This window comes from Mytilus californianus, unplaced genomic scaffold, assembly GCF_021869535.1.
Source record: "Mytilus californianus isolate M0D057914Y unplaced genomic scaffold, xbMytCali1.0.p SCAF_8, whole genome shotgun sequence".
In the NCBI taxonomy this organism is placed as follows: Eukaryota; Metazoa; Mollusca; class Bivalvia; order Mytilida; family Mytilidae; genus Mytilus; species Mytilus californianus.
This window is the reverse complement of record NW_026262734.1, coordinates 84,473,188-84,545,276: the sequence shown is the minus strand read 5'-3', so window position 1 is coordinate 84,545,276 and position 72,089 is coordinate 84,473,188. Positions and strand designations below refer to the sequence as shown.

The window sequence follows — 72,089 nt, the reverse complement described above, 5'->3', positions numbered from 1 at the left end:
TTAAAGGATGCTGCTCTTCATCTTCTTTGTCATGTGGTCTAAAATTAAATATATGCAATTACTCCACTTTCTTTCAAAATGAAGTCATTTAATAAATTCTTTATTTTCCTTCACCTTACAAATATTGTTAAGTATTTGTTAATTATTTGATGTTAACTATGAGCAGGATGAAGTCAACATTTTAATCAGCCAGTGATTACCTAAACAAGTTATATTTTTTTTAATTACCTAAACAGGTATTTCTTGGGAGACAACTTCATAAGTTTGTTTTAACTTGGGTCACATCCCTTTTGTATATTTAACAAATGAAATATGTTAAGACTGGCCCCGGGGCACTAGCTGTCAAATTCATGTTCACCAATTTCACTGAAACTCTCATAATAAAATTAACTATGACCTCGATCAACACATGATCAAGTCAACATTTTAATCAGCCAAGGGTTACCTAAACAAGTTATATATTTTTCTAATTACCTAAACAGGTAATTTTTAAGAAAAGTTACTCTCAAGAGAATAATATTAAATTTCAATGGAAACAAAGGTTACAGAAACAATGATGAGTTTTAAAAAAAAGTCTTTACATTCTTTTAAAACATAAATAAAGTGACCATTCTTTTGAAGACAACCTTTAATCAACCTACACATCAATGTGCTTCTTTCTTAAAAGGTTTAAATCATTTCCCCAATACCAGATATTTATTAATTGCATTTAAGTATCACGACTTACTCCGATTCATTTAAAGGATGCAGCTCTTCATCTTCTTTGTCATCATTGTCATGTGGTCTAAAACTAAATATATGCAACTACTCCACTTTCCTTCAAAATGAAGTCATTTAATAAATTCTTTATTTTCCTTCACCGTACAAATATTGTTAAGTACTTGTAAATTATTTGATGTTAACTATGAGCAGGATGAAGTCAACATTTTAATCAGCCAGTGTTACCTAAACAAGTTATATTTTTTTTTAATAACCTAAACAGGTATTTTTTGGGAAATGACTTCATAAGTTTGTTTTAATTTGGATCTTATCCCTTTTGTATATTAAACAAATAAAATATGTTTAAACTGGGGCACTAGCTGTCAAATGTATGTTCACCAATTTGACTGAAACTCTCATATTAAAATTTACTACGAGGACCTCGATCAACACATGATCAAGTCAACATTTTAATCAGCCAAGGGTTACCTAAACAAGTTATATATTTTTCTAATTACCTAAACAGGTAATTTTTAAATGTGCCTCTTTCTTAAAAGGTTTGAATCATTTCCCCAATACCAGATATTTATTAATTGCATTTAAGTATCAAGACTAACCCCGATTCACTTAAAGGATGCTGCTCTTCATCTTCTTTGTCATGTGGTCTAAAATTAAATATATGCAATTACTCCACTTTCTTTCAAAATGAAGTCATTTAATAAATTCTTTATTTTCCTTCACCGTACAAATATTGTTAAGTATTTGTTAATTATTTGATGTTAACTATGAGCAGGATGAAGTCAACATTTTAATCAGCCAGTGATTACCTAAACAAGTTATATTTTTTTTTAATTACCCAAACAGGTATTTTTTGGGAGACCACTTCATAAGTTTGTTTTAACTTGGGTCGCATCCCTTTTGTATATTTAACAAATGAAATATGTTAAGACTGGCCCCGGGGCACTAGCTGTCAAATTCATGTTCACCAATTTCACTGAAACTCTCATAATAAAATTAACTATGACCTCGATCAACACATGATCAAGTCAACATTTTAATCAGCCAAGGGTTACCTAAACAAGTTATATATTTTTCTAATTACCTAAACAGGTAATTTTTAAGAAAAGTTACTCTCAAGAGAATAATATTAAATTTCAATGGAAACAAAGGTTACAGAAACAGAGATGAGTTTTAAAAAAAAGTCTTTACATTCTTTTAAAACATAAATAAAGTGACCATTCTTTTGAAGACAACCTTTAATCAACCTACACATCAATGTGCTTCTTTCTTAAAAGGTTTAAATCATTTCCCCAATACCAGATATTTATTAATTGCATTTAAGTATCACGACTTACCCCGATTCATTTAAAGGATGCAGCTCTTCATCTTCTTTGTCATCATTGTCATGTGGTCTAAAATTAAATATATGCAATTACTCCACTTTCCTTCAAAATGAAGTCATTTAATAAATTCTTTATTTTCCTTCACCGTACAAATATTGTTAAGTACTTGTAAATTATTTGATGTTAACTATGAGCAGGATGAAGTCAACATTTTAATCAGCCAGTGTTACCTAAACAAGTTATATTTTTTTTTAATAACCTAAACAGGTATTTTTTGGGAAACGACTTCATAAGTTTGTTTTAATTTGGATCTCATCCCTTTTGTATATTAAACAAATAAAATATGTTTAAACTGGGGCACTAGCTGTCAAATGTATGTTCACCAATTTGACTGAAACTCTCATATTAAAATTTACTACGAGGACCTCGATCAACACATGATCAAGTCAACATTTTAATCAGCCAAGGGTTACCTAAACAAGTTATATATTTTTCTAATTACCTAAACAGGTAATTTTTAAATGTGCCTCTTTCTTAAAAGGTTTGAATCATTTCCCCAATACCAGATATTTATTAATTGCATTTAAGTATCAAGACTAACCCCGATTCACTTAAAGGATGCTGCTCTTCATCTTCTTTGTCATGTGGTCTAAAATTAAATATATGCAATTACTCCACTTTCTTTCAAAATGAAGTCATTTAATAAATTCTTTATTTTCCTTCACCTTACAAATATTGTTAAGTATTTGTTAATTATTTGATGTTAACTATGAGCAGGATGAAGTCAACATTTTAATCAGCCAGTGATTACCTAAACAAGTTATATTTTTTTTTTAATTACCCAAACAGGTATTTTTTGGGAGACAACTTCATAAGTTTGTTTTAACTTGGGTCGCATCCCTTTTGTATATTTAACAAATGAAATATGTTAAGACTGGCCCCGGGGCACTAGCTGTCAAATTCATGTTCACCAATTTCACTGAAACTCTCATAATAAAATTAACTATGACCTCGATCAACACATGATCAAGTCAACATTTTAATCAGCCAAGGGTTACCTAAACAAGTTATATATTTTTCTAATTACCTAAACAGGTAATTTTTAAGAAAAGTTACTCTCAAGAGAATAATATTAAATTTCAATGGAAACAAAGGTTACAGAAACAGTGATGAGTTTTAAAAAAAAGTCTTTACATTCTTTTAAAACATAAATAAAGTGACCATTCTTTTGAAGACAACCTTTAATCAACCTACACATCAATGTGCTTCTTTCTTAAAAGGTTTAAATCATTTCCCCAATACCAGATATTTATTAATTGCATTTAAGTATCACGACTTACCCCGATTCATTTAAAGGATGCAGCTCTTCATCTTCTTTGTCATCATTGTCATGTGGTCTAAAATTAAATATATGCAATTACTCCACTTTCCTTCAAAATGAAGTCATTTAATAAATTCTTTATTTTCCTTCACCGTACAAATATTGTTAAGTACTTGTAAATTATTTGATGTTAACTATGAGCAGGATGAAGTCAACATTTTAATCAGCCAGTGTTACCTAAACAAGTTATATTTTTTTTTAATAACCTAAACAGGTATTTTTTGGGAAATGACTTCATAAGTTTGTTTTAATTTGGATCTCATCCCTTTTGTATATTAAACAAATAAAATATGTTTAAACTGGGGCACTAGCTGTCAAATGTATGTTCACCAATTTGACTGAAACTCTCATAATAAAATTTACTACGAGGACCTCGATCAACACATGATCAAGTCAACATTTTAATCAGCCAAGGGTTACCTAAACAAGTTATATATTTTTCTAATTACCTAAACAGGTAATTTTGAAATGTGCTTCTTTCTTGAAAGGTTTGAATCATTTCCCCAATACCAGATATTTATTAATTGCATTTAAGTATCAAGACTTACCCCGATTCACTTAAAGGATGCTGCTCTTCATCTTCTTTGTCATGTGGTCTAAAATTAAATATATGCAATTACTCCACTTTCTTTCAAAATGAAGTCATTTAATAAATTCTTTATTTTCCTTCACCTTACAAATATTGTTAAGTATTTGTTAATTATTTGATGTTAACTATGAGCAGGATGAAGTCAACATTTTAATCAGCCAGTGATTACCTAAACAAGTTATATTTTTTTTTAATTACCTAAACAGGTATTTTTTGGGAGACAACTTCATAAGTTTGTTTTAACTTGGGTCACATCCCTTTTGTATATTTAACAAATGAAATATGTTAAGACTGGCCCCGGGGCACTAGCTGTCAAATTCATGTTCACCAATTTCACTGAAACTCTCATAATAAAATTAACTATGACCTCGATCAACACATGATCAAGTCAACATTTTAATCAGCCAAGGGTTACCTAAACAAGTTATATATTTTTCTAATTACCTAAACAGGTAATTTTTAAGAAAAGTTACTCTCAAGAGAATAATATTAAATTTCAATGGAAACAAAGGTTACAGAAACAATGATGAGTTTTAAAAAAAAGTCTTTACATTCTTTTAAACATAAATAAAGTGACCATTCTTTTGAAGACAACCTTTAATCAACCTACACATCAATGTGCTTCTTTCTTAAAAGGTTTAAATCATTTCCCCAATACCAGATATTTATTAATTGCATTTAAGTATCACGACTTACTCTGATTCATTTAAAGGATGCAGCTCTTCATCTTCTTTGTTATCATTGTCATGTGGTCTAAAATTAAATATATGCAATTACTCCACTTTCCTTCAAAATGAAGTCATTTAATAAATTCTTTATTTTCCTTCACCGTACAAATATTGTTAAGTACTTGTAAATTATTTGATGTTAACTATGAGCAGGATGAAGTCAACATTTTAATCAGCCAGTGTTACCTAAACAAGTTATATTTTTTTTTAATAACCTAAACAGGTATTTTTTGGGAAATGACTTCATAAGTTTGTTTTAATTTGGATCTCATCCCTTTTGTATATTAAACAAATAAAATATGTTTAAACTGGGGCACTAGCTGTCAAATGTATGTTCACCAATTTGACTGAAACTCTCATAATAAAATTTACTACGAGGACCTCGATCAACACATGATCAAGTCAACATTTTAATCAGCCAAGGGTTACCTAAACAAGTTATATATTTTTCTAATTACCTAAACAGGTAATTTTGAAATGTGCTTCTTTCTTGAAAGGTTTGAATCATTTCCCCAATACCAGATATTTATTAATTGCATTTAAGTATCAAGACTTACCCCGATTCACTTAAAGGATGCTGCTCTTCATCTTCTTTGTCATGTGGTCTAAAATTAAATATATGCAATTACTCCACTTTCTTTCAAAATGAAGTCATTTAATAAATTCTTTATTTTCCTTCACCTTACAAATATTGTTAAGTATTTGTTAATTATTTGATGTTAACTATGAGCAGGATGAAGTCAACATTTTAATCAGCCAGTGATTACCTAAACAAGTTATATTTTTTTTAATTACCTAAACAGGTATTTCTTGGGAGACAACTTCATAAGTTTGTTTTAACTTGGGTCACATCCCTTTTGTATATTTAACAAATGAAATATGTTAAGACTGGCCCCGGGGCACTAGCTGTCAAATTCATGTTCACCAATTTCACTGAAACTCTCATAATAAAATTAACTATGACCTCGATCAACACATGATCAAGTCAACATTTTAATCAGCCAAGGGTTACCTAAACAAGTTATATATTTTTCTAATTACCTAAACAGGTAATTTTTAAGAAAAGTTACTCTCAAGAGAATAATATTAAATTTCAATGGAAACAAAGGTTACAGAAACAATGATGAGTTTTAAAAAAAAGTCTTTACATTCTTTTAAAACATAAATAAAGTGACCATTCTTTTGAAGACAACCTTTAATCAACCTACACATCAATGTGCTTCTTTCTTAAAAGGTTTAAATCATGTCCCCAATACCAGATATTTATTAATTGCATTTAAGTATCACGACTTACTCTGATTCATTTAAAGGATGCAGCTCTTTTTCTTCTTTGTCATCATTGTCATGTGGTCTAAAATTAAATATATGCAATTACTCCACTTTCCTTCAAAATGAAGTCATTTAATAAATTCTTTATTTTCCTTCACCGTACAAATATTGTTAAGTACTTGTAAATTATTTGATGTTAACTATGAGCAGGATGAAGTCAACATTTTAATCAGCCAGTGTTACCTAAACAAGTTATATTTTTTTTTAATAACCTAAACAGGTATTTTTTGGGAAATGACTTCATAAGTTTGTTTTAATTTGGATCTCATCCCTTTTGTATATTAAACAAATAAAATATGTTTAAACTGGGGCACTAGCTGTCAAATGTATGTTCACCAATTTGACTGAAACTCTCATAATAAAATTTACTACGAGGACCTCGATCAACACATGATCAAGTCAACATTTTAATCAGCCAAGGGTTACCTAAACAAGTTATATATTTTTCTAATTACCTAAACAGGTAATTTTTAAATGTGCTTCTTTCTTGAAAGGTTTGAATCATTTCCCCAATACCAGATATTTATTAATTGCATTTAAGTATCAAGACTTACCCCGATTCACTTAAAGGATGCTGCTCTTCATCTTCTTCGTCATGTGGTCTAAAATTAAATATATGCAATTACTCCACTTTCTTTCAAAATGAAGTCATTTAATAAATTCTTTATTTTCCTTCACCTTACAAATATTGTTAAGTATTTGTTAATTATTTGATGTTAACTATGAGCAGGATGAAGTCAACATTTTAATCAGCCAGTGATTACCTAAACAAGTTATATTTTTTTTTTAATTACCCAAACAGGTATTTTTTGGGAGACAACTTCATAAGTTTGTTTTAACTTGGGTCGCATCCCTTTTGTATATTTAACAAATGAAATATGTTAAGACTGGCCCCGGGGCACTAGCTGTCAAATTCATGTTCACCAATTTCACTGAAACTCTCATAATAAAATTAACTATGACCTCGATCAACACATGATCAAGTCAACATTTTAATCAGCCAAGGGTTACCTAAACAAGTTATATATTTTTCTAATTACCTAAACAGGTAATTTTTAAGAAAAGTTACTCTCAAGAGAATAATATTAAATTTCAATGGAAACAAAGGTTACAGAAACAGTGATGAGTTTTAAAAAAAAGTCTTTACATTCTTTTAAAACATAAATAAAGTGACCATTCTTTTGAAGACAACCTTTAATCAACCTACACATCAATGTGCTTCTTTCTTAAAAGGTTTAAATCATTTCCCCAATACCAGATATTTATTAATTGCATTTAAGTATCACGACTTACCCCGATTCATTTAAAGGATGCAGCTCTTCATCTTCTTTGTCATCATTGTCATGTGGTCTAAAATTAAATATATGCAATTACTCCACTTTCCTTCAAAATGAAGTCATTTAATAAATTCTTTATTTTCCTTCACCGTACAAATATTGTTAAGTACTTGTAAATTATTTGATGTTAACTATGAGCAGGATGAAGTCAACATTTTAATCAGCCAGTGTTACCTAAACAAGTTATATTTTTTTTTAATAACCTAAACAGGTATTTTTTGGGAAATGACTTCATAAGTTTGTTTTAATTTGGATCTCATCCCTTTTGTATATTAAACAAATAAAATATGTTTAAACTGGGGCACTAGCTGTCAAATGTATGTTCACCAATTTGACTGAAACTCTCATAATAAAATTTACTACGAGGACCTCGATCAACACATGATCAAGTCAACATTTTAATCAGCCAAGGGTTACCTAAACAAGTTATATATTTTTCTAATTACCTAAACAGGTAATTTTGAAATGTGCTTCTTTCTTGAAAGGTTTGAATCATTTCCCCAATACCAGATATTTATTAATTGCATTTAAGTATCAAGACTTACCCCGATTCACTTAAAGGATGCTGCTCTTCATCTTCTTTGTCATGTGGTCTAAAATTAAATATATGCAATTACTCCACTTTCTTTCAAAATGAAGTCATTTAATAAATTCTTTATTTTCCTTCACCTTACAAATATTGTTAAGTATTTGTTAATTATTTGATGTTAACTATGAGCAGGATGAAGTCAACATTTTAATCAGCCAGTGATTACCTAAACAAGTTATATTTTTTTTTAATTACCTAAACAGGTATTTTTTGGGAGACAACTTCATAAGTTTGTTTTAACTTGGGTCACATCCCTTTTGTATATTAAACAAATGAAATATGTTAAGACTGGCCCCGGGGCACTAGCTGTCAAATTCATGTTCACCAATTTCACTGAAACTCTCATAATAAAATTAACTATGACCTCGATCAACACATGATCAAGTCAACATTTTAATCAGCCAAGGGTTACCTAAACAAGTTATATATTTTTCTAATTACCTAAACAGGTAATTTTTAAGAAAAGTTACTCTCAAGAGAATAATATTAAATTTCAATGGAAACAAAGGTTACAGAAACAATGATGAGTTTTAAAAAAAAGTCTTTACATTCTTTTAAACATAAATAAAGTGACCATTCTTTTGAAGACAACCTTTAATCAACCTACACATCAATGTGCTTCTTTCTTAAAAGGTTTAAATCATTTCCCCAATACCAGATATTTATTAATTGCATTTAAGTATCACGACTTACTCTGATTCATTTAAAGGATGCAGCTCTTCATCTTCTTTGTTATCATTGTCATGTGGTCTAAAATTAAATATATGCAATTACTCCACTTTCCTTCAAAATGAAGTCATTTAATAAATTCTTTATTTTCCTTCACCGTACAAATATTGTTAAGTACTTGTAAATTATTTGATGTTAACTATGAGCAGGATGAAGTCAACATTTTAATCAGCCAGTGTTACCTAAACAAGTTATATTTTTTTTTAATAACCTAAACAGGTATTTTTTGGGAAATGACTTCATAAGTTTGTTTTAATTTGGATCTCATCCCTTTTGTATATTAAACAAATAAAATATGTTTAAACTGGGGCACTAGCTGTCAAATGTATGTTCACCAATTTGACTGAAACTCTCATAATAAAATTTACTACGAGGACCTCGATCAACACATGATCAAGTCAACATTTTAATCAGCCAAGGGTTACCTAAACAAGTTATATATTTTTCTAATTACCTAAACAGGTAATTTTGAAATGTGCTTCTTTCTTGAAAGGTTTGAATCATTTCCCCAATACCAGATATTTATTAATTGCATTTAAGTATCAAGACTTACCCCGATTCACTTAAAGGATGCTGCTCTTCATCTTCTTTGTCATGTGGTCTAAAATTAAATATATGCAATTACTCCACTTTCTTTCAAAATGAAGTCATTTAATAAATTCTTTATTTTCCTTCACCTTACAAATATTGTTAAGTATTTGTTAATTATTTGATGTTAACTATGAGCAGGATGAAGTCAACATTTTAATCAGCCAGTGATTACCTAAACAAGTTATATTTTTTTTAATTACCTAAACAGGTATTTCTTGGGAGACAACTTCATAAGTTTGTTTTAACTTGGGTCACATCCCTTTTGTATATTTAACAAATGAAATATGTTAAGACTGGCCCCGGGGCACTAGCTGTCAAATTCATGTTCACCAATTTCACTGAAACTCTCATAATAAAATTAACTATGACCTCGATCAACACATGATCAAGTCAACATTTTAATCAGCCAAGGGTTACCTAAACAAGTTATATATTTTTCTAATTACCTAAACAGGTAATTTTTAAGAAAAGTTACTCTCAAGAGAATAATATTAAATTTCAATGGAAACAAAGGTTACAGAAACAATGATGAGTTTTAAAAAAAAGTCTTTACATTCTTTTAAAACATAAATAAAGTGACCATTCTTTTGAAGACAACCTTTAATCAACCTACACATCAATGTGCTTCTTTCTTAAAAGGTTTAAATCATGTCCCCATTACCAGATATTTATTAATTGCATTTAAGTATCACGACTTACTCCGATTCATTTAAAGGATGCAGCTCTTCTTCTTCTTTGTCATCATTGTCATGTGGTCTAAAATTAAATATATGCAATTACTCCACTTTCCTTCAAAATGAAGTCATTTAATAAATTCTTTATTTTCCTTCACCGTACAAATATTGTTAAGTACTTGTAAATTATTTGATGTTAACTATGAGCAGGATGAAGTCAACATTTTAATCAGCCAGTGTTACCTAAACAAGTTATATTTTTTTTTAATAACCTAAACAGGTATTTTTTGGGAAATGACTTCATAAGTTTGTTTTAATTTGGATCTCATCCCTTTTGTATATTAAACAAATAAAATATGTTTAAACTGGGGCACTAGCTGTCAAATGTATGTTCACCAATTTGACTGAAACTCTCATAATAAAATTTACTACGAGGACCTCGATCAACACATGATCAAGTCAACATTTTAATCAGCCAAGGGTTACCTAAACAAGTTATATATTTTTCTAATTACCTAAACAGGTAATTTTGAAATGTGCTTCTTTCTTGAAAGGTTTGAATCATTTCCCCAATACCAGATATTTATTAATTGCATTTAAGTATCAAGACTTACCCCGATTCACTTAAAGGATGCTGCTCTTCATCTTCTTTGTCATGTGGTCTAAAATTAAATATATGCAATTACTCCACTTTCTTTCAAAATGAAGTCATTTAATAAATTCTTTATTTTCCTTCACCTTACAAATATTGTTAAGTATTTGTTAATTATTTGATGTTAACTATGAGCAGGATGAAGTCAACATTTTAATCAGCCAGTGATTACCTAAACAAGTTATATTTTTTTTAATTACCTAAACAGGTATTTCTTGGGAGACAACTTCATAAGTTTGTTTTAACTTGGGTCACATCCCTTTTGTATATTTAACAAATGAAATATGTTAAGACTGGCCCCGGGGCACTAGCTGTCAAATTCATGTTCACCAATTTCACTGAAACTCTCATAATAAAATTAACTATGACCTCGATCAACACATGATCAAGTCAACATTTTAATCAGCCAAGGGTTACCTAAACAAGTTATATATTTTTCTAATTACCTAAACAGGTAATTTTTAAGAAAAGTTACTCTCAAGAGAATAATATTAAATTTCAATGGAAACAAAGGTTACAGAAACAATAATGAGTTTTAAAAAAAAGTCTTTACATTCTTTTAAAACATAAATAAAGTGACCATTCTTTTGAAGACAACCTTTAATCAACCTACACATCAATGTGCTTCTTTCTTAAAAGGTTTAAATCATGTCCCCAATACCAGATATTTATTAATTGCATTTAAGTATCACGACTTACTCCGATTCATTTAAAGGATGCAGCTCTTCTTCTTCTTTGTCATCATTGTCATGTGGTCTAAAATTAAATATATGCAATTACTCCACTTTCCTTCAAAATGAAGTCATTTAATAAATTCTTTATTTTCCTTCACCGTACAAATATTGTTAAGTACTTGTAAATTATTTGATGTTAACTATGAGCAGGATGAAGTCAACATTTTAATCAGCCAGTGTTACCTAAACAAGTTATATTTTTTTTTAATAACCTAAACAGGTATTTTTTGGGAAATGACTTCATAAGTTTGTTTTAATTTGGATCTCATCCCTTTTGTATATTAAACAAATAAAATATGTTTAAACTGGGGCACTAGCTGTCAAATGTATGTTCACCAATTTGACTGAAACTCTCATAATAAAATTTACTACGAGGACCTCGATCAACACATGATCAAGTCAACATTTTAATCAGCCAAGGGTTACCTAAACAAGTTATATATTTTTCTAATTACCTAAACAGGTAATTTTTAAATGTGCTTCTTTCTTGAAAGGTTTGAATCATTTCCCCAATACCAGATATTTATTAATTGCATTTAAGTATCAAGACTTACCCCGATTCACTTAAAGGATGCTGCTCTTCATCTTCTTCGTCATGTGGTCTAAAATTAAATATATGCAATTACTCCACTTTCTTTCAAAATGAAGTCATTTAATAAATTCTTTATTTTCCTTCACCGTACAAATATTGTTAAGTACTTGTAAATTATTTGATGTTAACTATGAGCAGGATGAAGTCAACATTTTAATCAGCCAGTGTTACCTAAACAAGTTATATTTTTTTTTAATAACCTAAACAGGTATTTTTTGGGAAATGACTTCATAAGTTTGTTTTAATTTGGATCTCATCCCTTTTGTATATTAAACAAATAAAATATGTTAAGACTGGCCCCGGGGCACTAGCTGTCAAATTCATGTTCACCAATTTCACTGAAACTCTCATAATAAAATTAACTATGACCTCGATCAACACATGATCAAGTCAACATTTTAATCAGCCAAGGGTTACCTAAACAAGTTATATATTTTTCTAATTACCTAAACAGGTAATTTTTAAGAAAAGTTACTCTCAAGAGAATAATATTAAATTTCAATGGAAACAAAGGTTACAGAAACAATAATGAGTTTTAAAAAAAAGTCTTTACATTCTTTTAAAACATAAATAAAGTGACCATTCTTTTGAAGACAACCTTTAATCAACCTACACATCAATGTGCTTCTTTCTTAAAAGGTTTAAATCATGTCCCCAATACCAGATATTTATTAATTGCATTTAAGTATCACGACTTACTCCGATTCATTTAAAGGATGCAGCTCTTCTTCTTCTTTGTCATCATTGTCATGTGGTCTAAAATTAAATATATGCAATTACTCCACTTTCCTTCAAAATGAAGTCATTTAATAAATTCTTTATTTTCCTTCACCGTACAAATATTGTTAAGTACTTGTAAATTATTTGATGTTAACTATGAGCAGGATGAAGTCAACATTTTAATCAGCCAGTGTTACCTAAACAAGTTATATTTTTTTTTAATAACCTAAACAGGTATTTTTTGGGAAATGACTTCATAAGTTTGTTTTAATTTGGATCTCATCCCTTTTGTATATTAAACAAATAAAATATGTTTAAACTGGGGCACTAGCTGTCAAATGTATGTTCACCAATTTGACTGAAACTCTCATAATAAAATTTACTACGAGGACCTCGATCAACACATGATCAAGTCAACATTTTAATCAGCCAAGGGTTACCTAAACAAGTTATATATTTTTCTAATTACCTAAACAGGTAATTTTTAAATGTGCTTCTTTCTTGAAAGGTTTGAATCATTTCCCCAATACCAGATATTTATTAATTGCATTTAAGTATCAAGACTTACCCCGATTCACTTAAAGGATGCTGCTCTTCATCTTCTTCGTCATGTGGTCTAAAATTAAATATATGCAATTACTCCACTTTCTTTCAAAATGAAGTCATTTAATAAATTCTTTATTTTCCTTCACCTTACAAATATTGTTAAGTATTTGTTAATTATTTGATGTTAACTATGAGCAGGATGAAGTCAACATTTTAATCAGCCAGTGATTACCTAAACAAGTAATATTTTTTTTAATTACCTAAACAGGTATTTTTTGGGAGACAACTTCATAAGTTTGTTTTAACTTGGGTCACATCCCTTTTGTATATTTAACAAATGAAATATGTTAAGACTGGCCCCGGGGCACTAGCTGTCAAATTCATGTTCACCAATTTCACTGAAACTCTCATAATAAAATTAACTATGACCTCGATCAACACATGATCAAGTCAACATTTTAATCAGCCAAGGGTTACCTAAACAAGTTATATATTTTTCTAATTACCTAAACAGGTAATTTTTAAGAAAAGTTACTCTCAAGAGAATAATATTAAATTTCAATGGAAACAAAGGTTACAGAAACAATGATGAGTTTTAAAAAAAAGTCTTTACATTCTTTTAAAACATAAATAAAGTGACCATTCTTTTGAAGACAACCTTTAATCAACCTACACATCAATGTGCTTCTTTCTTAAAAGGTTTAAATCATTTCCCCAATACCAGATATTTATTAATTGCATTTAAGTATCACGACTTACTCCGATTCATTTAAAGGATGCAGCTCTTCATCTTCTTTGTCATCATTGTCATGTGGTCTAAAATTAAATATATGCAATTACTCCACTTTCCTTCAAAATGAAGTCATTTAATAAATTCTTTATTTTCCTTCACCGTACAAATATTGTTAAGTACTTGTAAATTATTTGATGTTAACTATGAGCAGGATGAAGTCAACATTTTAATCAGCCAGTGTTACCTAAACAAGTTATATTTTTTTTTAATAACCTAAACAGGTATTTTTTGGGAAATGACTTCATAAGTTTGTTTTAATTTGGATCTCATCCCTTTTGTATATTAAACAAATAAAATATGTTTAAACTGGGGCACTAGCTGTCAAATGTATGTTCACCAATTTGACTGAAACTCTCATAGTAAAATTTACTACGAGGACCTCGATCAACACATGATCAAGTCAACATTTTAATCAGCCAAGGGTTACCTAAACAAGTTATATATTTTTCTAATTACCTAAACAGGTAATTTTTAAATGTGCTTCCTTCTTAAAAGGTTTGAATCATTTCCCCAAAACCAGATATTTATTAATTGCATTTAAGTATCAAGACTTACCCCGATTCACTTAAAGGATGCTGCTCTTCATCTTCTTTGTCATGTGGTCTAAAATTAAATATATGCAATTACTCCACTTTCTTTCAAAATGAAGTCATTTAATAAATTCTTTATTTTCCTTCACCGTACAAATATTGTTAAGTATTTGTTAATTATTTGATGTTAACTATGAGCAGGATGAAGTCAACATTTTAATCAGCCAGTGATTACCTAAACAAGTTATATTTTTTTTTAATTACCTAAACAGGTATTTTTTGGGAGACAACTTCATAAGTTTGTTTTAACTTGGGTCTCATCCCTTTTGTATATTTAACAAATGAAATATGTTACGACTGGCCCCGGGGCACTAGCTGTCAAATTCATGTTCACCAATTTCACTGAAACTCTCATAATAAAATTAACTATGACCTCGATCAACACATGATCAAGTCAACATTTTAATCAGCCAAGGGTTACCTAAACAAGTTAAATATTTTTCTAATTACCTAAACAGGTAATTTTTAAGAAAAGTTACTCTCAAGAGAATAATATTAAATTTCAATGGAAACAAAGGTTACAGAAACAGTGATGAGTTTTAAAAAAAAGTCTTTACATTCTTTTAAAACATAAATAAAGTGACCATTGTTTTGAAGACAACCTTTAATCAATCTACACTTCAAAGTGCTACTTTTTTAAAGGGTTTAAATCCTTTCCCCAATACCAGATATTTATTAATTGCATTTAAGTATCACGACTTACCCCGATTCATTTAAAGGATGCAGCTCTTCACCTTCTTTGTCATCATTGTCATGTGGTCTAAAATTAAATATATGCAATTACTCCACTTTCCTTCAAAATGAAGTCATTTAATAAATTCTTTATTTTCCTTCACCGTACAAATATTGTTAAGTACTTGTAAATTATTTGATGTTAACTATGAGCAGGATGAAGTCAACATTTTAATCAGCCAGTGTTACCTAAACAAGTTATATTTTTTTTTAATTACCTAAACAGGTATTTTTTTGGGAAATGACTTCATAAGTTTGTTTTAATTTGGGTCTCATCCCTTTTGTATATTAAACAAATAAAATATTTTTAAACTGTGGCACTAGCTGTCAAATGTATGTTCACCTATTTGACTGAAACTCTCATAATAAAATTAACTACAAGGACCTCGATCAACACGTTCAAGTCAACATTTTAATCAGCCAAGGGCTACCTAAACAAGTTATATATTTTTCAAATTACCTAAACAGGTAATTTTTAAATATGCTTCTTTCTTAAAAGGTTTAAATCATTTCCCCAATACCAGATATTTATTAATTTCATTTAAGTATCACGACTTACCCTGATTCATTTAAAGGATGCTGCTCTTCATCTTCTTTGTCATCATTGTCATGTGGTCTAAAATTAAATATATGCAAGTAACTCCACTCTCCTTCAAAATGTAGTCATTTAATAAATTCTTTATTTTCCTTCACCGTACAAATATTGTTAAGTACTTGTTTATTATTTGATGTTAACTATGAGCAGGATGAAGTCAATATTTTAATCAGCCAGTGGTTACCTAAACAAGTTATATTTTATTTTAATTACCTAAACAGGTTTTTTTTGGGAGACGACTTCATAAGTTTGTTTTAACTTGGGTCACATCCCTTTTGTATATTAAACAAATAAAATATTTTTAAACTGGGGCACTAGCTGTAAAATATGTTCACCGATTTGACTGAAACACTCATAATAAAATTTACTACGAGGACCTCGATCAACACATGATCAAGTCAACATTTTAATCAGCCAAGGGTTACCTAAACAAGTTATATATTTTTCTTATTACCTTGACAGGTAATTTTTAAATGTGCTTCTTTCTTAAAAGGTTTAAATCATTTCCCCAATACCAGATATTTATTAATTGCATTTAAGTATCACGACTTACCCCGATTCATTTAAAGGATGCAGCTCTTCATCTTCTTTGTCATCATTGTCATGTGGTCTAAAATTAAATATATGCAATTACTCCACTTTCCTTCAAAATGTAGTCATTTAATAAATTCTTTATTTTCCTTCACCGTACAAATATTGTCAAGTACTTGTTAATTATTTGATGTTAACTATGAGCAGGATGAAGTCAACATTTTAATCAGCTAGTGATTACCTAAACAAGTTATATTTTTTTTTAATTACCTAAACAGGTATTTTTTGGGGGGCGACTTCATAAGTTTGTTTTAACTTGGGTGGCATCCCTTTTGTTTATTTTGTACATCGGCACGACCCTATCTAGGAGGGTCTGGGGGCATGCCCCCCCCCCCCACCAGAAAATTTTGATACAAATGAAGCTAAATCCTGTGTTCTGGAGCATTTCCAGAGGGTTTTGAACATGTTTTGTTTCATGAAATTTCACTGGTTTGCTAATAATACCAAAAAAAAAAAAAAAAAATTATTTTATTCATCTATAGGCCTATTACAAATGTGTTCGACTTATTTTGAAGACCCCTTCATGATCAGATCATTACTTCATCATCATCCTCATTTTACTTATCATTATTACTAGTGTCTTTAATGAAGATGGATAAGTTAGGGATTAAAAAATTACACCCACAAAAGAGGAAAGGTTTGCCCTTGCTATTTTTTGTCATAATTCTTCATAGACTCCTTCTTTTCCTTTGTTGTTTTAGTATATTTTTTTTTTTGCAGGACAAGATTTTATTCCTAAAAATCTGTATATTTTTACCAGAGACCAAGGAATTGTAAAGTATACAAATCCTTGCAGAGACCTATAATTTTGTTTTTATGACAATAATTCAGTGATATTGTTTGACTCAAATTACATTCGAAATACAGCTTTTTCCCCTAGAGAAAATTCCCAATTACTAACAAAATAGCTTAAAATTCCTCCTAATAAGTTGTACATTTTTCCCAAACAGTGATGGTATCGGTAGTAATGTATGTAAATTTTGTATTCATGTTATTATTTTGATATTATGAAAGCACTTTTGAGATCCAGGTTTCTGATTAGAATCATCACGGCGTTTGTAACACCTGTGGTTTTCGATGTATTGAGTACCATCATTGTTTCAGTTTCTTTCCCCTCCCCAAAAAGTACCTTTCATGTTAAAAATGTCTGACAATTAGGCCACAGACCACAATTAAATTCTCTATTAGTTCTTTATAACGTTTTGTTTCATTAAAAAAAATGCATCGGTTCTTTTTGTCAAATATTTTGTGTGTGTAAAGTACAGTACTAGTCCAAACATATATATCAAACATTCAGAAATATCGCTCCCCAGCATCTTACAAATTTAGCTAATACACATCCATACCCCTATGGACAAGTCAAGAGATGTTCCGAAAACTGTAAATATCACCTTTTTGCACCTTGCCTAATCACTCTTTCCATATCAAAATCAGTTAAAATACAACATTCAAAAGTTTATTTCACCTCTCTTCTTTCATTTCCATCCAAAAAAATCTAAGAAATGAGTGAGGTAGGGAAAGAAAAAAAAATTAAGAAAAAATACACTCTAATTGAAAAGAACTATATTCGTGGACAACGAAAAGCCGGATCATTAATTGTGGTCTTTGGCCTATTTGGGGTCTAAACCTTAACCAATTCTAATAAAACTTGGCATGATTTAAGCTTAGTGTATTATGAAACAGTTTACAAAGTTTCAAAGCCATATGATACCAATTATAAAAATTGTGGCATTTTTTATATCTGAACTTTGGGTGCTGAATTGTGGCGTTGAATTAGAATAATTTCAACTATCAAATTTGGGCTTCTAAAAACCAAAATATACCAAAACTTACACTTTTTAATTAATGTCTCTATGTATAAGTTATCACCTATTAAAAGCAACAGATAGCATACTTCATGTTTCAGACTTATAAAAAATGGCCAGAAGTAAATTTCATATGGGCCTGTGCCAAAAAATAGAGGTTTTCAAATGAAGTGAGGCCTTATATGAAATGTAATATTTTTCACTTACCACAATTTTCTGAAGCTGCTAAGTTATAAAAAAACCTTTTACATGTTATAAATGTACTTGTAATGGAAATATAAGTTTCAAATAGCATAACACATGTGAATAAAATGGTCTTCAGCAATGTCAAGCTTAAAAAAACAGGTTGTCAATTTAGGTCGTTCCCCACATTTGCATATTAAAAAGCATATAAATGATATGGGAGATGGAGATATGCTTCTTTTTGCTCAAATCTTTGCTCAGATATGATAAAACATGGAGCCTGGATGTAACAAGACTGTCACTTTCAACTATATATGTAGACAGTATGATCTGATGCAAAGTTATTTACTTTACTTTTTAAAACCGACATGAAATTTCAGCCTCAAAAGGCCAATATTTTAACCACTAGCTATCAAACAAAAGAAAATAAAGATAGTCTGTGAAACAGACAAGGTCAAACAACCAGTAATAAATGCTTTTGATACAGATTCAGTGAAATCTGCTAAAAGGAATTCAACTTGTATGTGCATAGAACCTCATTTTTCACTTGCTTCATACTGACCGTTAGACTAGGACCATTAAAGCAGCACATTTTGCACTCTTATTCTGATTTTATCTACTTTTTTTGTATGTTTAGTGTTCAAAAATGAGTTAAACATCTACATTAGATACCACAAACACAAGTAGAAAATCAGAAAAACCTGTCAGAGAGAAAGTAAGCATGCTACTTTAGTAAAAATATTGAAACAACTGAAAAAGTTCAATTTTGGGCATGAAGGCTGAAATGTCACTTTTTTACAAAATTTCTATCAAATAAAAGTGGAAATCATTTATTCTCATGTAGTTTGACAAATTAATACCAATAGATCATTCAGGGAAGTTGTCAAAGTACAAATTCAATATTTCCTGAATTTCACCTCTTAGGCCACAGACCACAATTAAATTCTCTATTAGTTCTTTATAGCGTTTTGTTTCATTAAAAAAAATGCATCGGTTATTTTTGTCAAATATTTTGTGTGTGTAAAGTACAGTACTAGTCCAAACATATATCAAACATTCAGAAATATCGCTCCCCAGCATCTTACAAATTTAGCTAATACACATCCATACCCCTATGGACAAGTAACTGTAAATATCACCTTTTTGCACCTGGCCTAATCACTCTAACCATATCAAAATCAGTTATAATACAACATCAAAAAGTTTATTTCACCTCTCTTCTTTCATTTCCATCTAAAAAATCTAAGAAATGAGTGCAGGTGAGGAAGGGAAAGAAAAAAAAATAAGAAAAAATACACTCTAATTAAAAGGAACTATATATATACGTGAATAAACTGTACAATAAAGACAGCAAAGGTCAGCAAAAAATCTGGGATTTGTTGACAATTAAAATTTTGTGAAATTCCTGGTTTTAAACAAAATTTTGACTAGCCCGCCGGACTACTGAGATGAAAACTTTACTAGCCCTCCCTAATTTTTACTAGCCTCGGGCTAGCGGACTAGCGTTAGTGTCGAACCCTGGCAACCCAACAATGGGTTGTTCGATTCGTCTGAAAATATCAGAGCTGATAGACCTTGACCAACTGAACAATTTTACCCAGCGTCAGATTTGCTCTAAAAGCTTTAGTTTTTGAGATATAAGCCAAAAACTGCATTTGACCCCTATGTTCTATTTTTAGCCATGGCGGCCATGTTTGTCGATGGATCAAAACTTCGGATACAATTTATAAACTAGATACCCTAAGGAACATTTAGTTAAAGTTTGAAGGTATTTGGCCCAGCAGTTTCAGAGGAGAAGATTTTTGAGATAGTTTACGACGACAGACAACGACGACGGACGCCAAGTGATGGCATACATGTAAGCTCACATGAGACCCTTCCGGCCCCGGTGAGCTAAAAAGGAGAAAATTGATCAATTGTGTGATTTTTCAAGGTCTAGGGATCATAAATCTGCAAAATATCATCAAACCAGAACAAAATTTAAACTTGATCTGAAACTTGTCAGATATGGGTAACCTATAAAACCAAATGTCAATATAATATCTTTAAGTGTGACGAAAAATCTGTAACTTGCCATGGTTAACCTATAAACCAAAAAGTCCAAGGACCATAACGGCAAAGAATCTTCCGACGGGGAATTTTAAACTTGATCTGTAACTTGCCATGGTTAAACTATATGCCAAATATGAAGTCAATATCTTCAAGCATGATGAAACAAGAATGTGTCCATAGTACACGGATGCCCACTTGCACTATCATATTGTTCAGTGGACTGTGAAATGGGGGTCAAAACTCTAATTTGGCATTAAAATTAGAAATATCATATCATAGGGAACATGTATACTAAGTTTCAAGTTGATTGGACCTCAACTTCATCAAAAACTACCTTGACCAAAAAATTTAACCTGACACGGTACAGACAGACGGACGAAAATATTATTGTTATCACACATTATCTTAACAAGACTCTAAACTTTAAAAGCTACAAATATAGGATAACCTAAATAGACTTTATTAGTACATGTATATGGGAAATACATTAGAAATTGTCATTCAAAGAATCGCAGAGGCTCGGACTTAAAATTCCATATTTAACTATCTCTATTGGAGAAACACGATAATCCACTGCTAACAACATGAACAATGAAAGAATCTATATTTCCTTAATACTTTATATACATCTTTCTTTAAAAACATAGACATGATATATAAATACAATGAAGAATTGATATTAATAGTTGTAATACAAAGATCCAGTTGTTTTTATAAGGGCTCACTGCATGCCATAGGGGCCCTGCTCTAATCATGCTTAAGTCAAGTTAAGTGCATCCCTATATAATAAAACCTAATTGTCTCAGGTAAATTTTTCCTGCTACTGGTCTAGATCTTGGCTTAGCATATTAAAGGGTACAATGTAGTAAAAATATCACTTCTTTAAGTCATCTCTGTGATCATTAAAAAACCTTTGAAATAACTCATAATTAATATACATTGTAATATAAGAAAAATATGTTATTAATTAATATTGTTTTGGGTTATACATTGTAAAAAACTTGAAAATGGTAAAGTTCTAATCAGTGAATCATAATTTCAGGAAATTGATATTTAATACTACAATTATCAGATAAATCTTTGACCTACAATGTCAAATGAATGTACAAGCCTGTAGTATATCAGCTTGATTAATTGTTATTCTTCATGGTAAAAATGTCAAGATGTTTGACAAAATCTGTTTATGCTAGTAAAATCTGTTGAAATTTGAAAACCTCTGTATTAGATACACCACAAGGGTGACAACCTGAGAAGGTGTATCTAATTTACACCCCAAGATATATATTGCTTTATGTTAAATTATCTATAATTTAGGAGGGGGTCTTTCATGAATTCTACCTTATTTATTAGATACACCTTTTACAACCCCCAGATATTCATGATATTATAATACATGTATATCTATATATATATATATATATGTAAAATGAAAAATATAACTATTTATTTATTTTTTTTTTGGGGGGGGGGGGGGGGTCTTACCACAATTTTCACTTAATTTTGGAAAGCATGATAAAATGCATGGTATCCAGTTACCATACCTGCACATTTCACAATTTAGGCAACAACCATTTTCTTATCAGGGGTGGGGTGGGGTGGTATGGCTTGGATTTTTTTGTAGATTAATTAGGCTGTAAGTTTTCTCATTTGAATTGTTTTAATTTACATTTGTCCTTTTGGAGCCTTTTATAGCTGACTATGAGGTATGGGCTTTGCTCATTGTTGAAGGCTGTATGGTGACCTATAGTTGTTAATTTCTGTGTCATTTGGTCTCTTGTGAATAGTTGTCTCATTGGTAATCACACCACATCTTCTTTTTTTATACATATTGAATATGGTAGCTTAGGCAAACAACCATAGAAATGCAAACTTTCAATTACATTTTGTACCTCCAAAACAGTAGGGATCAATACACTGAGGTTTAGGGTTTAAAATTGGGTTTAATACTGCACATCAGTAAATTCTGCATTATATCTTTGAATATATTCTTTTAAAATATTTCATTTGATACAAAATAACTTAGAATAGTAATTTTAATAATCACTAAAGCTTCAACTTTTAAAAAAATGTGCTTCACCGAGCGCAGCTGGATATGACCAGAGCTCTAGGTCCAATCCTGAACAGTTAGGATAAAAATGGACACAATATTCAAGCTTGATACAGGTCCGAATTTGGATTTTAATTAAATATTTGACACATTATAGGTTTCTGTCACAGAATAAATGTAGTTGAAGAACTTGAAATTAGTTAAATGATTTGAATTTATTTTCAATTGAAAATTTCATACTGTTGTGCAATACAATGTGCTGTTGTGCAATACTTAGTAAATCTGTTTTTAGACTATGCACAAAGAAATAGCAAAATAAAAAGTGTACTATCTGAATATAGTCATGATAGTCAGAACTGCAAATTCTAGCTTTTTTGACCTAGAATAATTTAATTCTGAAATTTGACAGCAATACACCAAACTACATAATGACCTGTGATTCAGTAAGATCAATATATTATCAAGGTAGCTGTATAGTTTGATGAATATCCAAGTTGATTTGAAAAAGTTATTAAAAAATTTAAAGTGTACTATCTAAATTTTGTCCGAACTGCAAATTCTAGCTTTTTTTACCAAGATTAATTTAATTCTGAAATTTGACAGCAATACACCAAACTACATAACGACCTGTGATTCAGTAAGATCAATATATTACCAAGGTAGCTGTATAGTTTGATGAAAATCCAAGTTGATTTGAAAAAGTTATAAACAGAATTAAAGTGTACTATCTGAATATAGTACGAACTGCAAATTCTAGCTTTTTTGACCTAGATTAATTTAATCCTTAAATTTGACAGCAATACACCAAACTACATAATGACCTGGGATTCAGTAAGATCAATATATTACTAAGATAGCTGTATAGTTTGATGAAAATCAAAGTTGATTTGAAAAAGTTATAAAAAAAATTAAAGAGTACTATCTGAATTTTGTCTGAACTGCAAATCCTAGCTTTTTTGACCTAGATTAATTTAATCCTTAAATTTGACAGCAATACACCAAACTACATAACGACATGTGATTCAGTAAGATCAATATATTACCAAGGTAGCTGTATAGTTTGATGAAAATCCAAGTTGATTTGAAAAAGTTATAAACAGAATTAAAGTGTACTCTCTGAATATAGTCCGAATTTAATCATTTTTTTTTTTACCTATTAATTAAATTATTTAATTTCACAGAAATGAACCAAACTACCAAATAAACTGGAATTTTGAAAGATCTATATTTAATTTAGTTAGATGGGCTGATTTACACCAGTCAAGACTAAATGTGAAGGTCAAGATTAGTCGATACAGGTCAAGACTGGTCGAGCCTTGGTCGAGACCATTTCAGACGACACCAAGATCATCAAGTACTGAATCAGACTAATTAAGTAAAGTCGAGACCTAGTCGAGTACAGTTAAGTACAGTTAAGTACTGTCGAGACAATGTCGAGACTAGTCGAGTAGAATGTGTGCTCGACTTTACTGGTCGAGCACAAAATCTGGTCTTTTCAGACTCTGAGCAGTTTGTAGTGATACTTTAAGCAGCCCAACATGTATTGCGTATTGAACAGTGAAAATTACTATACATAATGATTTCGCCTTCAGGCTAACTTAATTGATTGGTAGATTTTCATCCAAATTTCAGAAAAAATCAGGTGGGTGGGAGGATTTTATTTTTTAACAGGTCAGGAATAACCACCAATTGGTGGACTATACCTCAATTGACGTATAATCCACCAATTGACATATATTGGTATAGACCAATTGACGTATAATGCAAGGTTTTTGTAATAAAACGCTAGTCTGGGATAGGAGCATCATTTTGCAACTTGCAACCTATTTTATAACCATTATTGAATCCTCCTAAAGTTTCAGTTAAATTGTCAAAGCCTGTTGCATCTCTTGAGAATGCATGTGTATAACAATTCTATTGTTAAAACATCTGTACTATTGACCATGATTGACTTTTAATAATGAAAGTCAAGTATTAACAAAGAGCTCCATTCACCTGGTGAGTTGTACTCATAATCACATGACTGAAGACAGTATTGCGATGTCCATTGACCGGTGATTAGTGGAAAATTTACCAATCAAGAATTGACAAGATAACAATAGAAGAAACTGCAAATACAATTATTGATTAAAATTTAAATGCAATATGTTATGTCACTATACTTAACTAGGAATATTTGACATGTTTTCATACCATAATATGGTTATAAGAAAACAATGCTCCATTTTGGTTGTATAGTTTGCTTTGAAATACAAAAAATTATACTTCAATTGGTCTATACCATTATATGTCAATTGGTGGATTATACATCAATTGAGGTATAATCCACCAATTGGTGGTTATTCCTGACCTGTTTAATTTGTATTCCTTATAGATGCTGTTTCTTACTTGGTATCTGCATAATAATAAATTGTGCCTTTCCAGTAAATATTTTTACTACATAGCAAAACATAGAGACTTCTAAATTATTCCTTGTAAATTTTGAACAGGATGTTATGAAGCCAAATAAACAAGAAAAACGTCACAATATAAACCGGTAACAGAAATGAACCAAATCCACATATCTGCAAATCCTAAAATTTATAAAATAAAATAAATGAAGGCGGGACATTTCATATGGAGTATATATATCTCCCAATTGATACGATATTCCCGGGCTTGTGTTTCCTATCATGATTTCCTTGATAGAGGATTGCTGCTCACAAGGAAGCTATTAAACCAAGAGTTCCAAATGGTGAAGTTGAAATCATCTCTTCGTAAATTGTACGGACGCCATCACAAGTTGGTTGACCGTTATGGAATAACCGTTCCACAGATGATATCGGATATGTTCCTTATGTCGTAACTACAATACCCTTCCCTTTTCACTAATGTGACTTACCGAATTAAGACTATTTACCGGATTTGTAATAACATAAGCAACACGACAGCTGCCACATGTGGAGCAGGATCTGCTTACCCTTCCGGAGCACCTAAGATCACCCCCAGTTTTTGGTGGGGTTCGTGTTGCTTTGTCTTTAGTTTTCTATGTTGTGTCATCTGTACTATTATTTGTCTGTTTGTCTTTTTATTTTTGGCCATGGTGTTGTCAGTTTGTTTTCGATCTATGAGTTTGACTGTCCCTCTGGTATCTTTCGTCCCTCTTTCAGATGGGTGGGTGGTATGAAAATCTATCAATTAATTTGAATTGGCCTTAGCTGTATACAGAGGCAGATTTAGAGGGAGCACCCCCGCCCCCTTTTTTGTGGGAAAAATTTTGTTGCTTATATAGGGTAGTACTGGAGCAGGCTTGCATTTTTTTAATTGTAATCTCGGTCCTGCCTTTTTATTTTTCACTTTATTTGGTCCTGCCTTTATTTTAAAAGTTTATCCAGGTTTTTTTGCCCAGTTGCTCATCCTGCCGTTTTTTTTACTCGAAACTCCTGTCCTGCCATTTTTTTTACTCAAAAGTCCTGTCCTGCCTTTTTTTAAAAAATTTTATCCTACATGTACATGTAACTCCCCCCCTCCCCATAAAAATCAAATGGTAGTTCCCTAAGTCATCATGATCAGAAACCAGATATAACAATCTAACATATGTAAGGATGTGTCTGAGGACACAATGCCCCCGCTCAAGCTTTGCAATCTTCCAAGTTATAAAACTAAAAGGGCATAACTTTCAAACGGTAAATGACTCTCTGCCCAAATTCAAACTTTGTCTGAGTGTTTTGGTTCTGAGAATAGTGTTTTTTTTTCAAAAAAATTTATATAAGCCAAATGAGTTTGAGTGCAGAAACGAGAGAAAAATTGGACCTTCCAAGTGTTAAAGGGGCATAACTCTAAAACGGCAATTTACTCACTGTTAATATAAGAAATCTGTCAGTGTACTGTTTTGGTTCAAAGCATTGTGTATAAATTTCATAAAATTTGGACCCGCCAAAATAAACGATAAAGTGCAGAAATGAAAAAAAAATGCAATTTTCCAAGTTATAAAGGGGCATAACTCTAGAATGATAAATTAGTCACTACCAATATCCTCCCTGTCTGCATGTTGTGATTTTTAGCATTGTGTATGAGTTTCATAACAAACTTAAGTTAGATTGCGGAAATGAAAAAAAGAGTAACACTTAATGGCCCATTCCCCTTGCAGCAGCGGCATAAACACGGAAAAGGGTGGTAAATGGTTATTTTGATGCAACGCATTAAGCTATTTTCATTTCACTACTTCTGTGAAAAAAACTGATTATGTACCATGCTTTGTGAAATTGTTAAAAAAAAAGCAACGTGCAAGTAAATTTTATTTTTAGTTCATCATGAAATGACAATAATACTTCAATTTCTTCCATGCACATGATGATGTCATCACACACACACCCTTTTGCGACCCTCATTGATGCAAACTACATGCTACCATCAACCAAAAGCTAATATAAACATGGTTTTTCCTTAGGATAAAATTTGTGTGCTTGATCATGAACAGTTAAATAAAACCAAATATGAACTACAGCAAACCAAGGACCACGTAGTTAAAAGCTGACTTGGAATATTCACTTCAAATGAATACTGCATTACTGGGAGGTCAACTATTTGTTGGCACGGTGCCACCCAACTCTTTTTTTGTACATGTAGATGGGGAATAAAAATTTGCACAGCATGTTTTTTTTTTATAACTCAAACAGGTCATTCTTATATTTCAAAACATGAAAATTCAGCCACCTCTTGCAAAGGCTATTTTTTTTAAGAACTAGCTACAGTACTTGCAGAACTAACAATAAGAAATAACTATGTGTATTGTTACTTCCAGGACTAATTGCCAAATTGTGTTTCTGGACAAGGAGCTGATTCAGGGGCAGATCCAGCCATTTTCAAAAGGGGGGTCCAGGGGCAGATCCAGCCATTTTCAAAAGGGGGGTTCCCAACCCAGGGTAAAGGTAGGTCCAAATATACATTCTGAAACAAATGAATTACTTGTCCAAAAAGGGGGTGGGGGCACCCCTGGATCCTCCACTGGGGTCCAACCCAGGAGAAACCGCAGGGAGAGAGGGGGGATTTAAAATATGTCCCCATTCAAATAACTTGATCGTAAAACCAAGGCCAGGGGTTCCGACAGCCAGTTCTTCCCATTTTTACACTGCACAGACATAAATCCATTGTGTCAATAATTATAGTCCTATAAATCCCTAATTATGTGTATTTCATATAATCAGTATTATTATAATTTTGTTTATTACTATACATAAAAATGCTTCTATCTGACAGTCTGACGCAAAATATTTACATCAAACATGTACATGATTTTGACCAATCCCACCAATCTATATAATCATTTAATTAGTTACACTAAAACAAAGCTTTTCTCTTGTCAACTGGTAATTATTTTAAATCAGTTTAACAACAAAACCACATACAATTTTAATCAGGGTATAGCAATATCTCGGGTCGCCGAGTGCTACACGTGTCCAAATCAAAACAATAACAAGTATTTACATGCTTCATTTTCAGTTTCATTTCACAAAGTTCGTTTTACGTGTTTAAATCAAATAATGACAAATTGCGTACAAGGCATCAAGAGTTGTCTCCCTAATATTTATCTTTTAACGAGGTAAAAAAAAAATTACTTATTCTAGTTATTTTTTCCAGACCCCACATGCTTTCCAAGTAAAAGCGTCGACACTGCTCCTACGTGCGTCGACGTATACATAAATTACAGAAATAGACATATGAAATGTTAATAAAACCTGGAAAAATATAAACAACATCAATAAAATTGCATAAAATAAGAGAATTTCTGTCAAAAAATTGACGAAAACGCATTTTAACAACAACAAAAACTCACATTTTTTCGATTAGCTTCTGTCTTAATGAATCCTAGTGATCTTAAAATTTCGAGACGCGACGGCCATACTTCCATGACGGCCATGGGATGTTTCGGCCATACCGTCACATCGTCCATGGGACATATCGGCCACACATTGTGAGACGTATCGTCCACACTTTAAAAAATTTTTTTTATTGAGGTTATAGCACAAAATATAATAATAAAATAAGTATTTATTCATAATAATAACATTAATATGATTTTGTAGTATTTTTTTCTGTACAAGAGATCTTATTTATTCTTGTAAGAGTTATCTTTGCTTGATCATCATCACTCGTGTTTACAACTTGTTGGGGCCATATTATGTAAGTATATTGACTATTTCTTCATTATCAGTTATAAACAATTTCTGAAGAATCATTTTTATTGTAATGTGATATAAAGGCATCTTATTTTATATGAAGTTTAAACTGTAGGAATGTTGACTGTCGCTGTCGATGACGATATATAAATACAAGCACATGTCACAGATCTTTTTATTATATCTGTAAAAAATATATTATTCTAAACAATAAAAATCTTCTCAATCTCAGTCTTGGTGAAATTTTAAACAGGACTCAGTGTTAAGGTTAACTCTAAGGAAGGCAGTTCATTAAGTTCGAGTTATATTTGTCATGTTCATCAGACAGTACATAGTTTAATAATTCTGTATTTTTTTTCTTTCTTATAGTTTAGAGTCATTCCATTTGCTGAACATCTTTCCAAGACGGAGACTTCTGTAGAACTTTCCAATAACATAACAAATTACCTGTAATATCCGACAGGAATGTGCACCCTAATAACATGATAAAAGATGGCCAGTTTCATTTTTATCATACTGAATGTTCTTTTTGCTTAAGTTTGTTCATTGTGTTGAATACTATTTGTTGACAATTTAAATGTTCCCATTTTTGTGCATTTGTTGATGGAGAATTGTATTATGGACAATCAAACCAATATACTCTAGTATAAGAAACAAAAAGATAATATTTTTGTTTAATATATTTTATTTATTCATTCAGTCATACAGATAAACAAATATACAACAAACATATAAATCATACATCATACATACACAAAACACTCATATATATTATTCTTTTCGTTCAGGCATGTAGAAAATCAAACACCTGAAATAACAAGAAATTAAAATATGACATATATTTCTTTACAGTCAAGTAATATTAATACACTGATAATAATGTTTAAGGCCGTAGTAAGGTGACCTATAGTTGTTAATTTCTGTATCATTTGGTCTCTGATGGAGAGTTGTCTCATTGGGAATCATACCGCAATCATACCACATCTTCTTTTTATATCTATTAATTGATACCTATGGTCCATTTATTGGACAAATGTGTAATGCAAATAACACTTAAATATAGATTTAATTCTTATCAGGAAAGCGTCTTAACCAAAATTAAAGTAAAAAAAAAAATGTATCTAAAATATGACCGAAAGTACAAAATATGATTCAAAGGAAAAACTAAATTAATATTAAATTTGTAAATACCTGTATTGCAAAGCCTGTGTTGCCATTTATCACAATCCTCACATTGGAGAGCATGTTGTCTTGGTCGGACTTGCTGGTCACATAGCACACGAGGGTACGACATGATGAACAGCAATTTTCCAAATGAGTGCCACCGACATTTCTGGTTACTTTTATAAAGCAAGGTCGGTACATCAAAAAGACTGCTCAAACAGCTTGTATTTTTACAAGAATTTCACTACCAAATGTATGTTTGCACTCCGCTTGAACTCAGCTTGGGTGTTGTGTTTTTATAGTGATCTTGAATTGTATTTCCATTACAATTTCTTGACAAAAGCATAATTAATACTTGTGTTCATCAAAGAAGTAATAATAAGCAATCAACAATCTTCTTAAATTTCAAACTTAATCATTACTTGATTATACCTTGTTTTATATTTCAAAACTGAACTTATTGTTTTAATTTTGACAGAAATTAGTCTCCCATTCGGATATAGTCATTCATATTTGTTCATTTTGTTCTGTTTGTTATACGCAAGATATCAAAAAACCATTTAGAAAACAATATGATATTTAATATTTTATTAGATTAAACACATTCATTTACGATATATATATAATGATTAAACAAATGATATAACAAAATTAAACATGATAAATAATATAAAAACAGTAAAGTTTATCTAAAAGTTATAATAACCATCTATAAGTATCAACATAATTCATAAATAACATCTATATAAAAAATAAAAAAAACCATGGACGATACGTCTTCACAAAGTATGGCCGTTTTTGTCATATGGCCGTTTCATCTTTTCGGGGTATGGCCGTTTCATCCTATGGACGTCATGGCAGTATGGCCGTCACGTCCTGCATCGGTTTTGCTTCTTAATAACGCGGAAAATGACGAGTGATTCACGCGAGACTAGGAACTGGTAAAAAAAACCGCGGTAAATTCGAATGGGAATTAGAAAGAGCTTGATCTTTTAGTAAAATACAGATTTGACAAAAATAACGCGAATACGTCATAAAAATTGTTACTTGTTTAAGTAATGCCCCTGACTGGTAAAATTAAAATGTTTTACATAAAACATCTGAAAAATATCAGTTAAATGTAAAAATAATATTTTATTTAAACTTTATTCAAAACCCCACAAACAATGTTTTGTGGAATTAGCTCGTTTTTTTTTCAGGATAAGATATAGTACTACATTTCATCAATATCATGACAAGCAAGATACTATGGTTGAAATCCTTAATTGATATCTTAATTGAAGATCCTTGGAGTCAGATTTTATTCCTTCTTTATAATATATTAAAATTCAAAAGAGTCAACATTAAATTAAGCAATAATGTATTAATAAACAATCACCTTTCTTTAATGTTTATTCATTTCGTTCGTGTATATTTTAGAAATTAAGAAATGAAAACTGTAACTGTACTAAGTTCAATTTTCGTATCGTTTATATGCCTTACGGAAAACCGACCTTTTCCGGAATCGACTTTTGTTTTATCACCGGAAATGATTCTGAAATTTGAATTTCGAAACGAAGACAGGATATCAACAAAGAGAGTCAAGAAAATTGTTTGTTACGCGATATATACTCACTTGGTAAGAATGATTAATCTGTTAATATGAAACTTGTGCATTCATTGTGTGTGTTTAATCATAATCGGAACCAAATTACATCTGTTTCTGGAGGTGCGGATCAAGGTTTTGAAAAAAGGGGGGCCCCTGCCCAAAGCAAGCAAACGTTTGGAGTGATACTTGTAAATAGTCTATACATTTATCTTATAATTAGCTCCATAAGGGGTCGGGGCCCCTAAATCCGCCACTGCTCAAGCATCTACGTACACCAATTATGAATTTGTTCATTGATATAAAATATAAGGATATGTGACTTGTTAGTCCGAGATTACTCTGACGTCCAACGGCTGTTTTGCCAGACAAGCTGGGGCCGTGGGACGTCAGAGCTCGTCCCATATCAAAAAGTGGATATTTGCCCGTCCAAAATAGATGCGCTGCTTCGTCGCTTCTGGTGCCAACGGACGGCCTTGGAATTATATAAATCGGGTATCAATTTGTTCATTTTTCATTTATCTCTTCATTTATGTAAGTTTCACCTACCTGCCACCCTTTATTTTCTCATATTTAGACAGTTTTCACAGTGACCCACCGATTCTGGCATTTTGACTTTCATTTTGAAAGATTGTCATGTGATCACGAGAAAAAAGTAAGGCACAATGGACTATGGAAAATGATGTATGCATATGACCCTAGGTCAATATGAATATATAATCTAACACCTCGCTCATTTACGATGCAAGCAATGTAAATATCCGAGAGCTTTCGAATGTTATCGTGGTTGGCACTAAATGCTTAATACCGATCTCCTGTAAAGGAGGTGAAAAATCGTGGTTGGCTACTAAATGTTAAATATCGATCTCCTATAAAGGTGGTGAAAAAGTATAGATATTTGCATATTTGAGTCTCGAGGTCGCAAAATGTCTCGTAACATTTGAAAATAAAAGTAAAAATGTCTGAATCGATGGGTCACTGTGAAAACTGTCTGAATATGAGAAAATAAAGGGTGGCAGGTAGGTGAAACTTACATAAATGAAGAGATAAATGAAAAAATGAACAAATTGATACCCGATTTATATAATTCCAAGGCCGTCCGTTGGCACCAGAAGCGACGAAGCAGCGCATCTATTTTGGACGGGCAAATATCCACTTTTTGATATGGGACGAGCTCTGACGTCCCACGGCCCCAGCTTGTCTGGCAAAACAGCCGTTGGACGTCAGAGTAATCTCGGACTAGTGACTTGTGTGTTTGATTGCCAATACACCTTATCGCTATTTGTCCGCCATTACTGGCCATGGACTTCACAAAAGTTCCCGTAAAATGTTGACGTCATATTAGAAAATATTTGACACCACAATTGAAAGTAATACACCTTATCGCTATTTGTCCGCCATTACTGGACATCACACAACTGTCACAAGTTCCCTTAAAATTTTGACGTCATCATAAAAAATATCTGATGCCACAATGGAAAAGTGATTGTTGTTTGACGTCAAAAGTTCAAGCAGGATAGATTCTCGCGTCAAGCGGGAATAGTGATAAGGTGTATTATTGTATGACGTATGCTGACGTAAAAAGTTCAAGCGGGACAGATTTCCAAATACTGAAATAGCGATAAGGTGTATGAGACAGCTATCCACCAGAATTTAAATGACTTGGATAAAAGAAATTATAGGTCACTGTACGGCTTTCAAAACTGAGAAAACCGATGCCATATAGTCCACTTTGAAGCCTTGACAAACAAATATTAATTTTTTCTCAACACAATTGAAACAAAACAACTAACTGCCTACATTAAATACACATTATGAAAAAGAAATTTGACAGACTTAAACCAACAACAACTATTGCAATAAGCATGACTCAAAACCTTGTTACCGAGGCACACAAACAAGTTACAAAAACACTAATATAGGCACCATTTGAATATGGAGATTTTTTTTTCTAGTAAAATCAGTGTAGGTATGTATTTGCGAAACAGTAAATTAAATTTCCAATAACAGCTTAATGAACATTACAAAGACTATGTAAGACTTCAGTACAAGCAAGATAATATAAACTGTTGCTTAAAATTATATTTATTGCTTCATACACACAATGTACATACAATGTATCTTTTATTTTTTAACAGGAGCTAAAAGAAAAGCCACAAAGGACAAGTTCAATATGCAGGTTTACAATTTGGAAGTGGCGCAGGTTCTTTGGAATGTCTACAACCTTTCAGGAGAATTATTTTTTGAAGTAAGATTTTCATACAGAATTACTGTTATTCCATATTTAATTCAAATATTTAGCATAAACAATGCATTACATTCAAGATTATTGGCATACAATACAGAAAAGATATCTGGATATTTGAATAAATTATTTCTTTTGTGACAAAAAAGAAAAGTTGTTTATTTAAATCAATCTTTTAGTCCAACAGTGTGCTTTCATAAACAACATATTTGCTTTCCTTTGAAGTATTTCAAATACATACATTGTATAAACAACTCATTTAATGACATCTTTGTGTTTCTCGGAAGTTAAGATATATTATTATCATCATTGTGAAAATAATGCATAACACTTCGATAAGTTATTATGTGCCTAGAGTATACTTCTAGGACTGTATCATATGCCCTTAGATACAAATGACAAGTTATAAACTATGTCACTCTCCAGAGTTTAACACTTAAAAAGGACAATAAGATGTTTAATGACATTATGTAGCAGGGCTTTTAAAGGCCCCTACATGATACAATGCATTTAATGAAAACTAAAAAAAAAACAAGAAAAACAACAGCCTGATTTATACAAAACAATAAAAGAAAAAAAATATGATAGACAACAATCAATGAGTATAATGAAATAAGACTCTTGACTGGACGCATATCTAGTGTAAAGTTTTTTATGTGTTTTTTTTTTAATAACTAAAGGAAGTTCAGCGTGGCATATTGCTCTCTCTTAACACGGTCAGCCATTTATCGTCCCCTTCCGACAGACTATCATCGTTATTTGTTTCAAAACTTTAAAGGGGAGGGGATGTATATCCTTCAGGCAACGTGAATCGTTCTATAATAAAGGAATGTGCAAGAAGTTTATATGAATGTAAGATTAATTTTTTTTTTCAGAAGCATGGCACAGCAAGAAAAAGATATAAGACACTACAAGACATTCCAAGTGATTTTGAATAAGACAATTGATTGACTTTTTCAATGTATTCTTAAATAAATCAAATAGTTGATGTAAAATGGTGTTTTGTTCACATCTCTTCAGCCAATTATCAATGATTTTTGACTTAAGATGTAACCCTATTAGAAGTGTAGCGTTTTAGTTTAGAAAGAGAAGTTGTATTGAAAAATCTGAATTTGGGACACAAGTTTTAGTCAATGTAACTTGAACTTAAAAATGTGTTTAATGTTTGCATAATGTCCAATGGCATATATGTCATGCATGTTCAGGTTGACATATGCATGATGTGTATAAGATAGGTAATAAAAGTTGAGAGTGAAAAACTAAACATTATACCATTGTAGTTGGAATGTGGGCTTTCTTGCACTGTCTGTCGTCTGTCCACCTATATTTGTCAGATTTTGTCCAACAAATATTTTCATCACTGTTTTTCCCAAAACTGCTGATAAAGATGAGTTCATATTTAATGAGCTGCTTGATAGTGATGAACTGTGATGTGTGAACATTTTTGTATCTGGCACCTGTTTCCTGTTTGCTTATACATTGTTTTTCAATATGTTGAATGTTCTCAAATTTTTCATTACTTTAATTAGTAATGCTGATGAACAGAATGACTTCATATTTGGTAAGTGGCTTGACCATGATGAGTTGTGTCTGCCATTTTGGATGTGTCAAAATTTGTAGATACTTCTTGTTTTTAGAGACTTTGAATTGTGAATTTCATATGCTTAGCAAAACATCTGATTTATTCTTGTTTGTATATAGAATTAATCACTGTGTATAAATTAATTTAACTAATGATTTGTTATTTAAAAAGCAGGAAACTCAATCAAAAGTACAGAAATTTTTATATTGATATGATCTATATATCAACCAAAAACATCTTCTTAAAACATTTTGAAAACATTTATTATAGGCACATTCTCACTTGCAAGAAAACATCCAAAAAACATTTTTATAACATTATTTGATGTTCATGATGTTTTTCAAACGTTCAGAAAATATTTCTAGAAAATATTTTTTAAAAGATTATCAAAATGTTTTATACGCCATTGTTTTTCACATTATCGTGATATTTCTTTACAACATTTTAATTATATTATGCAAATATTTTAGAAAATATATTAGAAAACGTTTTAGCGATATATATTCTACCATACATTTAATGTTTTTCTCACGTTTTTTTGTGATATTTTCATGACATTAGACACAACATTTTAAAAACATTTTAAAGATGTTTTTGTGTTTGCTGGGATGTACTCTAAAAGATTTTTGGAATTTTTTAGTATCCACATCTGATTCATGCCACCTCTAGAATAGGCAGTTTCACAATAACTTTGAAGCCCGACTTTGATTGCTGATAAAATAGATGTTAATAATTTAGAAAGAGGTTTCGTGGAGCACTTGGAAGACCCAGCAATATGCCGTTGTTTGTAACAACACTTATGTAGTTTAGGTATCCAATACAGTGATGGAAGATCCAGTTCTTCATCTTTGGTTGAAATTCCAAAGGAACATAAAACAGACCTATGATTATCAAGGATTTCCTCTTTGGTAAGTGTCGTGAGGGTATATGTTTAGTTTCCAAGTGAATTGTCAATACCTAATTCATTTATCAAGCAGTTTATGTAATGAGATTTACACACAAAAACGATGTTGTTTGGGGCTTTATCTGCGGGGACAACAACATATTTGTCATGGAGGTAGGACAAGTGTTTTGCAACATTTGGGTCTTTAAAGATTGACGTAGCATGGGTATTGATCGACCCATTTAGTTTCTTAATTCTGATTTGTATTAACGACCTCACAGCCTTAATCCATTCGGACAGAGTATCTACGTCTTCTTTCTCGCGTTTACCCCATTGTCTGGCATGATCCTCGACCGAATCCATCAGTATTTTGAAGTTGTATTTCCAATTGATGGATTTAGGCTCACGATATTTCGGACCTTTGGATAACACATTTCGCAGGGAAGTGTTATTGACAATGTTGAGGTCTCCGGTAAAAACGTGGCCAGCCGGATTATATGTGAATTGGGAGCTAGCACAGGTGCAATCAGGAGGTTTAGACTTGAAGTCGTCAATATTGAGATCCTGCAAAAGGGGACTTTAGGTTTGCACTCAAGTGGACAAAGAAAATTCACTCAAATAATCAGTTTTCCTCACTTTTTTTTCGTCATGCTTGAAGATATTGATTTGATAATTGGTATATAGTTTCATCTTGACAAGTTACAGATCAAGTTTAAATTTTGATCCGGTCTGATAATTTTGTGCTGAGTTATGATCCTTTAATTTAGAAAATTCACTCAAATAATCAGATTTCCTCTTTTTTTTTCTCGTCATGCTTGAAGATATTGGTTTGATAATAAGTATATAGTTTTATCATGACAAGTTACAGATCAATTTTTGAATTTTGTTCCGGTCTGATGATTTTGTGCAAAGTAATTGTACTTGGACTTAGAAAATTCACTTAAATAATCAGTTTTCCACATATTTTTCGTCATGATTGAATATATTGACTCGATATTTGTTATATAGTTTACACCATGACAAGTTATAGATCAAGTTCATATTTTGTTCAAGTACAATGAATTTTTAACCGGTAGGGGACTTTGAATTGCCATGTAATACTCTCAGAATGCTTGTTTTGATAGAACTCCTTTCTCTAAATATCAGTTTTCGGAGTCCTGAAATAGTCACTAAATATTTTCAGATTAAGTCAAGGAACATATAGTTCTCATTCCTTCAGGAAAAGTGCTGCTACAAAGCTGCCATAAATGGCTGATCTGATTCAAAAACTCAGGCAATGTGTAGATGGAAGTCTGAGTCATTTCGTTCATATATTCAAATACAACAATGTGTATAACTGTTTTTTTTTTTTTTATAATTTTATGTTTAGAACTTGCAATCACTTTAGTAGGACTAACCGTTATGTAAGAATAGCAGTTTCGCCAGTAACCATTTGGATTGTGGTTTCCTCCTTTGTAAAAAACGAATTGATGCCAGCTCGGAATATACCAGGTGGCATTCATCTTGCACAATATAAAACTGGAATTTGGTTTACATATCTCTAATTTTACACATAGGCAGATAGGCGGAAATGATTGAGTTGACACTAAGACAGGAGTATTACATATTAGATTGGGGAAAAAAATACTGTGAATATAGTTTCTGTTCTTTTACTGAACATCAGATTGGTGTGGTCTTAAGTTTGCCAAAATAATATGACGTTATTCCGCAGACACAGAAGCAATGATTAGAGCCAGAAAGAGGATAATCAGCTCGCTGGCTAGTTTGATCATTCTTCAAGGGGGATATTATAATCAATACATACGATATCCCGATGTATCTCCTAATTCCATATTTATATGCCAAGATGGTGTACATTTGACTAATATTGGTAATACATTTTGCTTATCACAATTAAAGGCGCGGTAGAGGCCTTTCTTTTCTACACACCACATACTTTCAACAATGAGTATTAAGAAATTGCATGATATTCATTAGAATTCAGTTATCGTTAGGGTTTAAATATATGAGTCCTTTATATCTCGTTTTTTTTGTATTTGGCACACAGCTTCTACTCAGCTCTATCCTCTTTTAATGGCGGTTGACCCGTCAGTTATTTATGACTGCCTTGGTCAATTTGGCACATTTCGCTGCTTTTCCTTTAAATATACGTCATTTGGCGTCATATTTCATTTAGCATCCAAAACATTTGATATTGTGGGTCTCTGTATCCCAGGACCACCAAACAAAAATTTACGAATTTCTGTTTCCCAGGATTCATTTAATTGGATGCTTCATTTATTGTTAATAATTAGTTATCTAGTTATCTTTTTGTAGTTTGCCAATATGAAAGGTGACTACGTCCATTCAATTATCTATTTATTATACATATATATAAATATCTTAACTGTTTACCTAGTCATATGTGTTTGTAATTTTATAATAAAGCTGTGGCCAAATACTGCCAACACCGTGTTTCTAATCATTGCGCATCAATAATAATAGAATTTATGATTAAGCATAAATTCGGTTATAAGTGTAAGCATAGATTACTTGTGTTATTCGCCGTTTCACCTCTTTCAAATGTAGGCTATCAGATGTATGTTTGTCAATGCGCAATATGACTGCGCACGCGATCTTTTTCATTCCGACATTTGAAAGAAACAGACGGAATACTATTTGGTGATTGAAAGACCCACCCACCCACTTCTTTGTCTTATACTACCTCGCATAATATATCATGAACGTATTTTTGCTGTTTCTGTAATATATTTTTCAGGATAATCCTTGTACAACCAATCGGATGAACCGTAAACTAAGCAGTATATGGGGAACATCAGTTTATTATCTACTGTGTACTTGTCCGTAGTTTGCTAGTATAGCTATGCCATCTTAACGTGTGTTGTGGTTTTAGACTATGTATTTTAGACATTTATAAATCCAGTAATCTGTGACTTCGTTCGTATCATGTAAGAACAATTTTTGTATGTGCCCGTTTATATGAACATTCCGTAGAGATATTTGGTTATGGGCACATTTCGCTACGTTTCCTTTAAATATGCGTCATTTGGCGTCATATTTCATTTAGCACCCAAAACATTTGATATTGTGGGTCTCTGTATCCCAGAATCACCACACAAAAATTTACGAATCTCTGTTTCCCAGGATTTAATTAATTGGATGCTTCATTTATTGTAAATAATTAGTTATCTAGTTAGTTATCTAGTTATCTTTTTGTAGTTTGCCAATATGAAAGGTGACTACGTTCAATTAATTATCTATTTACTATATATATATCTTAATTGTTTATCTAGTTAGTTATCTAGCTATCGTGTCGTAGTTTACCAATATGAAAGGTGACTACGCCCATTCAATTATCTATTTACTATACATATATATATATCTTAACTGTTTACCTAGTTATATGTCTTTATAATTTTATAATAAAGCTGTTGGCAAATACTAATCATTGCTCATCAATAATAATTCCTTTTGCATATAGCAAGGCAATCAGAACATAGGACAAAAATCATTTGAAATGTGCTACCCTAAAACTGTACGCACATAAATCAACACAAATCTGACTTAAACATATTTTAATCTTATCAAAATAGATCTAAATCGTGTTTATTATTAATGTTTCGAATCATAAATCCAATAAACTTTCATTTGAACACTTACAACTGCAAATTCCTTAAAAAAAATATAAATTTTAGCATAGGTGTACTGAAAATTCGACATTTCTTTAAAATGACTCATATAACTTTTATTGGACAATGGTGTTGTTTTTAATAATTACACCATTCCAGGCCCTTTTGTTTTCCACATAATTAATATTACCAATTTCCGGGTATAATCCGATACCGATACCAATAGTATTACCCTATATGTCACATGTAGTAACCTGTTAGCTTCTGTAAAGGTGGCACGGTAGTATTTCCTGGCCCATAAGGGATGATGATAGCCTTTTTAGAATTTTCACCACTTTCTAACACTGCCAAAAATTCTACATTAACAGTTAACTGAAGTACTTTCATTTTACTATTCAGAAATGAATTTGAATATGTATCATGAACGTTTACTTTTTTTGCTATCTTTAAGAACCTAAGGCCACTAGTGCTTTTAGGTCTTTTATCGTGCAGTGAATACAAAGTTTAAAAAAATTCTCAAAAATTTATTCTCATCTGTATGTAAAATTATTTCATATTTTTCTACACCTGATTCATCCCTCAGTTTGGGAAAGTATGTTCAGTTGATACTGTATTTTTTGTCCAATCGTAATGTTCAGATACATTGACTTAAGTAGGGTACACAAAAGAGCAACCTAAATTCTGGAATGCAAATACTACCGTGCTACCTAAATCACTCCTCTATCAGGAGAATCAGGAATTCTTTCAGTTGTTGTTTTATATCTATGTTACAATATAGTACCCTATTAAACAAGTCTGTTTTCTTCTACATCAATACCACTATTAATTAGGTTAATTCGTTATAAAATTAAATTTTGTTAATAGTAAGTTTATCATGTTTATTGTAGTAAGAAAATAAGGACAGGTTCAAACAGAAAGATTTTGAAAGCAGACAAAACTGTGCACCTTCCAATCAGCTTGACTTTATCAAATGACAATACGAATACTAAAAATCCAAGCTAAAAATAAGGCATAGGTACTTTCATGCAGTCACGGACCCGCGGATGTGTTCTAGTGTATTATTTAAATGATATGCCCTTGATGTTATTTTACTTCCTTGACTGTATGACGACACACATATAAAATGAAAAGTATGATAGTAAAGGTAAGCCAAGATTGATATCATCTGCACATTTAATAACTTTTTCATATTTTGTTTCATTATTCCACATATTTGATTGTTGTATTTTGAGAACATTTCAAGTTATTAAAATATTGTTGTCAATTGTTTGTGTGTGACCATAACACAAAAGTCCAAGTTACATATGGTTATTAACAATAGCACAGGAAATAAAAATACATGTTGAATACTGAAATGAGCCTTTAAAACTTATTTGCTATGCAACTAACCCATTTTTTTTAAAATGGAGAATCGAAATTAGGTTTAATTGAAGTATCACATGCAATAACTTGAACATGTTGAATAAGAAAATATGTGTAAAAAAAATGGCAATAGGGAAAGTAGAAAGTGGTATTGAAATTATTTTGTAGTTTAAATCGTAGATGAAATCTGTCAATTAATGTGAATCAATATTACACATACAAAAATTTCCCTGACAATGTAAAAATACATTTCTTACAGGCAGTGCTATGCCAGTATGCTATCCTCTGGAACATTAATTATCATAATTGTATTTTTGTAGTTAATAAGATATATAACCAAAAGTAAGGCTGTAATTCCCCCTGGCAAAGTTGACCTTGGACGGATTAAGCTGTAACACCTTTATTTCATTTTTGTTTTAAATCTCTAAAAAGAAATATGCTTTTGTTTTGTTGTTACTTGTTTTTGTTTTCAAAGTTTCGATTTAGAACATTTCTGATACATTACCATGCGCCTTTTAACTCATACGTTTACTAATATTCAAATGTGTTCATAAATATAATAAATATCCTAGCACACCTTCCCTTTTAATAATTTGTCAATACTCCTTCTTCCAAATGTGCCTTCAACAATAGTTCACCCGTGAGTTAAATGCTGGAAATTGAACAACCAAACAATGAGTTAATAAATGCATATCCTTGTGAACAGCAATACATTCAAGGAAATCCTCAGGAGAAAGCAAGCATTAGAAAACATGGACTATCGTTCCAACTTGGAGATGTATATGTATATACATATATACAAGTCTAAATTGAAAACAACGTTCAAACCTATGATTGCGTTGGATAAAAACCGCAATTTTATATGTGTGCATGTTAAACAAATTTCTTGTTAGAGGGGTCTAAATACAGCACATACAACAGTTTCCAAAAGACTAAAACAGTGCAAAAGTATATTTTAACAAAACGCATTTGACTAACAGGTCGAACAACAAATGTTCTTAAACCCTGCTGACTGCCATTAGCGATTGCCAAATGAACGGATCACCGATGTAATAAATGGATTTTAATTATAAATTTAATACTAAATAGAAAACAATAAACTTGCGGAAAAGATGGTATACCGCAAACGTAATACATATATTATATTCTATATGCAAGTTGTTATCGAAATGTCCTATATGCAAATGGATAGTTCTGAGTCGTCTAGTTGATCGTGAAGATTAATTCTATACCAACCTTTGCTGATAATTTCAATAGCCAGTCTATATATGGAAACTACATGTGCTCTTCATCTCGGCAACTTGATTTTTTAATCGTTTACAACAGTCTGCACAAGAAGAACGAGAATAAGCTAGCATTGTCCTTATTTCCACGCTATATGCATTGTCGTTGCGCTCTCATTAAATAATTAAAAGTTTGGTGACCTTGCTAATATATTATATTCAATTGAATTTAACATTTCACAGATACACCTGGTTCTTTTTCATATCGCAACATGTGTGCAAAGCTTGCTGTATATATCTATCTTGTACGCTGAACTTTTTTTTTCAATCTAATCTAAAGTTCAAAACAGCGAATACTTGCAGGTTTCAACACAACAGGAGACAACACAATTTTCTTTGCAATATGCTAGTTATAAGTGAACAATCTGTGTTACTCAACATGACCTGACTTAGAAATGATCAAATAGTTCGTTTCTGTGTATGTTGGCGTTTGTTTTTGTTGCACTTCAGTGTTTCTGTTGTTCCGTTGTTTTCCTCTTATAGTTGATGTGTTTCCCTTGGTTTTAGTTTGTAACCCGGATTTGTTTTCTCTCAATCGATTTATGACTTTTGAACAGCGGTATGCTATTGTTGCCTTTATTAGGCTCAAATAGGCAGAAATCGAGCGCAAGTTTCAAATTCTTAAGGAAACATGATGCATTGTGCTAATTTTCCACTATTTCTTGTACATAACGTGTATGCAAACTTGGTCTTGCGAATGAGCCTTTTATCTGTGCATTCCGTACATTACATTTTATTAACTAAAACGGTCTAAATAATTAGATATTTGACGATTTATACTGACCTATCTTGTTCGAAGAGAAATTGCCGTCCCAGCATGATGCCGACCTCGGTCCCCATATGTGGCATTGGACACAGTGATCACAAACATTATGAACATTGGTATATATTTGAACAATAAAACTAGTCCACTAATATTTCAGATAATTATATTATTCATATGAATACTATTTGTTTGATCATCAAATAACGTATTAGATTACCAGTTTAAGTATCTGTTTGTTTTTCTCTTAAAATTAATGAATTATTGTTACCACGCTTCAAATTATGAATTACAGACTTAACCAAATCTTTTACGAACATGACGAGATGAAAAATGCACAGTAATCTGGTCACAGATCATGATCAAATAGAATAGCAAAAATCTAGAATAAATTGAATCTGTTTTGATGAATTAGTTTCCTTTTGTAAATGTTAGCTTTAGAAAGTCTCATGCATTGCAAAACATTATAAGCCACCAGATGAGCTACTTAAACATAAAACAAAACAAAGGCACCATTAACAAAAGAAACCAAACGAAACAACAGACAATAGTGCTTTACACACAAACATTACCAAAAGTCTTTTTACCATTATCATTTCTCTGACTAACTGAAATTTAGTTCCTTTTGAATATACTTTTGCTTGATCAGGTAAAACATTATAAATTTCCAATATGCTAGTCTACTCACATCTTATTAAACACACAATGTGGAATGTCTTAAATGCATGGGTCTATTTAATTACAATTTCGTCTATTAATGCATCAAATAGGTTTAATTGAAGTGGTAGTGCACAGGTTATCATTTTAGAATAAACACTTATATATTGATTTTGCAGTAAGTAAAACACAACTGTTGCCAACAAGACATAACACATGTTACACTTGACATTAGAATTATAATATCAGAAATATCGAACATGTCGACAGAACATTCCAATGTCACCGAATACACCTTAGAATTACGAGATGATTCAACACTTGACACAAAAGGTGACGCTGACGACGATGTTTCAAGTATTGATGAATATGAAGATGCAGTTGAGTATCTGGATGGGATACAGACAAATCACCAGCACGATACAGACTTACTATCAAGTGCAGAGGAACTAGAAAATTTAATCGAGGCTGTTGATGGTATAAATTCAATAACTAACATTTCGATGCCAATAAACACCAATGAAGTATCAAATACCTTACAATATGATGACATAGAGGTTTCATCCAGTTTAGATGATCTAGAAATAGATGACCATCCCACATGTACAGAAGATGGAAATGTTGTTGTTGTTGCGATTGATTTCGGTACAACTTATTCTGGATGGGCTTTTTCTCTCCTTAAAAAATTCAAAGATGATAAACTTGATATTCAAACAAATAATGGATGGAAATCCGGCGATGGTTTGGTTACACCTAAAGTGCCTACTTGTATCCTTTATAACAAAAATGAAGAGTTTAATAGTTTTGGATATGAAGCTGAAAGCAGGTACGCAGAATTAATAGACGATAATAGAGCCGGAGATTGGAGATATTTTAGTAGGTTCAAAATGAGTTTGTTCTGTGATGACAACGTAAGTACTTTCTTAAGTAAAAATTTCGTAACATTGCAAGATAGAAAATACCAAAATGATACTATAATTAACAGTAAAATAATGATAAGTAGCTAGGTTAGTATTCTAGCTAGATTCACTGTGAAACATATATCATTCTTGCATTCAGCGTATATAAAAAGATAATTCAATAGGAATAAGGCCTAGGGTCCATTTAAAGCAAAAGTTAAAAACTACATATCAATAACTTTTAAATTACATTGATTTTTAACGTTATTAGTTACATTATAAAAGCATTGAGTTTTAAATGTAGTTATGTACATTACAATTACATTTTGTGAACCAGCTGCAATGCGGCCTTTTATTTTACATGCGCTATTCATTATTGAAACATTTGTAGAAGCAAGTTTTAAGTTCATAAATTTTTTTTTTTCATTTTAACATTTAATTATTAATAGATATATGTTTCAAATGCATCAGTTATATTCATTTTCACAGACAAGATTTATAGTATTTAATGCTTTTCTTAAAACCTACTGCATGTAGTGTGTGTTTTTACTTTTCCTTATAATAGTCAAATCTGATGTTTAATTGTTTTTTTTTCCTTTTTACCTTTGTTTTATCTGGAAATCCTATGATAGTCAAAGATAAAAATAATGAGTATTTTACATTGGGATGATTTTTTTCAAAAGGTTACCTAACAATGTGCACCAATCAAAATATCAATATGTCAATTCAGTAATTAGTATGCAAGGAAGAACTTTCTTGTATTGCCATTATCTAAAGATCAAGGGACATTGTTGTACTTCATTAATTAATTAATTGAAAGATTATATCATTAGGCTTAGATTATAATTCATGATTAGAATAACAATTTACAGATTGAGTGTGAAGTTATTAGTATTGTTTTTAATCTTTTATTTTTTTTTTAAATATGTAGAAATTAATTTATAAATTAAACCACAATGAAGATTACTAAATTTGCAGTTTTAAGCAATGATAGGTATCAATTTTCGTTAACATAATGGCTATTCACAATCAAAGTAAACAGAAAGAATTTAAAATTACATGTACATGCGAAAATGAAATTAAAAAAAATACAGTTTACAGGTGTAAGTACATCAGAGAAACGAAAACTATTATAAACTTCTAAGCAAATACGCCAACGTAATTGAAAGCAGTTGAAAAAAAAATCATAATTACATGACAAAAAGGCAATATAATTATTTACCTTAAATCATATGTAATTGAAAATATGCTCAATTACACATTACTTTCAAATTTGTTATTAATTACATTTAATTACACCAGGTGTAATAAAAATCACCGAAAATCAGCAATTTTTGTGAACAACATTACTCATTTTAAATAGGCACTGTATTCTAAATAACCCATTCTCAACGTAGTTTTATATCGATGAAAATGATCTACAAGGGGACAAATCCTACTAATTTGTTTTTGCAGTCAGCCCACATGGGCTTTGGTAGAATTTCAAGTAGATATAAGATAAAAGACGTAAACGGATATCGAATGTCAGCTTTGCAAGTGTTTGCTGATACCCTTAAGTTTATGAAAAACAATGTCATTGAGACCCTAAAGCTGAAAATATCATCAATACCTTTACAATATATATCATGGGTGGTAACAGTGCCAGCTATATGGACGGATAAAGCAAAACAGTTCATGAGATTAGCAGCTTTAGAGGTAATTCGAAATTTTAAGCTATATATTTGTACACTGAAATATTGGATGTACAGCTAAATGACATATGTATCGTCATTTACAAAAATAAGATTCCAGTGACATTTTCGAACTTATGCTTTAAACACATCATTAGTTCAGGTAAAACTGTCTTATATGTTAATTACTAAGTTTGTGTGTTTTTTTCTGAGTAATTTGTAGAGTCTTTTGTCGTACATATGATCGGACAGGGATATATTACTGTTTGGAAATGAAAAGTTGGCAGTTGGGAAGACAAAATCATCATTATTGTCATAAATTTCTGAAGTTGTCAATCTGTGTCAATATCAACGAAAATATTAAGATATGAAACAGAACGTCTAGTGTCGGTAGTATCCTCAATCTCATATGATTTGGAAAAAAGGAGATGTGGTTTGAGACACCAGAGTTCAAATATTATTGATGTATGAAGTAGGCAGCTATAGGTCACCGTATGACCTTCAACCATAAGCACCCCCCAAGGGTGACTGGGGAATAGAAGTATGGTCACCATTGGTCTTCCTCCGACCGGCAGTAAAACCCGTGCTAAAGTGGGGCGTCCGTTTGGCTGTGCGGGATGTACAAATTTGCAGCCACGTCCGGTCAGAATGGGGACGTTAAATCCGATGCCTCGTGTAAAGAGAGTGCCACGCTCTTTGCACGTTAAGAACCCTTGCAACAACTCTTTGAGGGGTCCGTAGGTGACCTGTTGCAAGGCTAAATTTCTGTCCCTATCCATTATACCCTCATTTCCCGTGGCAGTCTAAATTTCTCCGACCTTTATCCCTTAATCTATTACAGAACCTTCCTATTGTAATTATTGTGAACTTGTTCTCGTCCTGAATATGCATGAAATATTTGCCACTGGACGTTAATCAACCAACAATCAATCAATCAACCATAAGCAAAACCCATGCACATTGTATAGTCAACTATAAAAGACTCCAACATGATGAAATAAGAAACAATTCAAAAGAGAAAAATCAATTGCCGATTTATAACAAAACCAAAAACGGAAAACTATGACAGCCAGCAACCAAAGACAAAAACTGAAACGCAAACTGGTGTTTATTTTGGTACATGAGATGCATGCATTTACTGACATGTGGGTTATTTAGTGATAGGACATCATCACTGTATATATGAAAGTGAAATTAAAGAACTGCGCAAGATGTTTCGTCTTTTGTACTTGAGAAGGCACTTTATGCATTCTGCTTTATACATGTCAAATGAGTACAAAAAGAAGTCGACCTGGAAGGGTACCGGTGCACAATAAGTCCCCACTCGAATTCCGACTGTCTGTTGAAATATTACCGACTATGTTTTCTGCTAGAACAACAACTATGTTGTTGATTAAAATTTCCAGAAATTTGATGATATCATCTTAAAGTATTTCTATTTGAACCGGTTTGGTTCTTCGCCAAATAAGATAAAGCGTATACAAATTAAAAGTTTTCACAAAAAACTGAAAACTTATTTTATGAAACTAACTTTTACAGTAGTAAATATGGTAAATAGAAATTAAGAACAAAACTGTTTAGTCGAACATCTAGATCACCCGGCTGTATATCGTTCTTCATTAGGATTTTTGTGAAGTTTAGATATTCAGTATAAAGAAGGGAGATTTTATTTGTCCTCTTTTATGTAAATACCAAAGAAGAGAACGAAAGATTTGTGATTATCTAAAATCTTCTGTTTCGCTTTTCATGTAGTGGTATATGTAGGTTTTCCGGAATTTCTGTGAATTCCAAGTACTAAGGACATTCCAGATAGTTATTTTGCATATAAAATAATATTGACTTGGATGTTGTCTGCTAAAACAACAATATACAATGTATTTGTCTTGAAGAAAAGATAAAGCATCCACAGCCTCGGGCTTCTTGAATGGGTTAGACATGTTTGATACTCGTGTGTGCATGGTACATCGTTGTTTTGAACACACCTCTGAATGCATTCCCGAACAGATCCATTTTGATAAAGTGTCCAGTCTACACTATAAGATCTTTAATTTCAAGGTTCGTTCACTTATAAACCAGGTTTCACTCACCATTTTCTTCGGAAAATGTCTGTACCAAGTCAGGAATATGGCAGATGTTTTTCACTTATTCCGTTGATTGATAGCGTTTATTTTTTCTGTTTTTATGGACTTCCTCCTTTTTAAATTTGCCATGGGTTCGGAATATTTGTTATACTCTTTTCCAAAACGTTAGTAAAACAGTCGCATTTAGCATGTATAATGAAGTACACACATAATAAAAATAAATAAATATTTTTTTTTTCGAAAACGGTATTTACCACACTTATCCATGTTATCACCAGTTAACCTGCTTATTATAACCCACCTTTGTTTTTCTCGTTCTGAATATACACCAAATTATTACTATTGGACGTTACGCAAGAAACAACTAATCAACCAATTGAGAAGGATGAAAAAGGATGTTTGCCATATAAGCCAATGACGAGACAGCTAGAGCTATTGAAAAAGATATATCCTGATACATATTCACCGGCGTCGATGAAAGATGAATGCAAATAATCAAATTATATAATAAACACAAATAATACGCTGGCTCTCAACCAATCGTAATCTAGGATAAAACAATGTTAGATATAGTTCTATAGACATATTTTCGTTTGTTCTGACTTGGTATCCTAATTTATTTTTTTGATACGGAGGATATTTATATAGTCATGTGCATACAAAACAAATATTTTGAATTAGACGTTTTATGAAAATTGGTCTGAATAATGATTCATTTATAACTTTGTCAATATTTTCAATAGATGTCCAAAGGCAATGTATATTTAATGCTTGTAAAATATTCACTGAAATCTGTCATTTAGTATTTCACGGTATTTAGAATAATGAAAAAACAAAGTTACATTTGGCACTCTTGCAATTAATACATGTTGTATAAAGTAAAACTGAAATTATGTGCAGTTAGTTTTTAATATGTTGTACGTTAGTATTTCTTGGTACCCTAATTTATTTTTTTGATACGGAGGATATTTATATAGTCATGTGCATACAAAACAAATATTTTGAATTAGACGTTTTATGAAATTTGGTCTGAATAATGATTCATTTATAACTTTGTCAATATTTTCAATAGATGTCCAAAGGCAATGTATATTTAATGCTTGTAAAACATTCACTGAAATCTGTCATTTAGTATTTCACGGTATTTAGAATAATGAAAAAACAAAGTTACATTTGGCACTCTTGCAATTAATACATGTTGTATAAAGTAAAACTGAAATTATGTGCAGTTAGTTTTTAATATGTAGTACGTTAGTATTTCATCTTTTCCTTCATGCATACCAGTTTGAGTATTTAGTCGTGAAAAATGCATTAAAATCTATTTCATTTTAATAAAGGCGGGTATTCCTGGTACACAGCTAACTTTGGCCTATGAACCTGAAGCAGCAGCATTATATTGCCGAGAATCAACCTATCAAAGAAAAGGTCAGCTCATTGGTCCAATATCCGCTTTTGGTACAGGAGAGTCACTTTTAATTTTGGACTGCGGAGGTAATCATTGAAATATGCAATTATAAAGCGTCACACATTTTTCAATAAATATGTAATTGAAAACATATCTTATAAAGATATCCTTCAGATTTTTAAAGCTGATAGAAAACAAATACGTAATTCCTTTAATCAATTTAAATTTTCAATCGGCATGCATTGCGGAAATACTGATCTTGAATTGGGAGAAGCTATAATAGCAAATAACATCTTCTAATATTAAAAAAAAAAAATTGCCTAAGAAATCCGTAGGTTTGGTAAAGAATTTGTCGAATCAGTGAGACGATCTTCAAATGTTTAGAACAAAATATTGTTTTATGTAAAGTTTAAAAGGGGAATTGGAAAATTCCACAGAAAAACCCTATAAAATATTGTGATAAATATCTAGGGTAAATGAAGACCAAACTGGGCCTGCATTATTCAGTCTATTTCAAAATAATATATCCCTTATCGAAAAATCAAAGAACAATCCGATTTAATAACAAAACATCATGTAAGCAATTCCTATAATCTGTAATTGTTCAAGTGTTATCGAATATTGATGAAATGATAACATTGTGATTATCGTGAAATATGTTGCTGCCAAACCCAAACCGTCTTTAATGTTTCCGCCTCACAACTGAACATATGAAATTGTGCAAAATAATCATTTAAATCCCTTACTAGTTTTATGTGAAGGATAATTTACTAAAAACGGGAAACAAACGTTATAACACAAAAACCTTTAGCTTCACCTGAATAAAATAATGATCCAGGACATCAATCAAAGTATGCTTTGAAAATTGATGTAAAAGAGCAATTACTTTAAGGATTTGTTAACTGATACATATATCACCCTTTGTAAGATTAACTGTCGATTACAAGTTCCCCTTATAACATTGCTGTCACCCTAATAATGGACTGAAAATTTGATGAATGTAGCAATGCCCATCGGTGGTCCTTTATTGGTAGATAGAAAATACTTATATTACATCTTCCTATTGTTGATGACCCTTTATCTATCATCAACATGGTTACCGATGATACTAAAACTTAAAATTCAAAATAAATATCTACATAAATATTTTAAAGAACAATTCAATTAATTGATTCATTTTTATTTTGATTTTAAAGAATAATGGTTGATGAGACCATCTGCCTTGAAATATTGACATAATTTTACTAAGTTGAATAATTGTTCACATCTGTTATCCTCCTTGAGATTATGATGGATGACATCATATGCATGATCTACACTGTTACTGAAAATATGAAATTTAATAATATTTTAATCAAGGAGTATGATAAGTTTTTTAAAAATCAAATTTCCATCAATTATTGATGATTAAATTTGTCATCCTCTTTCTGAGTAAAGGTGTATATCTCGAACCCATTTTTAATATATTACTGCCTATGTTACATAGAACATGTTGAAATTGAGAACATTTCACAAAACAACAAATATAGGTTGCTCTTTATACATGCAGCTTATTAAAAAAAACCACGCCTCTTTTGGGGAGATACGTAATATTCATATATATTTTGTTTTGTTTTCACACAAATATGATTGCCATGACACAACTTGTAAATTTTACCAGACACATAAATACAGTTGGAAAGCGGTCTAATTGAATAGACTCATAGTAAATGGAGGGGTAGTAGAGAATTTTAGTATAAGTCTAAATGGTAAATTCATGTAAATTGCATTGTCTTTATTTACATAAGTGCAACCTTAAAACATGTTCAAATATACTTGAAGTACCAATAGCCACCAAACTATTAAGTAAAGTTAACTGAAAACACAACACTCCTACCACAGCCATAAGACAAATACACGCACATTCTTGTAGCTTATTTTATCTTTCTTAGATGTTTTTCGTCATTGTATATTACAAGGTATCAGTGCTGAAAATCACCATAACATGCATAACAGACTAAATTTAGGACTTAATCACAAGACGCCAAAAATTACATTATACAACTTGGCCAAAGGCTAAGGCAAATGACTAATATTTCACAATTGTCTACGAAGGATTTACCAATTACCGATTTGATTCAGTTTCTGCAGATCTTTACCACACGTTTTTCACCTTTGTCAATTGTAGGTGTTTGACTGGACAAACTCAGTAAAAGATTATATGTAATCAAAAGATTTTAAATCCTGCAGATTACATACATTACGCACCGATAAATTTTCTCTTTTCGATTACTCTTGATTAGCAACATTAACAACAATTCTTCTTGAAAGGAACATAATTATATTAACAGACTTATCTGGATAAAAGAGTACATGTAGAATTTGCTCCTTCTAAACTAAAGTTGCAGGTGTTACCATGTCAGTCCATATCTCTGGTTTTAGATATAACATGTATATCGATGTAATTCAATCAACTTCTTATAATCATATTTTAATCTCTTTATCTTTCGTCAAATGTTGTAAATCCACATGGAAAGTCATGCCATCGTCAGGCATTAAACTCTAGATTTACAATTTATTGAAAATTTTAAAAATCTATTAGCGATTCTAATCTCATCGAAGGTAAGAGAAACCAACCATTTACTGGAATCGTCTCTTTAATTGCGTTGACATGGCGCTGTTGGTTTATTTTCGACCTGTAATTTTTAATGTCCCTTTGGCATCTTTCGCCTCTCTTTAACAGTACTGCAGAAAATATATATAAACAAGGTAATTGAAGGTATTAAGTCACATAAAAGTTAAATGTATGAAATGTGTCAGACTTGGAAGATATGAAAAGATATGTAGTAGACTAAATACCACATGTATCAGGGATTTTAATATCTACTAAATCTATGGGGAAAAATTAATTGTAATTACAATGTACACACGCAACAATTACAAGCCAAAGTATTCCAAGATCATAGGAGAATAAAACATCCAAAATTGTAAGGTTAGGACGAATACAATAATGTTTTCATCCGGTATTATAATTTGATTACTTACCCGTGTTACCTAGCTTTTACTTATTGAAGTGAATAACATTACAATCAAATAGTGTTATATTTGTTTTAACAATCAAGAAATGTGGTATAATTAATAATGAAACAATTTTCCAGCAGAAACCAAAGGCAACCATAGGCCACCGTATGGCATTCAACAATGAACAAGTGCCATACCATATAAATAACTATTAAAGGCATTACCTTGAAAATACACACAATTCAAACTAGACACCAGTGACCTATTTTTTGCAAAGACAAATAAACGAAAAACAAATATAGCAGACAGCAACAAAATTCAATCATTTTTTTAAAAATCAGTTGGAAAGGACTGAATTTATTAGATTGAAAGAAAGCACAAAAAGATCCAACACAGGACAAAATCACAGATAGTACTTGCAGTAACTGACAGCTTGTTGAAAGCCAATTATAACTTATAACTAAATTATTTATTTCTACAACTAATATATCAATCACGTCCAACATATCCAGCGTAAAGACGTCATAAACCGTCTGAATAAATGCATGACCTATTCCAATGCCAAGTATAAGTATCGACAGAATGTAGGACCATTAGTTTTCGTATCAATATAGTAATACATTAGTTACCACATTTTTCAAATGAAAAGGTAGTTAACTCTATGGTAGTTTTAAAAAAGACAATTGAAAAAATAGTTTACCGGATGTATATTCGAGATCAATTTTGTTATAGAGAGGCGGCAGGTACAAAAGTGTTATTAAAACTTTCCGTCGAAGACAAACTGACAACGCCGTGGCAAAAAAGAAAAAACGACAAAAAAAACAAAAAACAAACAAAAAAAAAACAAACAAACAAACAGCCTAGAAAACACAACGTAGAAAACTTAGGAATGCATGCATGCTGAGAAAAACGGCGAATGTTTTAAAATTTAAAAAAAAAGGCATACAGATTACATAATGTTAAGAGAAAAGTTTAAAATATGAGGGTCAAAGTTCCTACATTACTGGTAAAATCTGATTCTTATTCGTTTAATGATTAATATTGGTTTAATATTTGTCTTACGTGTTAGGGGGTACTATTGATATAACAACCTACGAGATAATAGCAAACGGCAGACTTAAAGAGCTTCACGAGCCTACTGGTGGGCCATGGGGAGGAACAATGGTAGACGAGGCTTTTTATGAGTTCATAGAGGAAATATTTGGAACAGAAGTGTGGAAAAAATACAAACACGAATACAAAAGTGAGGTTCTCGATATACGGAGACATTTTGAACTAAAAAAAAGAACAGTTGGTGAAAGCAGTGAACGTAGTGAACTATTCCTACAGTTTCCACGGAGTTTATTTGATAAATATGAGGAGTTTTACTCCAAACCCTTTACAACTGAGAAAGGGGTTTCAAGGCATAGAGATAAGTTGAGAATTCCAAGAGAAAACATTATATCATTGTTTGAGGAATCGACCACTGCTATTATAAATAATATTAAGGAACTATTGCAAAAGCCATGTCTAGTAAAAATAAAAACGATTTTGCTGATAGGCGGATACTCTGATTCTGCAATTCTTCGTAATAAAGTTATAGAGGAGTTTTCGGAAATGACCGTAATGTGCCCTGACGATGCTGTTTTATCAGTTGTTAAGGGAGCAGTAATTTTTGGAAATTCACCCGGATTGATCCAAGAACGTGTTTCTCCTCGGACATATGGTATATCATGCAACGTACCATTTGATGATGGCAAACATCTCGAAATGCTTTTAGAGTATAATGATAATCATGCCATGTGTAGAGATGTTTTCAAAGTTCTGGTTCGCAAAGGTGACACTGTGATAATTGGTAAACATGATTTTGAAACTATATTTCATCCAACAAGAGCATTTGACAAAAAAGCCACAGTTGGTATTTATACTTCAACAGAGAATGATCCTATGTATACCTTCGGACCTTTCGTGCAAGAGCTTGGGGTTCTTGAATTAAATATACCAGACACAAGTTTAGGAAAGTTGCGAGAAATTAAAGTTTGTCTTATTTTCAAAGCTACGGAATTAACTGTCATTGCAAAGGAAGGAGGCAACTTAGTACATGGGAAATTCAATTGCCTAGGGTAAAGTTTATGTTTTCACAAAACAGGATATATAAAACATTGTAAAATACTAATGCTAAATATCATAATACATATGGAAAATATACACAATTGATATTTAAAATTCTTTGTTATCACTTTGTATGTCTTTGGCTAACATCTTCATACATAATTATTATACATGTATATATAACTGAGGAGATGTGGTATGATTTCCAATGAGACAACGTTCTACCAGAGTTAAAATGAAGTGGTAGTAAACAATTACGTATGTCCTTCAACAATGAGGAAAACTCATAGTCGGCTATAAAAGGCAACTACATGATAAATGTGAAACAATTCAAACGAGAAAACTAACGGTCTAACAAAACAATTTAAGAAAAGAAAATATGATAGACATGAACCAACGATATGTCAATTTTCACCTAAATGTAAAACATACATTTAAAAAGTAATCATGTGCTAGGATGATTAATCATTAGTCGCACAAATCATCAAGTTTCTACCGCGAAATATTTTTTGAGTTAAAAGTAAAAAAGATACAACTTGATGAAGCCCGTACAACGTTGCAAGTGGGCGTTTTGTTTCAACACATGAAAGATAAAAAAAAAACATACAAAAAACAGGATTTTATTCTTATACAACATTTTTATGAAAATAACATTATTGAACAAATTAAGTATGTCATATGCGCATTTTTTTGTATTTACCTTAGTTCATGAAGGTTAATGCACAACATTGGACAACTAAATATGCGAGGATCTATATGACAAAGCGGGACCTTAATCGTAAAAACAGTAGCCAAATTCATTCAAGGTCAATTTGCATGAGGAATTGGGAACCTTTTTTTTTCTTTATTTATCAACGTATAATTTAAGAAAAATGTGTTTAAAATCATGTCAGTACAAAAACTCTGCCTGCTATGCCAATGATACACTCGAGAACTAATAGTCTACCAGCACTGGTATCGACTCTATAATCAGTGCTAGTAACTGAAAAGAACCTTTTTAAATATTGTGCAACTGAATCACTTTTTGGAATCTAATTTATCGGGAATACTCAAATTCAAAATTCGAAGCGTCGACTACCGATCTGAATATAACGAGTATATCACTTATAGTTTTCCTCCTTGTGCCTTCCTAACTACGCATTCAGACGCTTGGAATTTTTAAAAAAGCATGGTAAAATCTACATTTTTGAAAGGTATAAGGCGATCCCATCTAAGAATAAATTGACGCTTCTAGCTTTTCCAGACTACTATCTGATAAATATAAAACAAAAACCCTTCCTCTCTTTGGGTCAATAAAACAGGACAACAGGATAATGCCATTGTATTAAAGAAACTATCCATTGTATAGTGGCATGTGCAGTGAATATTACTAGTATACATATCTCTTAATTTTGGCAAGTAAAATAACTGGAAATTTTCTGATTTGTTGATCTTATGTTGCTTGTAATTTCAAAGTCTCGAAGATCAAGTAATGTCACGACATGAATTATCATTGATATTGCCATATTTTTAAATTAACCGTTTACAAAACTTTGAATTGTTCGGAATACTTCGATCGTTCTAAACCAGGAAAAGAATGCTCTAGCGATATTTGACTGAAAATTGGGTCTTTAATGCTCTTCAACACCATAATTTATTTAGCCCTTTAATTTGTGTTTATTGTAGACGAAACGCGCGTCTGGCGTACACAATTGTAAGCCTGCTAGCTTTGATGATTTTTTTTTAAAAAACGGTTTCAGATCTGTTATAATTTTTAAATAAAAAGTAAAAAAAAACTTTAATGTTGTCCTATGAAAATTTGACAGGCTATTTAGGTACGTTTTACTAATGTGTATAACTTTGAGTTAATATCAGCTTTACAATTTCTCTCCACCTAAAAATCATCATTGAAGCGCAGTAACTCCCATGAAAAAATGAATGACGATTTGAGCCATTCGAAGTTTTTGTAGACCATGCATGGCCGATTAATATTCCTCTTCGTGTGTTATAGTTTTCAAAGACTAAGCAACACGAACCTAACCAAAAACCATGGGTGCTCTGGAAGTGTTAGCAGATCCTGCTCCACATGTGTCACCCGTCGTGTTGCTCATGTTAATACAAACCCGCTGATAAGTCTAATTCGGTAGATCACATTCGGAGAAAAGGAGGACGATATTGTAGTTACGACGAACATAACCGTCGTCATCTTTTCAATTTTGTTTTTGACCTTTCAAATGTTTGATTTTAGCAAAACTGAAGCATTTTATTAAGACGAAACGAAAGTTTCGCTTTCTAAATTATAATTCTAGTATCTTTGATGAGGGCAATAACTCCTAAAACGAATGTGACATCTATGCCTGAAAAAGATTTGTGTTTACATTTCGAATATTTCTGTTTCTTCAGATATTAGATAATATTTTATAGTCTATCCCTATGTTTTATGTTTTGCCATGGTGTCCATGTCGATCGAAAGGTCGTTTTACTAGATTAAATATTTCGATTTTGAAATAGAAATATGTTTTGAAATAATGAAAAACAAACGTATATATTTTAAAATGGTCACCGTGGTACTTTATTTCAAAAATCGATGATACCGTATACTTTCTTCAAATTAATTATTTCAAACACACCTTATCTATCAGCATGAGACAACTTGAAAAGTAAATATAACTTATATCATGCTATCTTGAACAGTTGTTAGCTGATGAAAGTTTGCGAGTTAGTTCATTATTGTACTTTAACTTAATATTATACGAAAGTACAAACTTTTAAAATTGTGACATGTAATGTATATAGACTATTATGCTTTAGTTTCAAAGTTGAAAAAAAGAATAGCAACATTATTCTAATAAAAAGGTATCGGCATTATAATGCGTAATAAATATTCAAACTTTATTATAATCTTCCTCTTCGCCAAGCATTTTGAATACCATTAATGCATACAAATTGAAAACACAGGCCCATCGGTAACAAAGTTAAACACACCTTTCTCATGAATCGCCTATATTTTGTGAAATGGAATTAGTGTACACTATAGATGGTGGTACCAGTAACATGCTCAACCATCTTTAATTCAAATGCTCAACAAATTTAGACATTTTAATATGAGTAACCATTGTGTATAGTAAAAGTAGCAATTGATAATTTTGCTGAGTACGGTCATAGAAATAAAATAAATTTGGTACTAGGTTCATGATCCCATAAGCCAGTTTTTGTATGTTAGAAACGCTCACAGATAAGCCTTATAGTACGTACGGATGTCGCGGTAATTTCAATTCATCGCGTATCATTTAACCATGTATTTAAAAAGTACTAAAGACGAGATCTTTAAACACAAACTTCGCTTTCGGTTTAAAGATATTCCTAGTGAACAGTTATGGTAAAGATTTGACGATTCTTAAAATAAGTCAGATGTTGAAGTTGCTGCATACAGGAAGTACATGTAGGTAGATATAGACATTATAAGAATGTTTGCCCCAGCCAGAGTTTCTTTTTCTTTTCTTAAAAGCACAAAAATGTCGTCATTCACTTCAACAGCTAACCAAACCTTTAAATAGACTTATTCAAAAGGGATATAGTTACGATACTGCATGTTGTCAAGTCATTACATATGGAGTTAATATCGATTCTATTGTAGGGTCTTTGCATCGAAAAGAAACACATTTATTCTAAAAACAGTTGTTGGTATGATACGGGTTATGTTCTCCTCGTATACTTTATTATGGCATGATAGTAAACCCCTAACGGAAGGGATTGTGGTTGATTTTCATATGATTAAGACATACTCTTTCGATCAGTTTAATTGAGGTCTAGAACTGGCATTTCAGTAACTCCTTTGTTAATTTATGTTGATTATAATTGTCATTTGGCTTAGTTTCTTCTGTTAGCTATTCGGACTCGGAATTCTTTTAAAATGAATTTGACTGTGCGTATTGCTGTGCGTTTGCTTATTCCACATTGGCTAGGTGTATTGGAGGAGGGTTGAGATCTCATAAAACATTCAAACCCGTCGCATTTTGGCGCTTGTTTCAAATCGGGAACCTCTAGCCTTTGTTAGTCTTGTTTGTATATTTTTATTTTAGTTCATTGTACATGTATGTTTCGGAGTTAAGTGTGACGTCCATTTTGATGATCAAGTATACATTATTGTTTAGGGCCAGCTGAAGCCCACCTCTGGGTGCGGGATTTTCTTGCTTCGTTGAATACCTATTGATGGACTTTGTCTATTTTCTGCTCTTTGGTTGGGTTGTTGTCTCTTTGACACATTCCCTGTCTCCATTCTCTCTTTTATTTATGATCTGAGACAATTAATCTATTTTACCCTTATGTTCTATTTTTAGCCAAGGCGATCATATTTGTTGACTGACAGAGAAAAAAGGACACCTCCCCAAGGATCATTTATCCCAAGTATGGTTAAATTTGGTTCAATGGTCTCAGAGGCGATGATCTTTGAAAAGTAATCAAGAAAATTAGTAAAACATTGACATTTAAGGCTATTATTCCTAAAGGGTTCAACCAATTGTTTCGGTTGTATTGGTGTTTTTGTATATCTTGTGTGTGCTTTTAATGTTTGCCCTTATTAGTTTCTACCTGCTAATCTAATACAGATTTTGAATTAATAGGCAAATCATGAAAATTAAACAAAAATCGTCGTTTAAGTGCAGTAAAATGGATTCATCAGATAATTTTGGTGCAACCGGAAGTATGGAGATCTTGCCATTCTGAGCATTTACGCTCCGTCAGATTTTGTCTATCTATAATAGCAGATTTCAATATATAAGACAAATAATAATAAGATCTTATTGGCATTCATGCAGTATTCATGATGGTTTGCATTGCCCGTTTTAATTAGGATCCTGGTAAATAGTTTTATAACATCCTTTTCAAAAACCTGCAATACGATGTACTTTAAATGTGAGCTGATATTTATGGACTAAAAAAAACCGCAATATCTTGCTTCTCTATATAAGAAAGTTACACGAATACTATATCCATGATTTTAATATGTATCATAAATTAAATTTTATCTGCAACTTTGTTGTTATTCTGCTTGCTCAACAGAAAGTCATGGAATATTTCAATTTTAATTAAAGAAATAAAAAAAATATCGGCTAACAGCTAAATAACTTTAATATCAATATATTTTTTATAAATAGGATCAACGAATTTAGGGAAAACAAACTGTATGGGCGAATGAACCAAAGACAAACAGACCCTGGGGGAACGAACCTGACAAACACTAATAAACTCACTTTTGTCATACTATAAACGCGGATATTTTCGCTATTTAAATGATTGGATCTTTTTAGAAAATAGGGGCGGTTTAATTCGTTCATCAAATGATTTATTTGATTGCTTGACTGTTGGTGTTTAACCTCACTTTCAGTGTACAAAGGCTCAATCTGATTAAAACTCGATGTTATGATACGCTAGGGTGGAGGGTATCGTAGCAAAAACTAACACCTGATGTTAATGAGATTGACAAAGGCTGTATTGAATGCATCCTGAAACTTAGAAGAGAGACAATCCCAAATTTGAATAGAAGAAATAACTATTAGATGAATTTCAAGGCAAAGAACGTATCCGGTGTAGATATTGTCATATTTTATGAATGCTTAAAAATCTCTGCACAGGGAAACAAATACGTTTTAACACCCATGGGTACATGTAACTGCTGTATAGAAATATGTTCACATGGACTTTTCCTATTCGACAGGTAAACCCATGCTAAAGGGGTCTTCCGTTTGACAGTGTGTGGGATATATGAATACGAGGCCACATTTGGTAGTAATGAATACATTAAATCTGATGCCTCGTACAGGGAGAGTGCAAAACACTCTGCACGTTAAAGAACCCTTACAAAAACTCTTTGAGGATTCCGTTAGTAGTCTACTGCAAGGTAGATTTTCTGTCCCCATCTTACATATTCTCTGTTCCTGTGGTAATATTAAATTCCCATTCACATCCATGTCAACCAACATTGAAGAACTAATACATATTGGATTGAGTGTGAACATGCTGTATGAAATACTTTCCACTAGACGTTAAGCAAATAATGACCAAGCAGCAATCTCCCTTTTAAGTGTCAACTCATTCATTTAAGGTGTTTAAGACTGTCGAAAAGTCAGGATGTTCTGGAATATCTATGAAGATGAACTCAGATGTCGATGTCTTACAAATATTCTATAATATCGATAACATGTATACAATTATTTCATGTATGTCACAACCTGCACTGGAACTAATGAAAAAAGGTAGAAGTTTGGCAAACAGTATCAATATGTGAAATGATCTTGTGAAGGGTATTCATCCAATTCAATATTAATTTATGTACTAAATACTGAATGTATAGCATAATCGTCTATAGTCCAAGCAAGTAATATCTAAATTCTTTATTTTCATTTAGGTCAGTGAATATATTGTTGATTTTTATGATAACTTCTAATATAAAACAAATATTTCATGAAAATATTTTAAAAATGTAGAGAATTTTGATAAATTTCTGCTATTCTTTTGTTTTAACGGAAAAAACATAGACTCTCACTTTCAGTTTTTGTTTCATTTCTCTTTCTCCTTCTCTGAATTTCAGATGAGTATTGTGGCCTGAAATTGCACGAGCTGCAGTATGGCTGTATAATGAGTATGATGTTTAAGAAATTAATTCCCAAAGATATATTTTTTTTTCAAAATACCTGTACTTCTTAAATCTATATTGTATTTTAGTATAAGTATTGTTGATTTCTATAAGGCTTCGTTTAAAAGCAATAATCCTTCAAATAAACATTTGAAATGATAGTATTTACTGTTTTGTTTTGTTACGTCTGCTCAAAAAAATTTAAAAACTGAATGAAAAAATCTGTCAAGATATCCTTCACACTTATGAATATTTAAGAAGCTGTAAATAAATGAAAGTCTAATGTTCAATTACCCGTGATTTTTTTCCCCAGTAATGCTAAATACAAGCGTAAGGGAGGAAGGAAAATTATGTTAGGTGTCAAATTCAAGGACAAATTTCTAATTCTGTCGCTTAAGCCGCCAACATAAATATGCTGCTTACGATACATATTTGACAGTGGTTTTTGTTACGTATAAACTGTCATAAGTGCAGAAATCGGTCCCATGAATGGACAACTGAATTTAGACGAAACTTGTTCCTGAGCTTTAATATTGATGTTTTTTTAATTATATTTTATATCTAATTGTTTTACTATATATTTTGAAGATTATCTCATAAAAAATATCACTTTTGCATAAAGGACCAGTCATTTGTAATCCAATAAATAGGGCCCTGAAGGAAATTAAGCTAGGGGCTTCAAATGTCTTCAACGGGAAGGAAAAGGGGTGTTTGTAATATGTCAATACTTTGTTGGCATCGAATTATGTTTACAAAAATTGAGCAATTCTGTTTAATAAACATGCGGAAATGATAACTAGTTTGATGAATATTATAAGTCCTCATCCGATTCTGTATCACTGATTCTTCTTCTTTGTTATAATAGTAAAACTCATTAATTCAGATGATCTATCTATATATGACTGTCTGGTTGGGATTTACAGAACAGAGAATAATGGGTCAATATTACGGAAAATTACGAAACTTTGAAATAAGGAATAGGGAAAAAGGAATAAAATCATTAGTAAAGAATAGAGAACAATAGGGTGCTACAAAGTATAAAGAATACAATAGTCAAGAATATAAAGAATAGGAAAAAATGAGCTTATTATTAAAGAATACAACAATGACCAAATTAATTAATGTAGGTCATGACTGATCAAAGAATACTTTAAGAATGAAATCTCTCATCATGACCCTCATTAATGTTGTCTTTAATTTCCATTTCAATGTTTCTTTCTGTGAGTCATGACATATATTTGTTTGTTTATTGGACATAACGAACGACAATGTCTGGGATTGATGGTCGGATATCTGAATTTTTGCATGATGTTTAAAGTTTTTCTGATTATTTCCCTTTCCATATAACGATGTATAGTAAGAATACTGAAAATCCTATCAGGTGTTCTTATAATAAAAGTATCAGAGGATTACATTAAGAAGGTGAAACGTTCTTAAGTTGATTTTATAATAAGGAAATTAGGTAAAGAACCACTTTAAATTAAAGAACCGTTATCTGTTACCTGGAATGAAAGAAAACATACTTTCACTCTATCCTATCTATAAAAGATCTTTTTTATTATTCTTTTATAGGAAAGTCTACATCTGCAACATAACTTGCAGAAACTCTCGATTCTCAATTACATCTGTGTTTATGTGAATTATGTTCCGTAATGACATTCAAAGGCATATGCAAATGTTCGTCACCCGACGTGCCCCAAAAAAAACAAATTTTAATTTACATATAACACATCAAAATGTCTACCCTCTTGATGATCTTCTAAATACTACACAGTCAGGCTTCAGACCTAAACATTAATGCAATACTGCATTTACTAGATTATTAGATGAATGGTTAACAAATATAAACAATGGAGAGATAAACGGAGTTATATTTTTAGATTTAAAAAAAGCTCTTGACCTGTAAATCGTATAATTTAATTGAAAAAGCTTTAATATTATAACGTTTCAAATTGTACACTAGACTGGTTTAAATCATACTTGTTGGAACGAATTCAACAATCTAAGGTCAATAACGTAATGTCTGATACTAAATACATAAACACTTGTGTACCACAAGGCTCTATCTTTGGCGCTCTGTTATTCATTTTATACATCAATAATTTACCACTAATCATAGAAAATTCATTGATATATTTATATGCAGATGATTCTATTTTACATAATAAATGTAATAATGTACATGAGTTAAATGCTAACCTTCAAAATGATGTTTATATAATTTAATTTTATTTCCTGACACTGCATCTCTGTGTTATGTCAAATTATTCATTTGTTTTGTCAAACAATTGTATGATATGTCATTGCTATACTTTGTTATGTGCAATATGCATTACTTTATGTTGATATTGCTGTATATTCTGTGAATACCTCTAAACTTTATGATCAACCACCTTTACGTTCTGTCACATTTCCTCTATGTTGCGTCTATTCTTCCTTTAAGTAAGTCAGTTAGTAATTGCGTCCTGTCTCAAATGGGATTGTTATGTTGAATGTTCTAAACGTTTTGTTTTGATAATGTTTGTTCTATTAAAACCTCATGATATTATATCATAATGGCATCATGTTGTGTTGATACATATGCATCACCTGTGAAAAATATAATATATCATGGTATAGCTGGTATGCGTTTTGCCAAACAATTGATACTTTCTGTTAACATTCAAGATGTCATTTGAATCTACTGGTTATGTGCAAACACGTGTTGCATCATTTGCAAAGACTTATTACATTATGTGCAAATACCTTATTAGACCTACCGAATTAGACTATTTACCGGATTTGTAATAACATGAGCAACACGACGGGTGCCACATGTGGAGCAGGATCTGCTTACCCTTCCGGAGCACCTGAGATCATCCCCAGTTTTTGGTGGGGTTCGTATTTCTTAGTCTTTAGTTTTCTATGTTGTGTCTTGTGAACTACTATTTGTCTGTTTGTCTTTTTATTTTTTAGCCATTGCGTTGTCAGTTTGTTTTCGATCTGTGAGTTTGACTGTCCCTCTGGTATCTTTCGCCCCTCTTTTTTTACATTATGTGCAAACAGCTATTAAGTTATGTACGGAAGCGTATATGTGCCACGTCTTAGTGAGTAATTTCTACGTTTTATTAGTTAAAAATAACGGGTTGCTGACTTGCAACGCAACAACCCGAATAAGAAATTGCCCATTAGTGTCTTAAAACGCAATATTACAGTTGTATACTGCACGAAATGGATTTGTTTTTTACACTCCATGCGATATTAAAATCGAGTTACTCATTTCGATCGCGTTATGCGAGTTTTACTTTGCAAGTTTGGGTGTTCTTACAACCTGATTACGAGTTGTAGAACTCAAGTTTGTTAAACCAAACACACTTACACAAGTTCATTAACTCGTCGTAATGCAAATATAGGCTCCCCCATTGCTTCATAAGTTTGATGTTGAATAGGCGCCAATATTTGCATTAAGACGAGTTTAGGAACTTGTGTAAGTGTGTTTAGTTTAACAGACTCGAGTTCTAAAACTGTTTGCACACGAACTTGCAAAGTAAAACTCGCATAACGCGATCGAAACGAGTAACTCTGATATCGCATGGAATGTTATATACCAATTCATTTCGTGTAATGTACATCTTGTAATATTGCGTTTTAGACATAAATTGGCAATTTTTAATTCGGGTTGTGGAGAAGCAAGTCACGAACCCGTTATTTTTAACTCGTTAAGCGTAGAAATAATTCACTAAGACGCGGCACATATACGCTTCCGTAGTTATGAACAAATACCTATGACATGATGTGTAAACACTTATAACGTTATGTGCAAACACCTATTACGTTCTGTGCAAACACATATACCATTATGTGCAAACACTTAATTATTACGTGCAAACATCTATTACGTTATGGTAAACACCTTTTTAACACAGATTAAAACAAAACGCTGTCGTGACATAGAAATAATAGCAACGTAATAGAAAAGGAGTCAATGACCAATCATCCCCCCTCCTTAACACACACACGCGTTCTCTGCTTATTGATAATGCATCAATGATGTATACATTTACATAAATCGAAAATTAAGGAAATCAAAAGAATGTAATATGTTCAATACAAAATCCAACCACATTTCTTTACGGTGAATGTGAACGGAGAATAAATTAAATAAATGCTCTCTTTCACGTCCGACAACCGGGCATTATATAGGTCGCTATAGTTTGCATACATACTAAATACATATGGTTTTGGAAGGCCTTCATATAGGAAGAGACCCCCTCCTCCCACGTTAACATTTTGGCGAGTAATTATATATACTATGACGGACAGGTCGACTGTGTTACTTTATAGTATAAAATAAAAATAAAAAACTAATACAAACAAAAACAAATTGAAAATAAAAAATAACCAAAGCAAAATTAAAAACAACCAAAAACAAATGATGTAAATTATTAACTGATAGATATTTCTTGAGTTCATGATATTGTTTAGAAATTTTATCAGGTTGTTCACTCCGTGATATGATTATAAAATTGAAGCATATCCTGATAAATGGTCCACTTTTTGATAGATTTCTCGTCGTAAAATCCTACTTTTAACTTTGGATGTCTATACTTTATCCTGGTAAATGTTTTGCGGTAGTTTCCAAGAAGTGCAGCCGGAAAGAACAATAACCATTCCCGTTGTTTCTTTCGACTGCTTCCCCGGACTAGAAATATAACGGATGCAAAGATAATTCAGTATTGAAGATTATTGATTATTATCAACATGTTGAACATGGTCCCTAAATTACCCTCCCAGAGAAACGTGTGCCAGTTTAATGCTACCAATGCAATGATGTCTCCCACGATTGATTTGTTTCAAATTAACAGGGATTTTTGGCAAAATTTGGTCCGAGCTCCGTCCCCCCTTCCGTCCTATTTAACTGCCTATAGAACCAAAAATATGTAGCGCCCTCCTCCTTTTAAAACATTCTGATTCCGCCACTAGTCACTGACTTGATAAATCACCCAGTCCTACACCCTTTATTGCCTATTTTAAATATATATACATGTAATAGATATAGAAGCCAAAACATAGAAAAAACATAAGGATGTTCGCTTCGAAGTTTCAAAATAACAAGCTTTTCATTACCCTGTTATCTATTGATAGGGGATTGATAAAGGAGCAAAAAGAGCAACAAAAAAATATAGGTCCGTGTGTTTGTTATCGAGATATAAGCCAATGAAAGTTTGGCGGGAAAAAGTTTTCTCTCTTCATTTTTCATATCTCCATCATTGACACGTTTTAGTTCTCAAAAAGTATTAAAAATAACAATGATTTTTTTTTTACAAATGGCTTATTGTCCTTGTTATATTTTAACATATATTTTAATCTCTTATAGTCCCCGCAAAGTTTACGATTGCACAAAGAGTGAGCTAAGTATCTTTAAGAGCGTAACAAGAACAATTCTTTACTCGCTCTTTTCTTTCTCATCGTTTAAGAAAACCTTTAAAACATTCTTATCAAAAGTATACTTACTAACTTTCGGACTTTTTTTCTTTGCTCTAGTTATTGCCAAATAAAAATCTAAGTAGTATTTTAGATGGCATCGTCTGTTTGCTAATTAATCATGTAAACGTTAACTACATTGTAGGCAGGGAAATGAAGAGAAAAAGACAAAGAAAACCAATTCTAAGCAAGAGAACTTGTACTTCTATTGGTTGAGGTGAAAAAGCACTTAAATGTATCATTAGGAAAATGTTCCTATATTACATCAAATGAAAGAAAAAAGAAAAAAGTGAAATAACCAAAATACCGAACTCAAATGAACATCCAAAAAATCTTGCAAAACTTAACTCTTAATCACACCAACCAACATAACGACTGTAAAACAACTGTCATATTCCTGACTTGATACATGCATTTTTCCTGCAGAAAATGGTGGGTTAAACCTTGTTTTACAGCTTGTTGGCCAATAACGTAATAGGTATTTGCACATAACGTTATAGATGTTTGCACAAAATGTAATAGGTGTTTGCAAATAACGTAATAGGTGTTTGCACATAACGGAATAAATGTTTGCACATAACGTAATAGGTATTTGCACAAAACGTAATAGGTATTTGCACATAACGTAATATGTGTTTGTATATAATGTAATAGGTATTTGCACAAAACGTAATAGCTGTTTGCACATAACACAATAGGTGTTTGCGCATAACGTAATAGGTGTTTGCACATGACGTAATAAGTGTTTGCTCAAAACGTAATAGGTATTTGCACGAAACGTAATAGGTGTTTGCACATAACGTAATAGCTGTTTGCACGTAATGTAATAGATGTTTGCGCATAATGTTATACGTGTTTGCACATAATGTACCGGTATGTTGACATACCATATTGGTTGTTAACTGAAAGAATCAATTGCTTGGCATAACTCAAATAAGCTTAACCATGACATATAACATTGTTCACAGAAGATACATATGAATAAACACAACATAAAGCCATTATAATATAATATCATGAGTTTTTCTCAACATAGAGGAAATGTGACAGAACGTATTTACTATTAATTATTAACTGACATACTGTAAGAAAGAAGAGGAAATGTGAAAGTGTTTGCACATAACCAGTAGATTCACATGACATCTTGAATGTTAACAGAAAGTATCAATTGTTTAGCAAAACGCATACCAGCTATACCATGATATATTATATTTTTCACAGATGATGCATATGTATCAACACAACATGATGCCATTATGATATAATATCATGAGGTTTTAATAGAACAAACATTATCAAAACAAAACGTTTAGAACATTCAACATAACAATCCCATTTGAGACAGGACGCAATTACTAACTGACTTACTTAAAGGAAGAATAGACACAACATAGAGGAAATGTGACAGAACGTAAAGGTGGTTGATCATAAAGTTTAGAGGTATTCACAGAATATACAGCAATATCAACATAATGTAATGCATATTGCACATAACAAAGAATAGTAATGGCATATCATACAATTGTTTGACAAAACAATAAGTAATTTGACATAACACAGAGATACAGTGTCTGGAAATAAAGGCACTTACACATTATATAAAGAAGAAATGACAGGACGTAAAGACAAAACGACAACATACATTAAATATCTACATTATAAGACAGTTACGGCGTTCTATACTTATAGCCTGCCATTGTTTGATTAATGTTACAATATATGGGGTAGTTGCAATGAAAGTGGAATGAATAAACTTCATAAGTTATTGAAAAAATCTGCTATGGTTATAGTAGAAGCTGACATAATAACATCCTCTACTTTATTGTTTAATAGTGTAGATTGGTTGAATGTGGAAGAACGAATTCAATATCAAACGGTAATACTTGTACTTAAATCATTAAAGGATATCATGGTTCCTAACTATTTGCGAGAAAACTTTCATTTTACTAATGAAGAAAACTTTTATATATTCTGTTGCTCAAATATGGAACAGTTTACCAAATGAAATAAAGATGAGTAATACACTTGTATCTTTTAGAACAAAATGTTTCAATGTTTCATGAAGAAGGCAGATTAATTTGCTTTTTCGTTATTATCTCAGTCTATAAAATTGAATATTGTGTATATATTATAATATTGTATGTACTTTATGAATATGTTATTATTTTGAGGACTCTCAAGAAGATTAGTTTTAACTAATGGGATTATCCTCTTGGAATTAAGATTATTTATTTATTTATTTATTTATTTATTTATTTATTTATTTATTTACAAATTTGATCGTTTATATAAATATACATTGTAAATTTCCATTGTGTAATGCAATGTAGGCGTACATAATAATAATAATTTTGCAGCTGATATAATAGTTTTAGGTACATAAATTGAAGAAAAAATACGGTTTCTTATTGGTGCATTCTGAATAAAATTCGGATCTACATTGTAGATCAAAGATTATACAAAAAACACCGAAATACCAAAAATATTCCATAATACCCCAATATTTAATAAAAATTTTAAAAAATGCTTTAAGTATACGTTTTAAAGCAAAAAAATCTGTAAGTTGTAAAAAAAAGATAATTTTATGATTTTTTCTGCAATCTAGGTTTATATATGATATACTAGTAGCGTTTTCTGTATTGGGTCTTCTTAGTATTCAAGCCTTAAAAGGGAAGAATTCTCTGTCTGTTCATTCTTTGTGCTGAGGGCAGGCATATTTCTTAAAAAAAATGTTTTATAAGAAAAAATGGTTTCAGAATAGAAATCAGTGAAAAAAACATTTTATCGGAAATTAAAAACAAGGATCTTAATTGTAATATTTTCACTATAAAAAGTATTTATTTTTATATTTTTTGTTCTTTTAATTTATTGAAATCATGGGGGGGGGGGGGGGGGGTTTAACGATGAAAATAAATTGTTTGTACAAAACAGCGCCCCCCACAAAAGAAAAGAAGAAGTCCTGTTGTCATAAAGGTAAAAAAGCGCAAAGTCCTGCTCCCGCTTACATGCGCGGGACGGTTGCGCTTATTAATAGGACATTTGCGCTTTTTTAAATGGACATTTGCGATTTAAAGAAGAGGACATTTGCGTTTTTTCTACAGGACATTTGCCCTTTTTTATATGACATTTGAGCTTAATAAACATAACATTTCAGTTATGGCTTAAAGTTTAAAAATCATTAAGTAATAAAAAAAAAACATCACATTTATTTATTTATATACAACTTAAAGTTGTCCTTTTCTGTCTTTAGTTGTTGGGTTTCTTTTCGGCTGACCAATATCCCACAGGAATCCTCTGTTTTTGGGGGAATGTTAATTTCAATAAGTCAACCGATTACAATTTATCCTGCAGTAGACCATACTTCTATACTAATACAGATATACAGATAACACGAAGCGATAAATATATACTAGACGTTTATGGTCTCCTGGTATCCTGCTTATGTTGTGAGCGAACGGTTATGTCAAATTACCGTTTACATCACAGTTCCATTTGGGGTCCTCATTGCGGTCCGCGTTTAAGTCATGTTGATTTCAACGATTGGGATGGAAACAAAATGTTTAAAATTTATTGCAGGATAAAGACAATAACTGTTTCGGCATTTCGGCACTCAACAGGAGTAATAGCTCGCTGACGCTCGCATTACACCTGTTTCTTAGCCTCGTACAAATACAGCTGATAAAAGTATTCCAAATATACAATACAATACAAATTATTGTTTATTTACCATTATAATTACCAAAACATAACAAAACAAAACACATGAATACATAAAATAATTTAAAATGATAATGTCATTCTAAACAGAATTATGAGAGACGGGTTTAAAAAAAAATAATATCAATCTACTAACAGCTAAATTTTCAAATTTCGAAAGATAAATATATACAGTTAGGACAAAAAGTTTGACGATATAAAGAACGACGTCTTCTACAGATGGGTGCGGTCCTAACCTGTACAAAAGTTAACTTTGAGCAGACTTGTTGACTGCTTTTCAAGTTAACTTGGGAAATTTTAAGCAGACAAGCAAGTTAACTTTGTCGTTGGTAGACCAGACCTATGGTCTGCTTTTTAGGACTGCTGCAGACCTATTGACAGGTCTGCTCCAGACCAGACCTGTGGACAAGTCTGCTTTTGACCAGTCCTGAGGACAGGTCTGCCCCAGACCAGACCTGTGGACAGGTCTGCTCCTGACCAGACATGTGGACAAGTCTGCTATTGACCAGACCTGGGAAGTGGTCTGCTTATGACAGATTACCGTGTTTATGACTTTTGATATCAGACCTGAGCTTTTAATATGTAAACAATAATCGCATCGTTCTTTTTTCCCTGTATAGCAAATTTCTTTACTCGTTAGACTCTATCGATATTCTATACATTAAAAAAAAATCTTTTTTTCATTTCATGTATTCTTATATACATTAAACAATAGCTATAAAATTACACACTTGTGATCACATACAGCTATCATTAAAGAAAGGAAAGTTTTTATTTAATCAGAAGGCGGATAGAAAGGTTATCCAACGCATCGGAACAATATTTTTATGTCACGGGATATCAACATCATTGTCGACGTTGCTTCGTTCCCCATTTTTTACCGGTCTCACTAATTAGCGACAAGAAGAATTTTAGCGACAAGAAGCGTCAAGAAGCGACAAGAAGAATAATTTTAGCGACAAGAAGCAACAAGAAGACTATTAAGCGACAAGAAAACATTTTTTTTAATTAAAATTACTTATTCCAAATAAATATTAAAAGAATATGCAAAAGAAAACAATTTTAGCGACAAGAAAGTTAATATTCTATTTACTCTCTTTGTACACTATATAATAAACTTGCAAAATGCATTATTTGTGCATCATTATCCAGAAAATACAGACACAAATTGTGAAATACAGAGAACTGAGATCAAACAAGAGGAAAACATAAATGTGA

General features: G+C 31.5%; 1 protein-coding gene and 1 long non-coding RNA gene across 2 annotated transcripts; both read left to right on the top strand.

Annotated features, from left to right (window-relative positions):
* The first annotated feature begins 31,266 nt into the window (after positions 1-31,266).
* On the top strand, positions 31,267-34,768 carry LOC127710712 (uncharacterized). The gene is made up of 3 exons (XR_007986291.1): positions 31,267-31,561; positions 33,667-33,776; positions 34,649-34,768. It is a non-coding gene; the product is annotated as an uncharacterized LOC127710712 (long non-coding RNA).
* Positions 34,769-40,968: 6,200 nt separating this feature from the next.
* On the top strand, positions 40,969-55,192 carry LOC127711579 (heat shock 70 kDa protein 12B-like). Its single transcript, XM_052217667.1, has 5 exons — positions 40,969-41,011; positions 44,112-44,843; positions 46,287-46,526; positions 49,920-50,073; positions 54,057-55,192. The coding sequence occupies exons 2-5, from the start codon at positions 44,193-44,195 to the stop codon at positions 55,091-55,093; spliced, it is 2,082 nt and encodes a 693-aa protein (XP_052073627.1). The 5' UTR covers positions 40,969-41,011; positions 44,112-44,192; the 3' UTR covers positions 55,094-55,192.
* Positions 55,193-72,089: the final 16,897 nt, after the last annotated feature.

Excerpts from the sequence above, each read along its gene's own strand:
- LOC127711579 (XM_052217667.1), top strand. The coding sequence starts at position 44,193 with ATGTCGACAGAACATTCCAATGTCACCGAATACACCTTAGAATTACGA. Across the intron at positions 46,527-49,919 it reads TGAGATTAGCAGCTTTAGAG|GCGGGTATTCCTGGTACACA; the intron begins GTAATTCGAAAT and ends ATTTTAATAAAG. Across the intron at positions 50,074-54,056 it reads TTTAATTTTGGACTGCGGAG|GGGGTACTATTGATATAACA; the intron begins GTAATCATTGAA and ends CTTACGTGTTAG.